The 71,540-nt window shown below is 41.5% G+C and overlaps 5 protein-coding genes and 1 pseudogene across 10 annotated transcripts in view; all 6 read right to left on the reverse strand.

Moving 5' to 3' along the window:
• Positions 1 to 3,524: 3,524 nt before the first annotated feature.
• On the reverse strand, positions 3,525 to 18,797 carry nlk1 (nemo-like kinase, type 1). 2 transcript variants are annotated; one of them, XR_013934312.1, is made up of 12 exons: positions 17,261 to 18,797; positions 16,335 to 16,464; positions 16,179 to 16,234; positions 15,430 to 15,536; positions 14,389 to 14,474; positions 13,888 to 14,097; positions 12,313 to 12,414; positions 11,403 to 11,489; positions 9,708 to 9,906; positions 8,766 to 8,859; positions 6,009 to 7,703; positions 3,525 to 5,974 (listed from the first exon to the last, which is right to left on the reverse strand). XR_013934312.1 is itself a non-coding variant. In XM_080447249.1 (11 exons), exons 1-11 carry the CDS (start codon positions 17,581 to 17,583, stop codon positions 7,655 to 7,657), a joined length of 1,443 nt encoding a protein of 480 aa, XP_080303375.1. In that variant the 5' UTR covers positions 17,584 to 18,797; the 3' UTR covers positions 3,525 to 7,654. The 2 variants fall into 2 exon arrangements, 1 of the variants encoding a protein (XP_080303375.1); XM_080447249.1 differs by having other exon boundaries at positions 3,525 to 7,703.
• Positions 18,798 to 20,212: 1,415 nt separating this feature from the next.
• maza (MYC-associated zinc finger protein a (purine-binding transcription factor)) lies at positions 20,213 to 36,979 on the reverse strand. Of its 2 annotated transcripts, none has more exons than XM_080446595.1 (8): positions 35,720 to 36,979; positions 32,002 to 32,152; positions 27,769 to 28,070; positions 26,937 to 27,068; positions 26,193 to 26,443; positions 24,964 to 25,027; positions 24,687 to 24,858; positions 20,213 to 24,103 (listed from the first exon to the last, which is right to left on the reverse strand). In XM_080446595.1, the coding sequence occupies exons 1-8, from the start codon at positions 35,750 to 35,752 to the stop codon at positions 23,772 to 23,774; spliced, it is 1,437 nt and encodes a 478-aa protein (XP_080302721.1). In that variant the 5' UTR covers positions 35,753 to 36,979; the 3' UTR covers positions 20,213 to 23,771. The 2 variants fall into 2 exon arrangements, with proteins under 2 accessions (XP_080302721.1, XP_080302720.1); XM_080446594.1 differs by having other exon boundaries at positions 26,937 to 27,083; positions 35,720 to 36,978.
• A 2,540-nt stretch (positions 36,980 to 39,519) lies between these two features.
• Positions 39,520 to 48,337, reverse strand: cdipt (CDP-diacylglycerol--inositol 3-phosphatidyltransferase (phosphatidylinositol synthase)). Its single transcript, XM_080448029.1, has 6 exons — positions 48,156 to 48,337; positions 46,832 to 46,966; positions 45,544 to 45,697; positions 44,523 to 44,604; positions 43,639 to 43,720; positions 39,520 to 43,006 (listed from the first exon to the last, which is right to left on the reverse strand). Exons 1-6 carry the CDS (start codon positions 48,196 to 48,198, stop codon positions 42,861 to 42,863), a joined length of 642 nt encoding a protein of 213 aa, XP_080304155.1. The 5' UTR covers positions 48,199 to 48,337; the 3' UTR covers positions 39,520 to 42,860.
• Positions 48,338 to 52,209: 3,872 nt separating this feature from the next.
• Positions 52,210 to 64,356, reverse strand: jmjd8 (jumonji domain containing 8). Its single transcript, XM_080446625.1, has 9 exons — positions 64,068 to 64,356; positions 62,520 to 62,615; positions 61,380 to 61,428; positions 59,855 to 59,951; positions 58,012 to 58,080; positions 56,610 to 56,729; positions 56,116 to 56,183; positions 55,320 to 55,454; positions 52,210 to 53,661 (listed from the first exon to the last, which is right to left on the reverse strand). The coding sequence occupies exons 1-9, from the start codon at positions 64,169 to 64,171 to the stop codon at positions 53,581 to 53,583; spliced, it is 819 nt and encodes a 272-aa protein (XP_080302751.1). The 5' UTR covers positions 64,172 to 64,356; the 3' UTR covers positions 52,210 to 53,580.
• A 3,974-nt stretch (positions 64,357 to 68,330) lies between these two features.
• On the reverse strand, positions 68,331 to 68,764 carry LOC308098567 (large ribosomal subunit protein eL30-like; annotated as a pseudogene). Its single transcript has one exon. The product of its transcript is annotated as a large ribosomal subunit protein eL30-like (transcript).
• Positions 68,765 to 70,663: 1,899 nt separating this feature from the next.
• The window catches only part of taok2a (TAO kinase 2a), a 29,540-nt gene continuing 28,663 nt past the window's right edge, over positions 70,664 to 71,540 (reverse strand). For all 3 annotated transcript variants that reach the window (XM_080447499.1, XM_080447497.1, XM_080447498.1), the window contains exon 21: positions 70,664 to 71,540. This exon is cut by the window's right edge and continues 2,605 nt beyond it. The gene's annotated coding sequence lies outside the window, so the exon portion shown is untranslated.

Here is a 71,540-nt window from a genome sequence, read left to right on the forward strand (position 1 = left end):
ACGACTGGTGGCTAGACACGCAACTGTTCGTGTAGAGACACACAGCCATGTGGGCCTCCAGTGCAGATAATGATAACATTGTTGAGTCATTGGAGAAGGCTGCAACCATCGATTATTTTCTGGTAACAGGAGCGGTCAACAACGTCCTAGTCGGACCCTTTTTCTTTTTCCGTGGAACGCTCGACCCCAGTGGTTCTTGTATTTGTTTTACTGGTAAGGCATAGTTTTACTGAGGTTAAGTTTAGGAATAAGGTTAGTTTTAGGCATAGTACTGAGGTTAAGTTTAGGAATAAGGTTAGGTTTAGGCATAGTTTTACTGAGGTTACATTTAGGAATAAGGTTACGTTTAGGCATAATTTTACTGAGGTTAAGTTTAGGAATAAGGTTAGGTTTAGGAATAAGATTAGGTTTAGGCATAGTTTACTGAGGGTACGTTTAGGAATAAGGTTAGGTTTAGGCATAGTTTACTGAGGTTAGGTTTAGGAATATGGTTAGGTTTAGGCATAGTTTTACTGAGGTTATGTTTAGGAATACCTGGTGGCGACCGTTCCGAGGTCGCCGGTTCGACTAGATTGTGCTACCAACCGTTCTTGTGTTCTTATTTTCATAGCAACTATTCAATCAATTATTTTCGATTGATTGAAGAATTGTGAAGCACTTAAAATATATATATATATATATATATATATATATATATATATATATATATATATATATATATATATATATGAACTGTGGCACCCCTAATAGTGTGACACACACAGACATCCTCACTACAAAAGTTTAGTCATCGCTTCACGGCTCATCTAACAAGGCCAACGTAGATGTGTGCTGCCATCAAGGTGCGTGGCTCATCGCCAGATGACCTCGCCGACCTAACAATGGCAGAGACAAGCTTTCCAATGCAATTAGTCTCATTTCAAGTTCATTCAATTCACCTTCTTAACCTTTGACCGCCAAATTGTGCTACATTTCAAATATTGAGTTACAAGTCTCTAAGATACAAGTTGAATGGTCTTGTGTTGTGATTTGACGAGGATACAGTCTATTGACTCATTGCATTCAAATATGGCTCTCCCTCATTAACCAATTTAGAGTTTTCTTAAAACGTTCAAATTCTTACTCAAAAAATAAATAAAGCTTTATTTTGATATATGTATAGCAACAACTAATGAGACACAGGGGTGGCTCCCGGATTGAAAGGTATAACAACAGGTCTAAATGGGTTAAACCAAACATCTAGAGCTCATCAAAGTTGAATCTCGACCTCCTGACCCAAGGGGCTTCTGAGAGTCAGGCAGTGCTCCTCTGCTACCCGGACAGTGACATATACATGTATGTATAAAGATTTCTTGTAATGTTATGCTTTATTTGGATAGTGTTGAGAGAGGAAACCTAGGGCATGATGGGGAATTGGCTTTGTTCAGAGTGCAGGCAAATCCCGTTTGTTTCTCAAATCTGATCTTAACCACTTAAACCCCATATGGTTGAGCGGAGTCCCTCAGGGCTCTATGCTAGTGAACTTTCAGATTTATGTTATTGGGGGGAAAGCTTTCGCAGAAAATAGCCGATCGACAAGCTTTACAACATGTTGCAGCATAAGCGCCTCGATCTGCTATTTTCTGTGAAAGCTTTCCCCACGATACGGATGCTGGGGTTTAAGTGGTTAAGTACTGACTGTCCACACGGTTGCACACATTTGCAAGTAATCAGATCAGACATCGTCGGCCTGTCAGCATTGGTTGCTGTGGTTAACTACACTTGATAGTAGACTTATCTACTTTCTGAAAATAGCTGATCTACAAGCTCACAACGCGATGCGCAGTGAGCTTGTAGATCAGCCATTTTCAGCAATTGAACACGGTTGTACGATGAAGTATAAATCAGGCTTCAGTGTCCAGACAGAGACACATCTTTGGAGATCAGATTTGAATTGCATTTCAAATGACCAAAATGTGATTGTTTTTAAGATAGTCAAAGTATCTTTACCCTCATACCTGACTAACCTCTCCAAAGTGAGTGACACCGAGAGCCATAATACTAGAGGGAGCGACATCGATCCGGAACTATCCATCTATTGAACAAACATGGGAAAATTCTCATTCTACTACTCTGCCACCAAAATGTGGAATGCCCTGACAACATCCCTTTAAAAAAAAATTGGATCACTGGCTTTTTTCAAAACAGGCCTGGAAATCCATCTATCAGGAGACCACAAGGGGAGGAAAACGCAATTTTCCAACAGAAAGGAGGTGACATTCACAGCTGAAAGGATTTCCCTTTTCTCCTTTGTACATAGTGTTTTGTATTTGTTGATATGTATTGTTGTGTTATTATGCTATGTTGATGAATTGAATACAAAGGGCAACAATGGAAACAAGTCCCCAGGCCTTTATTTGTGTCATCCTTTTAGCCTACATGTCTGACTGTACATGTCCGGCCTATACAGTTCAAGAGTTATAGGCCACAACGTGAATCTGCCTGTTACAGCGCCACCATGAGGCTGATGCATTTCTTCCTTGGCATAGTGGGGATGTGCGTACAAAGTTTCACGGAAATCGGAGGCTGCGTTCATGACTATTTACCAATGGACAGAATGCCCCCGCCGCCCGGTTAAAAATCACTAAAATCGCTATAACGATAGAAAGCAATACATGATTTTTTTTTAACACTCATCTTCCAATTATTACCATTACACCTGGACCTACATGTCTGACTGTACCTCGTGCTGTTTACATTTTTGACTAATAAAGTATTCAATCAATCAATCAAAACCTAGGAATGAATGTGGATCAAATCTGATTTGCATAAATAATTTGTCTTGATCAAAAACAATCTGTATAGACCAAAAAGCTGATTTGGGCTGCCACTGTGAACATTACTCAGTGGCTCTCAACCTTTTCAGGCTGTGACCCCCCCAAAATAATAATATTTGAACTGTGGACCCCCCACCCTGACAAGCACTTGGAATGTATAGTAGGAGTTAAGGCATTACATTTAGTTTGACTCTGTTCCACAGATAAATATTGTGAAAATAGCTCACAACGCCTCACAAATGTCTGTCTGCCTGGCAGGCAGATACACGTTTTGGCCTATACAGTTCAAGAGTTATAGGCCAAAACGTGAATCTGCCTGTTACAGCGCCACCATGAGGCTGATTTGCATTTCTTCCTTGGCATAGTGGGGATGTGCGTACTAAGTTTCACGGAAATCGGAGGCTGCGTTCATGACTATTTACCAATGGACAGAATGCCCGCGCCGCCCAGTTAAAAATCACTAAAATCGCTATTACGATAGAAATAAATACATGACTTTTTTTTTAACACTCATCTTCTAATTATTACCATTACAAACTAATAAAATAACCCTTGTTGTAAAAAACCAAAGTTGTCCTTTAAAATGGCATCGAGGCAGGGACACTGCCCAAAATCATGTGAGGACCGCCCTGGAGGTCCCGAGCCACAGGTTGAGAACCACTGGCCTAACTGACTGTATGTGAGTTTTACTCATAAAACACAGCTGTCTGGTAATACACAATTTTACAAAATGAGAACACAGGGCAAGATTATTTTATCCAGTGTCTATTCTTTTATTCATCATTCACTAATTAAACTCTAAACCTTTTTTGTTTTTTAAGAAATTCAAGTATTTGTTGGGAACAAGTCAAAAAAATCCTCTTGCTAAAACGTTATGACAAAACAGAACATTGGTATTCATATATTCATAATAAAACACAAATATCAAGTTTTCCTTCTCATTATCTGAAAAAAACAAAAAATAAAAACAAAACGTCTACCTTAGATGACCGAGTGGCCTGTCCAGCCTGCTCTACACAGATCACACCACTTCAATATCTATTGGCAAACTGAACAGACAAGTGAAAGAGAGAAATATGCACTTGGCTTGATTTAGACTCAGTCGCACGATGGTGTCCAGCGCCGAAAATAGCCAGTCTACAAGCTCGATGCATTGTGAGCTTGTATATCGTCTATTTTCGCGCAGGACACCGGTGCACAATGAAGTGTAAGTCAGGCTTGAATGTTTGGACTATAAGTGCAAAGGAGGGAGGGAGAAAGAGAGAGAGAAGGGGGGGGGGGGCAAAGACCGACTTCAGGCAATCTATATTAAAACTTTACTAGCCTGAATGGTGTTCTACTAACAAAAAAAACAACGGATGAAGGGATAAAAAAAAAACTAAAATGGGATCACATCAAACATCAAAAAAAGCTCCAGAATAAACTCATTTCCTAAAATGAATTAAATAAAATTACCACAAAAATGCACATTTCTTTTTTGTTAGTTTTTTGTAATTTTTCGTCAACGTCGACAAACTCGACCATTGCACAGCATTCAAACCCAACCGCTCTCTGTGGGATAATAAATATACACATGCAGATATACAAAGTTAAGTATTCTGGCAGTCCCTATAGTGTCATCTAGTGTTGGGATGACGGTGCTAGCAGTCTGCAATGAATCGCTGACCTATATGTATTAATATTTTCATACTGTAGCAGTATTGTGTGAGGTTTCAAGGGTTTAAGAATCAACAGATCCAATTCTGTTCTGTCAGACAGGGTGTGGATACCCGCCGTCCTTCCTTTTAGCATTCAGAGATGCACTGATAAAGAGTAAGTTACTCAGCAATAGACTATTGGGGAAGATTGGACAAAAATCGATATATTCCTTTCTCCTCCATTATAGAGATCCAACATCCTTCCATGTGTGCAAAAGCTGGGTCACTTTCCCTGGATATATCTGGCGTTGAACGTGTCTTATTATTGGTATAATAAAGTATATCCAACTAGAACACCAAGCTATTCTTTATTTTTAGCCTTATTCTCTGCTTGATATACCATGACAGGATCGATATCGGTGCATCCCTGTCTGAGGTTTTCATCATGGCGCCGGCAAGCAAGCCGCCATTGGGCATACAAATGCCAAATCCCGGACAGTCATGGACGAACTGCAAACGGCGCATGCACGAAGGCTGACTGGCAACACCAGTGTGCCGTGGACTTCAATCATGTATTCGTGCGGTTAGAATTCATAGTCTGCAATTGGGACACCTGAGCCTTACCATGAACAGGAACTCAACAAAACAAATATCAAAACAAAAAACAAAAACAGCAGCAATTTTTTACACCGACACGATCCCTACAGCTCTGCATCTCCCCCGTAGCAAGACTCGTACAGTGGGGTGAAAGCTTAGGAGCCAGAGGTAAAGAACAGAGTCGATGAGTCCAAAGGAATGACGTCAAGTTGCAGTAGAGATAAAAGATGGGTTTGTTTGTTTTTTCAGTCCATAGATATGTCCACAAAGTCCCATGTGCACTCCAGACTAACCCTCTTTTTTCCCCTTTATTGGTTTTGAGGTATCAAGATCTCAGAGCAGAGGGCTGCGTTTTCTGCCTTTTTACAAGATAAGACAGAAAGACAGATGCGCGCGCGCACACACATTTCCACAAGCGGTCAATAAATTAGAAAATAAAATAGGAAAACCATGGTCTGCGCGATGCTCCGCCTTGCATCTAATAATAATCCTTGTTCACAACCTTCATGGTCGGAGCCCGACTTTTTATTATTTTTTCCATTGGTTGGGGATTGGTCAGAACAATGTAGTACAAGAGATGGACTAATATGTTTGCGGGAGTGTGGGGGTGTTTGTGTTAGAGGGTGAAAAGGTAAGTGTTAACCTGAGCCTTCTCTACTTAGTGGCTGGAACATGCATCAAAGCTATGTTGGCCCAATATAAGGGATGAACTGACACCAGTGTTACGCTCTCCATACTGCCCGAAGTGATCAATGCATTTTCTTCAGACGTCCCCGCAGTTTCTACACTTGACTTATTTCAACAACTAATATGTGCTTGTTGGGTCAGATTTAGCTGATTAGATGAGATATCCCGTTCCTAAACTAATTCTCTGAAATTGAGTGTGGACAGGGCCCGGGAGACAGGCGAAATAAATTAACAAGGCTCCAATGTAGCTCTGTGACTTCATGTGGCCAACCTGTGACGTCTATGACATATCTATGACTCCAAATTTTCAGTCTGATCAGAGCCTTGCAGAGCCCCATTATAATATTAATTCAATAAATTAATCATTAATCCTTTAAAAATATAAAACATGTGTGAGTGGAGGTACTGTCCTGTGGCCTACTAGCAGTGGGCACAGGAAATTTGCCGCTGATCGGTCCAATGGTTTGCGAGATTAGGTCTGGACACACACACTAGACAGACCAAACAACCCACTAATAGACGGCTCGACTCCTGCAGAGCCACACCATTAAAAATAGATGTCATGATCTAAACAAATACTTGGCTTGGATGGAACTCAACAAGCAGGGGACAAGGATGTACATTTTCCTGCTTAGTGCTTCCTCTCCCCATGTGTGTACTGGTATCAGTGCATCCCTGTCAAACCTTCATCCATTTCCATAATACATTCCCCAACTGTAGATAGTCTTTGATGTTTGAGGAGAAAAAGTCGGAATTGCCTGGGCTATACTTCCACGTGCCACTGTGCCAGTGTCGCGCAACGGAAATAGCCGACCTCTGCGCCATTTTCGGCACACAACACGCCGCACGACCATGTGTAAATCAGGCATTACGGTTATACGACACTGATCTGGTCGCTGCGACCCGAGGTCTGCTGAGGGGACAAAGTGAGGGATCGATGCCCTGCTCTCACCCAGGGACTTGACACCCCCGCGGTAGAAACAGCTACATCTTGGTATATTGCATCGGCGTGCCTGTTGGACACTTCAAACGGGTGTCCGGCAGGGAAGGCTGAGCTAGAGGAAACACAGTGTCACATGCGTGATGTGCGCCGACGCGATCCGTGCTGCATATATACAGCGGTGACTAATTTGCGGGCATCAGCGGAAAGAAGAAAAAACAATTAAGTGTCCAGAAGAGATAACATTGCCCCGTATGGGGAATCCGGTGAGATGGGGAGTGAGAGCAGGTGATCTGATATGCCATCAAGTTGATGTTGGGAAGATTTGGTTTACGAGAGCACTGAAAAGTGTTGACTTCTATGGTTTTCTGGGAGAACCTACTCCAGTATGTGGATAACTTTTGTGTGTTTTTATTTTAAACCATATTGCACATGGCTGGAATGACTACAAAAATCAACTATGAAAACATTATTCTACTTAAAATCATTATGCCTTAACGTCACCAATATCAACATAGGTGAATGGGAAACCAGTCTAGCACTGGTTTCGGGGATGTTCCCCTGCTTTGCGCAATTTCTCTTCCGTATCCATCCTCCAGAACTTCAGCAGCATTTTGTTGTTGTTCAGTACCAGAAACACCTATGGCACCGGCTGTAAACCCATAGTTTTCATACTTGGATTGGGGGGCGGGAGGGGGGGGGGGCTTGTCTTTTGTAGATCTCACTTCTCGTTCCAAAAGAAAAACAACTTCCCTAATTTTCTAAAAAAGGAGGAGGAGCAAAGAAGGGTAAGCAGAATTCCACACGGGGCCGGTTTGTACGACGTCTCTCCTCCACGCCTGAACACCTCCCTCCCCCAACGTTCCAAAGATGCCCCGAAAAAAAACAAATGTACTTCCTCTGGAGCGTTTCTGTGGCCATTAAATCCTTTCTGAAAACCGCCGTTGCTCCTCTGGACACCGAACAGGTGTGTTCCTTCATCTCTCCTCCTTCCTGGACACCTTGGAGGAATGCCACGCCGTGGACCTGCGGAGAGGAGGGTGGAGGGAGAGCTGATGGGTTTGGTCGGGTGGAGACTCTTTTGGAGTTCACACAGCAGCTTAATTTATCATTTTCCGTACGAAGGTGTCACACGTCAAAAAGAGCAGTCTACAACCTCACAGCGCGAGCTTGTAGATCTGCAATCTTTTTCGCATGCAACACAAAGTATAAATCCGGCTGAAAAATGTATACGGTGCATGTACATAAAGCTTGAGCTTGTAGATTGGCTATTTTAAGTATTAAATAGGGCATAACCACTTAAACCCTATATCGTTGCTGTCGGGCAGAAAGCCCTTAAAGGACGACTTCACCAATTTTCAACCTATCTTCATATAACTGGTCCTCACCAATGCTCAATATAATATGGTACAATTTGTGTCTACTCTGTCTATGTCTCAGAGGAGAGCTGTGGACAGTTCATAAACCCGTCTACCAGTGACATCATCAATGTGGAATTCAAGCTAATAGAAACTACAGGCTTTCTATTCCTGGGAAGTTAGCATGCTATAAGCATGCTATAATGGAAGCCATTGTTCTCGCGATAATAATAATCCAAATAAAACATAAAAATCTTGTTTGAAAAAAGAAATCCTGCCTATGATGATGTCACTAGTAGGCAGGTTTCTGAAGTCTCTTATGAGACACAGACTGAGCAGATACATTTCTTACCATTTTATCATGAGCATTGGTGAGGACCAATTATGTGAACATAGGTGACGTCGTCTTTTAATTTAACATATTCTAACTTTTTGTGTTTTTTCGTAACTTAACGCCCTACTACAGCGTCACACAAAAGTATCAAAAGTAGCAGATCCAAAAGCTCGAAGCGCAAAGTCGCCCAGGAGCGTATACTAAGCCCCACTTATTTTTTCCCTCTACACCAAACGTCTTCGTGGAAAGTCGCTGAGCTACAAGCTGACCTGTTATTTTCGCCAAATGCTCGCCCCCAGAACCATGTCTAACCATGTCTAACCTTCAGTAAAACAAACAGAATGTATCAGTACTACTGGCTCATATGTGGCAGTGAGACGAAGTCTGTCCCCTCACCTGATGAAGGTCTTGAAGGCAGCACTTTGAGGGTTGATGCAGAGCGGCACTCGTTTGCCCTGCTGGTGCTCCGTGATGAAGCGATGGATCAGCTCTGATGAAGGGATGGAAAGGCACACCATTACCTCGCTGTCAGGCTAAAGCCATATATGTAACTGAGGCTTTTCACCCACTAAGCAATGTCAAACAATAGTTACCATAATTGTCGGCTGGTCACCTGTGTCCTAGACCAGTGGTTCTCAAACCTTTTCATGTCAAGGACCCCCAAAATGATAATGTATTTGGCCACGGACCCCCATCTCAAAATATTTTGTTTCAGGGACCCCCAGAAGCAAAGATTTGAGTTACAAATGTTCGCTTAAAAATTATATATATTCAAAGATTTGCACACATACTCACGATTTTTCAAAGTTAGCAGATCTACAAGCTCATCTGCTATTTTTGAATAGCCAAAGTATAAAATATGGATAATGGGGCTAAAATGATTGTGACGCTTTATTAAATAATTTTGCTGGGGAACCCCGGTACTACAAGCTCACAAGCGATGAGACACATTGTGAGCTTGTAGGTCGTCTTTTTTCAAATAGCCAGGTATAAAATAGGGCTTACGTGGTTAATGTATGTTTTATACGGTAATAATTTATATCTGCAAAGTAACCAGTAGCTAAAGTTTTCAAATAATTGTAGTGGAGTAAAAGTAAAAAATTTGCCTCTGAGATGTAGTGGATAGAAGTAAAAGTATTGAAAACTGGAAATACTCCAGTAAAGGAAAATACCTCAAAATTGTACCGAAGTACAGTACTTGAGTAAATATACTTAGTTACTTTCCACCACTGTGTAATTGTATAGCAGATGTGAAGTCCACATACCAGCTCTGACAGTGTGATAAAACCGGTTCCTAACACCAGTATAAATCAGACTTATTGCACTTGGCTCTCCTACCTTTGCCCTGCCACACGGACAGCAGGCTGTTCTCGTAGCTGTGGCTGAACGGCCGCTCGGCCGGAGGCTCAAAGTCCCGCGTGTACACCCGTCCGCTGGGCACAGAGTAGCAGCACTGGCACATGCAGGTGTGGTAGCGCAGGCGCCCCTCGTCCAGGTAGGGGTGAGAGAGGGCATCGCTGCCAGAGATCCGCTTGGCCTGTGGGCACAGTCAGAACGAAGGGTCACAACAAGTCTGCCACAAGAGCTAAACGCTTCACTCGACTACAGACTGAGGACAATGGGAAAAAAGCAGGAATCAAAAACAACAAGGTATCTACATATTTACACATAGCATGTCCATCCGAACATTATGTATATGACGTATTAGTTCTTATTAGGTACTGATTCTTAATCATTTAATTTGCTTTTCCATCTTTTCTTGGCCTTTACATTTCTATGCCCGTTTTGTCTTTTTTTGTGTTGCATGTGCTTTTTGTAAGCTTTAAAAATACGTTTTGTTCTTGTTCAGCCATCAATTTGTGGTCTGCTTTCTAAGCCATACATATGACACTAAAGTCACCATTTCCACATAATGAAGCACTTGAGCAAAAAACAAATCTTAACTGCCAACTTGCAAACTAATCGGAAGCAGGAATAGATTATCTGTGTCCTGTGCAGCGAATTGTCTCTGTCGGGTGGAAACCTGATATGTCCAAAACTGTTACTTTTCAGGATTCAAATCATAGCAAAAGTAGCAGATCTACAAGCTCAAAACACGCCGTGCCACGTTTCGAGCTTGTAGATCTGCTACTTTTGATGCTTTTGTGTGATGCTGTAGTTAAGTATGATCAAGTAGGGCTTTCATTTATGAAAAAACGAAAAGTAAAAAAATTGAGATAAGAGGTTTCTGCCCGATTGCAACGAAATAAGGCAGGAAATGACAAAGGACACTCATATTGTGTCTTTTGAATGTTATGTATGCTGCTGCCAGTTTTGTTGTACTTAATGATATGTTGCCTGTTGGGAGGCGGACATGTTACAGTAAGTAAGTACATTTCATATAGAAGCATTTCTAGTATTCATCCAGACATAATGAGAAAATAATCTGTCATTTCCATTTCAGAATGCACTTTACAGATCTGCTATTTATATTCATAATGCACGTAATGCACGTACATACGTGAAATGTGGTTCTGCGTTTTCCCATCCTAACTAATTAGGATGAGTAGTGGATGCTAATAATACAGCGCCCGGGGAGCAGATAGGGGATAAGTGTCTTGCTCAAGGACAGCCTCCACGGTCTATTGTTGAAGGACACTTCAACAATAGACCAGTGACCTTCCGATTCCCATCTCTATCCATCCACTCAGCTACTGTTGCCATCGTATGTTGAAGAATATCGTTACTGTCGGGCAGAAACCTTTTTTTGTAAATTAACGCCCTACTTGATCATTCTACAGCATCACACAAGAGCATCAAAAGTGGCAAATCCTCGAAACGCGTCGCTTCGCACCGCGTTTCGAGCTTGTGGATCTGCTACTTTTGCCATTTTTGAATTTGAATCCTGAAAAGTAACAGATTTGGACATGTGAGGTTTCCACCCGACAGAGACGATTTAGGACTGAAGGGGTTAAACAGTCACACTACTGGAACTCTTCCTGGCATCAATCCGCAACAATGGACCAAACAGTTGTTGGTTCTGTGAGCACTCACCGGATCAAAGACCAGCATGCGACATAGCAGGTGAATAGCCTCGTGCGTGGCGCCGTCAGAGAGCATGTAGAGCACCGACAGCGACGGCTGGGAGGAAGACAGCGAGAAAAAGACCATCAATTGACTGTTTTTCACAATCAGCTGTGGGAGAATCTTAGATAGAAGGTACCGTACTTTTTTCTTCTTCTTTTTTTTACATCGCGCTGTCAAAAACATTTGACAATTCTAATCCTAGCTCCTGGCTGTTGCAGGTTAGGAATCTCAAGCTGTTGTAAAGTACCCTTCTTCTGCCATTGACACACTAGTTTTAAACAACTAGAGTGTGTGCGCACTCTTCACATCAAACAGCAGGTGCCATTCAAACTCTTGATGGCAATTTGACTGATGAGAAAAACAACAACCGAGAAAATGGAGATTTAGTTTCCGCTTTAGAGTGGAGGCGGATGGGAACGAAAATCTCCGGATACGGATAATTCCGTTTCCGGTGGTGCTACAATGAAATGTGTCGTGGCGAACAAGGCCTACAATGAAATGTGAACCTGCTAGTAAAAAAAAAAAAAAGACCACTTCGCGTAGATCTACGCGACTGGCACGCTGCGCAATTATTTAGGTTCGCGTAGATCTACGCGATTGGCACGCAATGTGTTAATCACAGCAAAATCAATGGGGAGCATATTTTGAATTATCAATTTCTAATCGATGGAGCAATTGTTTTTGATTTCTTGCCCACCTTTGTAGTTACATCATGGCACGGTAACTACACAACCCAAACCTCGACCAAAGTGTCCTACTCCTAGCCCTTTAAGTCCCAAATTCAAAATGAATCTACAAGCTTGTAGATCTGCTTTTTTAAAACATGACATTAGACACCAGAGTTAAAGTGGATGAAAACACTGTTTGCAGGACCTACCGGTTTGTGAGGTCCCCTTAGGATGTGGGCCCTGGCCCCCTCACAGGCTGAGGCCATGGCAGAGAGAGGAGGGGTGCCCAGCAGGTCTGTGATTAGGTCCAACTACAACAGAAGGGAGGAACACAACATCCAAATGAAAAGCAGCCAACAGTGTCAAGCTGCTTTTAGCACACTCTGGTGGACAAATTGGCACACATAATGACATAAACAGGGTTCCCACTCAACAATAATGGATCGTTTTCCATTATAGGAATAAGGTTTTCAATTACTTTTGTGTTTTAGACTGAAGACTGAATTTGCCAAAGCAAATATACATCTGATTCTCAATCACATACTACTCTGGAAGGTGACTAGTACTCATGAAGACAGCTACATGAGACTGGTAGGCTGGGTAGTAGGGGTGTGATGATTCACTGAGCGCACAATACAATATTGCAGGGGTCTTCAACAGGGGGTCCGGGACCCCTAGGGGGTCCTCAGAGTTACTACAGGGGGTCCGCCAAATCTTTGTGTGATATATTTTTTTTTACATTAACCACTTGAACCCTAGCATCCCTTTTCTGAGGAGAACTTTAGCCAAAAATAGCTGATCTACAAGCTCACAACGCCTCGCAGCACTTCTTGGCAAAGAGGTATAGGTGCAGAGGGAAAAAAGAGCAGACCAAGTAAACAAAAAAAGTATAATCTGAAACATAATTTTATACAATACAGAGGGGGTCCCTGCTTCATCTCTCTCTCACTTAGGGGGTCCTTGGCCTGAAAACCCCTGCAATATTGGGTTCACAATCTTGATACAATTCAAATACCATTCCATACACGGGGATGCACACTGATAAGCTTGTGTAATGCAAACCGGCAGCCACTCTCTACATTTTTTGATATATTGTGTGAATGTTACTGACACCCCTAGATACGTATGACCATGAAAAGCTATTTCCATTGAGGCAATTTTGAGGCTCCTCTTTGTAGATTGCAAAATCAAATTCTGCCATGACGCACTGTTCTGGCACAACTGTGTAGATCTGCAGTAAGGGTGACATTAGAGGAGAGGCCATGGGGGTCACCAAAATCAGCGAGGTCCATCCTCTATGGAGCAACCATGTGCTCAGCATGTTCATGGCAGTCAGTCCCTTAGGGTTAGTCAGGAGATATCTTGTGTGCAAATAGAAATTTTGCCCTAAGGGTGGCACTAAAGGAAAGGTCATGAGGTCACCAAAATCAATACAAATCAATACCCTCCAGGGAGCATGAAGGTGCACTGAAAATTCCACTGCAATTATATCTTGTTTGTGTTGGATGGACGGACTGACCAACTGTCATTGCCATCCTGTGAGTGCCGCCGCATGCATGGCTAAGAACTGGTATCAGATGACAGACTAGACTGTGCATTGCCAACGCTAGAGGGACAAGATTTTTCATGACGTGTGGGATCCTTACGTACATTATGTGCAGCATGCCTATCTACAAGCTTGAGACACGTTGTGAGCTTGTAGATTGGCTATTTTTGGTAATAAATCTGGCTTTACACCACATGCCGTCTCTGTCCCCTTTGGCCCTGCCTCCGGTCCACCTTACCTGCTGGATGGGGCTCTGGGCCTGGAAGAGTATCCGCCGGCCAAGCAACTCAGCGAAAATGCAGCCCACCGACCACACGTCGATGGCTGACCCGTAATGTCGGCTGCCCATCAGCACCTCGGGGGCTCGATAGTATTGTGTCACCACCTCCTGGGTCATGTGACGCGAAGGGTCAGGCTCCTCCACACGTGCCAGCCCAAAGTCACAAATCTGCCCACACAGCAAGACAGATGGAAACAACACTTAGAGGGTTAAGATGTCTCTGGTAGCCATCTACAGAGCATGGTGGCCACGGAGCCCAATCGATACTTGTTTTTATTTCTGTGACCCCAATCAAATTTGGTACTTAACTATCAACCATTTATCTTAGGGCCCAACTTGGGGCCCCTGAGCACACGTTAAGAACCGCTGCTATAAATCATGAGGCCTTCACCAAATGCCTTCCACTAACTTAAGGATCCAAAATATGAAAAAACGTATACAGGCAAGAACAAGGGTTACCTTCAGCAGGCAGTTGCTGTTGACCAACAGGTTTCCAGGTTTGATGTCCCTGTGCAGGATCCCAGCAGAGTGAAGGTACTTCAAGCCTGATCCAGAAAGTCAGTTATTATATATCTAATCTCACCACATCACATACACATCATGCATACATTATTCGACTAGCACAGTGACCATGAGATTTCCTCCGGATCATACAAAACTGCCATGAAATGTAAGTCGTGTCATTTGCCATGACTTAATTTCAATATTTAGATTTTCCATGGCCCCAGGGAGGGGAACAAGGAGTACTTCTCCAGAAGGCAGCCAGCTGTTTCTTGCCGACAGGTTTGTTTTGCGTCTGCAACATAATCCACTAAACACCTTCTTTCACAACCAGAGATAATGCATCTCAAATGAGAAGACTAGTGCAATCGTTTGGTGTCTTTTGGTTTCCTTTGTTTATCTCCTGTTATTGCTTACTTTTGTTTTAAGACCTTCCCATAATTTGGATGTTGACATTTTTATTCTCAATTCTCTGCAGTTAATTGCACACATAAGTGTTTTTGTACTGCTCTTTGATTTTTTTTTTGCAGTTTTATGAAAAGCACTATAAAGTGATCTATAAAGTTTATTATTATCATCATCATCATCATCTGGGGGGGTCCCAGATGATTTGCTTAATGTGCAAAATTGTTTTCTCACTCAACAGTAAACAAACCAACATACAGTATAAGTGTACTGCATTGTATCTGCACATTTCTAGAGTGACAATTTAAGGACTATTAAGAGCTTTTTGGTCAAACATTGGCCAAATTGTGAAATAAATACCTAAGAAAGAGAAACATTTTTGGGAAATAGCCGATCTACAAGCTCACAAGAACGGCGGTAGTTCTGCTATTTTCACATTATTTATCTGTGGAACCGAGTCAAACAAAATGTAATGCCTCAACTCCTACAATTCCAAGTGCTTATCAGGGTGGGGGGTTCCCAGTTCAAAATGTTGGGGGGTCACTGCCTGAAGTTTGGGAACCCTTGCCCTATGCCAGCAGGATGGCTACTCACCTCGGAGGATCTGATAGAGGAAGACCTTGATGTGATCGGTGGTGAGAGGCTGTGGAGACACGATCACCTTGTGCAGGTCACTCTGCATCAACTCTGTAATAACGTAGCTGTGGGGTTTCAAAAGTCAAGGCAAAATCTCTGACACACCTATGGATTTATCTCCAGCAGACATCAGACTATGATAAGATTCAGTGAATGAGACACTGATGTATAACCAAACTAAATGAAAGCACAATGATTTTTCCCTTCATTGATGAATACCCTAAATAAATGACAGCGTGACAACTATTTTTCCCCACTGAAGACTGACTTGTGAGTCTATGGGTTCTAGTGTCTGTCAGCTCTATCCTAATATTTCATGATTGTAAAAAAAATCAATAGACATCTTAAAAGAAAAAAGGTCTCTCAAGTACCAGGCACGTAGCACACATCAATTTTAACATCAATCATAAATTGGGGCTTTACCAAAAACAGCATAAGTGCAACACTATGATAAATTAAGTAACATTACATTTGACACAAAAGAAGTGTCAGGTCAATCTCATATTCAGTGGCCAGTCTCAGACCGCAGTGATGTACTGAATATAGACTAGCGACAAGTAGCTAAATTAAACTAAGGTGTTAAAAAAGAAGGAGGACATGACAGGGAAAATTAATGAAAAGGAAACTGGGACGAGGTGTGAGTGTGGAATCTACGAAGGTCAGCCTGAAGTCTGACTTATACTTTGATGTGCATATTTATAGGATACATCTCCTCGAAGCAATCAATCTGTGGAGGCTGCAGAATGTCCAAGGCTGACAGCACCTGAAAAGATAGAAAGAAGCCACACGATCACCAATTATGCCAACCCTGTGTTTCATCCAATACCGCTCCCCCCAGTTCCTTCTGTGTTGTGGAATATTACATTGTCGTGTTTGAAGAAGCACAGCATCCTCAGTTCTCTGAAGACCCTTTTGCAGGAGACCAGGTTCTGGAAGACATTGGGCATCTTCTTCAGGGCCACTTTGCGGCCATCTCTGGGGTCTGTAACTGACCTGCAGGACATGAGAACAGGCCAAAAATACAGTATTATCAAACAACTTCTCATGAAAGGAGAGCAATTAGCTGTGTCTGTGCATTACAGAGGTTTTACTCTGATGCCTAGGTGTGCAGCACCAACACAGTAAAATCCTCAATTTATCAATTTAAGCTGCAATCGATAACTTGTCTACTGCTCACTCAAGAGGCAATCCCCGCTTAGCCATGGGAGATATTTTGTTTATGAACTTCAGGCAGCACTACCAATCTAACATTCTAACACTTCTTGATGAATTGAACACATAGGACCACAATGGAAACCAGTCCTCGGGCCTTTTTGCGTTATCCTTTTAGCATTATTGTATAACTGTACCTCTGTACTTTTCGCAAACTGTTAAGTGTTCAATCAATCAACACCAGGGTCAACATTTCTCAAAGAGTAGGGAGACCACCTCCAACCACTGCAGATGTACATGTTATATTATAGTAAGACTGCCATGCACATTGGTTAAAAACATGGTTTAATCTATTAAAATACATTCCGGATTGCAGCCTTAAGAACACAGAATGTACTGTCTATGCAAGCAGGCTAACTCTGTCTGCATCCAATTCTACCAAATTGGGTCATTGGATTCAGGACACACACCAAAATACTAGCCATGTTGGATCCAAGACGGTCATCAACACTATGTTGAAGTTCATCCATGACTGTCATAATATAATCAGGGCTAACCAAAATACATGCTTAATCTCTTGTACACATAAGGGAGTTGCGCAATAATCAATAATACATCGAGGGGGAATTGTACTTACCATACAACACCAAATGCGCCATAGCCGATGGGGCGATCGGGCTCCATTTCAGCCGGGCTCGGCACCTCGCTGGCCGGGTTGCTGTAAGGCTGAGGCACCGCGGCCCCGCCGCCGGCGCTTCCCCCGAGAGCGGTCGGGTGGCGAGGCGTCCCCGCCGGGGCCGTGGGTCCGGTCAGACACGGTGTCGCACTGAGGCCCGTGGAAGGCGTTCCAGAGTTCGTGTTGACACAAAAATACTTGTGGCCCCCCAGCTCAGAAGAGCCCCCGGGGAACAAGTTGCCACACACCGTCTGTCGGCCTGTACCACCACCATGGAACGCCATTCTACTTTTTAAAAAAAAGTAAAATATAAAAAAAATAATACAAACTCCTCGTCCGTCCGACAGCCACGCCGAGCTACTCGTTTAATCGTGAATGAGATGCATTTCTCTGATGTGCATGATGATCAAATCTGATTCTATACATGCACGCTTGGGAAGTGTGACATCCACCTGGTGTAAACAACCCAGCTTGATGGCACGATGGAGAGGTGGTGATCGCACGGGGAAGCGGCTGCACACCATAGATCTGAGAGAAGTGGATCTGAGCTACAACCAAGCACATCATCCAGTAGTTCCTCAGCTAGCTTTGTGTCTATTAGGAACCGGGGCTGATCTGCTCTAAGAACCGGGGAGGGGGGGGGGTCTAGCAGCTCAGGTCAGTTACATCCAGTGTTGTGTTGAGGAACAAAATGAACCATCCCCCCGTGCTGACATGTGTACATTTAGTAGTCAACAACACGAACTCGGAACAAAGTTGGGCGACACACGAGAGTTGGGTGTAAAAAAAATAAATAAAGGGTCGTTCACTTGAAGTTAGCTCCCATGCTAACCAGCTGTTCCCTCAGGCTAACAGCCGACAACGACGACGCCGCCTCAGCTGACCCATATAGCGGCTAACGTTAGCTTAGCACTGTGCTGCTGTGTGACCTAGATATTCACCCGGAAAACAGACGGAGGTTCGGGGAAAGAAAAACAAAACGCCCTCGACAACATGGTACACGGAGCCGAGAGCAAAGAGGCGGCGAGTTGCGGGGAAAACGACGAAAAACCTTAAGAAGTGGAAGGTTTGTGTTGTTGTTGTGTAGTCCGTCCGCCGGGGGAGCTCCAGCAGCTAAGACAGCTAGCTTTAGCTTCAGGCTAGCTTTAGCGTTGGCTTCGGTCTAGCTTTAGCGTTAGCTTCAGGCTAGCTTTAGCTTCAGCTAGTTCAATTAAAAAGGGTAGCGGACCAGCTAGAGCCGGCTAGCTAGCTTTGATGGTGGTTGGTTGCTTGCTCGCTAGCTGGCCATTGTTGTGTCGTACCATCCAGTGCACTTAATAATATGTCCTGCAAAATACACGTCCTTCTCCGCCCTGAAGTCTCATTTATTAAGGATCCACAGGGGTCTTCTTCGGTTTTCTTGTAGGTTGTATTTTTTTGCTCGCTGTGCAGTCAGTCAGCTGTAACTCTATTAACAACAGTAACACACAGTGGTGGCGGTGGTTGCAGCTTCACTCCTCCTGAATCCTCACTAGCAGCTACTAGTAGCACAGTAGTACCTGCTGCTCAGGGTTGCCAGGTTGTGTGAGAGAAATAAGGTCTATGAAAACAAGCCCAAAAGAAGCAACTGGGCCACATGAGTACTTAAACTCATTATTTTGGCTAATTTCAAAAAATATATATTTAAGAAAAATGTGGATAAAAAAAAAGGAAACATTTGGAAACAAGCCCAAAATAAGCAACTACACTTTAGAAAAAAAAGAAAAAAAACGCAACAATAACCAATATAAGCAACTTTACAGGAAAAACAAGCCCTAAGTCGCTTATAATAAGTGGACATGGCAACACTAACCTGCTGCTACTGCTTCAGTAGGAGGAGCTGAAAGCCGAGTGGGGGATGGTTGGATGGTTGGATGGATGGATGGATGGATGGATGGATGTGGGTCCTCTGAGTGGCTGGTGTAAACAATGCCATTATTTATAACACAGGCCAGTGGTTCTCAAACGTTTTAATTTCAAGGACCAACATAACTCCGAGAGCCATTTGTATACTCTCAGAGTTTTCAGACCTGTAGGTGTCCATTAGGAACCCAGGAAAACTGGGGGTCCCGGCCTGGACCCCACTTTGAGATGCATCATGACATTTTGAGCCTGGTGTATTGGGTGACAAAGTAACATAAAATAATAATAATAATAATAATAATAATAATAATAATAATAATAATAATAATAATAATAATAGTAATGATAATAATACGTAAATAAATAGAAATCTTAAAAAAAGAAGAAGTGTTTGCCCCCAGTTTTTCAAGATTAATCAAAAACATTTGAAAATGTGAGAAATGTGAGAGGAAAAGCAATGCATTACGACCGTGAGTCTCAACCTTTTTGATATGCCTTAGGCCAGTTAGTTCAAACATTTTCATATCAAGGACCTTCAAATTTAAATGTGGGTTAGTAAATACACTCTCATAGTGAAATAATAGTGAAATTAAACTGTTCCTTATTTTGCTGGTCCCCGGATACCACTTTGAGAACCTCTAAGCCACAGACCCCCATTGTTTCATTATTATTATTATTATTTTTAATCTCTAGGTTCTAATGTAAAAACATTTTATTGTTAGACTAGAGATTTGGTCCGATATGATCTGTCATTTGGTACAGAATTCCTTATGTACTGTGAACTCTAAGTGAACAGTGGAAACAGTGAAACTCTGAAAGTAGCTCTCAAAGTAGCCATTCTTGTACGTTCTCTTACTTGTACATGTAATGGTGCAGATTAACTATCAGTCACTGGGGGGGGGGGGGGGGCCTGGAACCCCCTCATTGACCCCTGGGGACCCCCAGAACCAATGTTGAGAACCACTGCATTAGGAAATTGCATGCATATACTGTCTGCAATGACCCAGAGAATGGTACAAAAATCAGTCCTAGTTAAATCCACACATGCATTCACTGCCTTTTAATACAGTAGTAACGAGGCGCTATGCACTATGCATCATCACATACAGTCAATATGCACAGCCACAGAAATTGTGTCACCAACATAGCTACACATTACATGGCAATTTTAACTTCTCAAGAATTACAAATCAGCATCCAGATTAAGAACAAAGATCATATGAAGCAAAGAGGTTATGCACATTCAATGTCCATGGGGAATATACACAAACAACAATTCTTTAATCTTTATCAGTTCTATAAAAATGTATGTACATATTAATGGCCCATCTTCAATAGTCGATTTTCCCATGTCATTCAATGGTTCCCTGCTCTGGACATAGTCTAATCTGACAAAGGCAAACTAGGAAACCATTTCTAAACATCTCGGGAGAGATACTGAGATAGCCATGTTATCATGATAGTATATTATTTTTTGTGTAGATTTCCCACCAGAAACAAACATTGATATAACATGAAATAAAAAGTATCTACAAAACAGCAATTGCTTTAAGAAATTGATATAAGCGGTGTAATTCATATAAAATAAAACAAAACAGAAACTATAAACCAAACTACTCTTAATTGTATTTTTTTGTTTTTTATAACTATCATGGCAAATTGAAACAGCAAATCCACATGAATAAAAATACACATAACTTTAGCTCATTAGGTCATGAGCCACTGTTCCCCTACAGTCTCGTCCACCCCCCCCCCCCTGGCATTGACTCATATTTTGCGATACAGTATCTGAAATCTCTCCATGGGAAATACACTATATACTGTATGTGTTCCTAAATGGGCGCTGCAAGTCAGCACGTTTAACATGGCTGATGGAGGCAGCCATTGAGCGATCTGAAGGTCAAACGCCATCCAAAGTCAGGTTGAGAAGAAAAGACGGTTCTGTGCTGAACTTTTGTCGTCTGGTTCCACTTGTTTTGGCAGTTGATGAAGAATAATTTTGTGGAATTGAAAACAAAGGAGTAAGTGATTAATTAAAACATCATGCAGTCAGTACAAAACATATACACGGTAAAATCCTCTCAGTGTTAAAGGTAGTGTAAGTGATATTTTTTTTGGTTTAAAATAAAAAGGGTTTTGTTAAAAAAAAAAGTTCTATATTCTGATAGTAATCATTGCTATAGTGTTTGTTCAGTAATAGGAGTCTTCCCGTCTCTCCAGCTCTTTAGTAAACACAAAATACGATTTCATCCAGATTGAATCCGCGGAGAAAGCTTCACGTCTGTCATGGGATGTCGTGGAGCCCTGCGTTGACTGGATGGCTCCGTTTGTGGAGACGGCACCGTGGCAGGTTTTGGGCAAAGTCGTCAGAAGGACTTTCTTACTGTGAAACACGATCGCAGACATAACATCCACCAGTGGTGTAAAGTAACTATGTACATGTACTGTACATTTTTATTATTATTACAAAACCACTTCATGCCTATATGCAGTACATTTCGGCCATTTGAAAATAGCCGATCTACAAGCATGATGTTTATGCATTTTATACATTTGAAAACTTTGTGAAATGGGACATTCTGCATAATGAGTACTTTCTACTTTTGGTACATTTTGATATACTTTTGTACCTTTACTCAAGTAAATTTAGAGTTCTGGACTTTTACTTGTAACAGAGTATTTCTACATTGCAGTATTGATACTTTTACTTAACTCTTTCAGTGCCAAGAGTATTTTCATAAAGTACTCCCCCAGTGCCAGCAATTTGCGTTTTTTTTTATTTTTAAATTTTGTAATTTTTCATTCAAATAAATGATCTGATTGGGTTTTTAAACCCATAATACAGTTCTACCAGTAGAGAGCAACAAATCGACACATTGATGATCTCGCTGGCTCACTCGCCCCCTCCCAAACAGGCTCACGTCATATCCGGTCATAACCGGATGTTGACATTTTTGACAATCGTTGATCGGGCTAAATTACGATGTGATACACGACTATGATGACTGATCGTCACCCAGACCAAAGAGAGTAGACGTGGACCTCTCCGTTTGTTTTTTATACCGTGCGAAAAACCGTGACTTTCCCTATTCTGGCCGAAAATGATCGCGGGAAAAAAAATTGAACCGGAAACGGAATCTGCGTCATGAAACCGGAACCCAATGAGTCTGAAGGAGTCAGGAAGCGAAAGTGATCATGAAAAATAAACAGCATAGCGCGACCACAGTCAAAAGTAAAAACTCTGGATTTCTCGTGCTGGCACTGAGGGTACTCGGGAAAAACTCGGGATATCTCGGGGCGTGGCACTGAGAGAGTTAAGTAAAAAATGTGAGTACTTTTTCCACCACTGCTCACTGACCTTTGAAAAGGCTTGAACTGAGTCTGAATTAGGGATGGGACGATAATCGTTATTATCGTTTATCGTGATAAAAAAAACGCTCACAATAATCATATAGCAGAGATTTTAAATTATCGTGAAATTGTCCTCCGTCATACACTATGATAAATGAGCTTTTGTTGAGCTGCAAATTCAGTACCACTTAGACCCTCTATACTTGATAAAACTGACCTGTAAAGAGCGCATTTTGGTACGCTCTTATTTCACTCTACACAAAAAAATAGCAGATCTACAAGCTCACAACGCGTTCCCCCCAGAACAGGGATGCTGGGGGCTCAAGGGGTTAACAAAAGGTCATTTTAAGTTTTAAGCATATTTTGATTATCGCCATAATATTGTTAATCGCTATAATTTTTGCCACAATAATCGTGACATGTCATTTTCATATCGTCCCATCCCATCCCTAATCTGAATACAAAGAATAAGAGTGAAAGGTCCCTAAGACTAGATTATCAGTCAAGAGATGGAGAAAGGACTGCTGTTAACACATGTCAGAGGCTTTTACTTAGCACGTGGATTCAGAACATCCATGAGTTATCATTTCAAATCTTGTATTGAAAGCATCATGCTGAGTGATCAATATATGGTTGTATTTGATTGCTGAATTTTGACTCTAAAATCTTAGCCAAAGTTTTAATTTGTATCTGAATTTGTGGTGGCAGTGGGTTTGCGATAACAGGTCCCATGTTAAATGTCTCGCTACAGCCATGTGCATTTGAAGACACCCCTACATTCTTAGTGTACAAAAAGCTACTAAATCTACTAAAATGTAAACAATGACAGCCTGATATGTGCTCTTGATACAGTGCTGTTAAAGTATTCCATATATGTTAACTTTTGAATAGATTAAGACATTTGGATTAATGTCCTTTTGTTTACACTAGAACAATAATGTTTTAGGTTTCTGTGACTCAAATTGAATGTGCCAACCTGATACGATGTATTTTCTGTTTACTAAAGACCCGGAGAGACGGAGAGACCCCTGTTTACTGAACGAACACTAAAGCAATGATTACTATCAGAATATAGAGCTATTTAACGCTTATTTACTGGAACAAAATATAACTTACAGCACCTTTAAAAACGGACACTCAGGATTTTACAGTGCACACATCTGACCGTGCACACCTGTCTCGGCTGCTGGCTCGGCCGCCCTAACCCCTGCACCCACCCATTGCCGCCTCCAACAGGGTGCTAGCTGTGGGGCTGTGGGGCGATACTGGAACAGTCGGTCACCAGCAGTCCAACTGTGCCAGTGCTCGACACGGTGACCGCTACGCTGGTGGTTCCCACGGGACTGGCGCCGGCGGGGTCAGGGCCGGGGTCCCCTGTCTGAGGGCTGGCGTGGGTGCCCATGTGGCCCTGCAGCTGCGTGGCCGTCTTGCACTGCACCCCGCACAGCTGGCAGAGCAGCACCCCTCCGGCCCCCGTGCCCCCGAAGCCGCCGCGCGCTCCGCCGCTGTCCTTCCACTCCTGCCCGTGGTGCTTCTGGGCGTGAACCCGCAAGTAGGTGAGGGTGGTGAAGCCTGGGCAGGAGAGTGGGAAGGAAGGGAGGATTGGAACAGGGATGAAAGTGAAGACAGGCAATGACAACAATAAGGAATCTTGTGCCATGCAAATGCAAATGTAGCAAAATACTATTTCTTTTGCACAAGCCTCACTTTCCTTTCTGCAGTGGTGTAAAGTAACTAAGTACATTTACTAAGTACTGTACTTAAGTACACTTTTGGGGAATTTTTACTTCACTGGAGTATTTCCCATTTTCAATACTTTTACTTCTACTCCACTACATCTCAGAGGCAAATACACTTTTACTCCACTACAATTATTTGAAAACTTTGAAAATGGCCGATCTACAAGCTCACAACGCGTCACATCGCGACACGTTGTGAGCTTGTAGATCTGCTATTTTCAAACATTTTAGTACTGTTACTTTTGGTACTTTAAGTATATTTTGATGTGAATACTTTTGTACTATTACTCAAGTAACATTTTGAACACAGGCCTTTTACTTGTAACAGAGTACTTCTACATTGCGGTATTGATACTTTTACTTAAGTAAAACATGTCAGTATACTTTTTCCACCACTGCCTTTCTGTCTGACTTACTGCGATTGCAGAGGTGGCAGGAGTGATGCTGGGATTGGTTATGGACCCTCATGTGATCGGTGATGTAAGCGGCAGACAGCAGTTTCCCGCAAATGTGACACGGCACCTTCTCCTCGTGGCGAATCAGGTGGGCGCGAAGGCGGTCCCTCGTGGCAAACGCAGACGTGCAGGTCTATGAAAGACATTGGTACACGCACGCTAACACATAAATGTAAACAAACGGTATGTGTGTGTCGATGCAAAGCAAACAGATGGTTAAGTAGAAGGGGGTCATTACCGTGCATTTGAAGGGTCTCTCTGTCGAATGCACCTGTCTAACGTGACTGTTGAGATGGTCAGGTCTGAAACAAACACCAAACATACATTTAAAAAAAAAGAGTCTGTAAGAAGTACAAAACACTATGTGAAAGGAGACTCTGGAGATTAGAGTGACCCAAAAAGCTTGATTTTGTAGCCATTCCTTTCTAGCTTTATGAATGAGTCATTCATTTTTTACAAACATGATCCCATGTTAGTGTGGGTTTGGGCTTTAACCCATTCAAACCGGGAATGCATCTCTGTCATTTTTAGATGTCTTTGGGCTATTCAAAAATAGCAGATCTACAAGCTCATAGCGTGAGTGCAGCGCTATGAGCTTGTAGATCTGCTATTTGTTTTGGGAAATCGTGATGTTTTTTATTTTACAAATCTTTGAATATTATATATATATTTTTAAAGCGAACATTTGTAACTCAAATCTTTGCTTCTGGGGATTCTACAAAAGTCTTCTAAGGGCGCGCTCCCACCGCACTTTTATTTTACCTCTGGGGCAGAATCTGCCAATGCTTTGTCAATGTAAATGCGTGGATTCACGCAAGAGCGGATCTTTCCGCCTGTCGCGCAGACCTTGCGTTTATCTGCTCTACACGACTTGTCCATTTGAAGCAGAAAACTGCTGGAGGCAGGAGCTGATTTCCCCCCTCTGTCCAATCGGGTGAGTGGAAGGCGGACCGTCTCAAGACTCAGGAAGCACCATGGTGCTCAAGGCAGCAGGCGGTGCGGGCTACGGGGAGGGTCCTGAAAGTGAGTGACAGGCGCGTCACTCCCGTTTTTTAGAATCCGCTGGCTGCAAAAAACTGTGGCCGCGCACAACCTGCGTTTAACGGTAGCCGACCATGTTTTGGTGGGAGCGTGCCCTAAATCCAGTTTAAAAAAATATTATGTTGCTGTAATATCGGTGGTTCTCAGAAATGATATGTATTTGGTTGTGGACCCCAATCTCAAATTATTTTTGCTCCAGGGAACCCCCCAGAAGTTGTAACAGAATTAAAAATGTTTGCTTTAAAAAATACATATATTCAAAGATTTGCACACATTTTCACAATTAAAGAAAAATAGCCCAAATAAATCTTAAAAGGACACAGATGCGTTCCCGGTCTTAAAGGGTTAAACTCCCAACTATGGCAGCATTTGACTTTTCTTTTCTTTTTTTTACTGTGGGCAAAGTGCTGGTAAGAACCCACGCACCGGGAGAAGGCTTTGGCGCAGTGAGGACAGATGTAAGGCTTTTCCACGCCGCCTTGGTGCGAGCGCACGTGGTAGCTCATGCGGTCTTTCCTCTTGAAGCGCTGCTGGCAGATGGGGCAGAAGTAGGGCTTTTCATCCGAGTGGGACAGGCGATGGCGGTTCAGGTGGTACACGTCCCTGAAGGCCTTGCCGCACGCCTCACAGGCATGGTTCTTGCGAACCTGGTTGGAGTTGGGATTGGGATTCGGGTTCTGTGGGAAGAAAGATACGAACTCAGGAAGTGAACTAACTTTGTTAAAGGAGTAGTTCACCGATTTGTTTTTTGTAATTCTAGTTTAAAGTAATTCTTTCGGTGAACTACTCCTATAAGCTCTACCAAAGAATTCAGAGATTTGATCCCAATACCACACTAAAATAGGCAAAGGTCCCTACAACTGAATCTCCTTGAGAATATGGGTTTAGATTAAAAGTTGAATAAAATGGATTCCATTTTATATACGTTTATAAGCTGATGGTAGGCCCTTGGAACTTTCACTAAAATACTTGCTGAGTGAAAACAAACGCAATGAAGATTTTTCTGACTAATTGCTCATGCATAATGTTTTTGAAAGATTTCACCTACTAATCATATGCCTGAAATGGGGTCGATTATTAATCAATCATTTTATTATATATTCTCCACAATCAATTAAATCGATTAATTTGATTGATAGTAGCAAACAGAACCTCCATTAAAGAGCCCACCTGTTCCATGGACCCCACGATGACAACAGCGGCTTGGATGGGCTGAGGCTGCACGGCCATGGTTACCGTGGCCGGGGCGATGGACACGGTGACGGGCTGGTGGCCCCCCTGATTGGTGTGGTGCGGTACGTCCTGGGGGTAGTAGGCCTGTCACTATTATTACATAATCGCCTAATCGCAATTATTTGAGATAATCGCAATTATTTTTGCATAATCGTCATAATCGTCTACATTTTTCACCAAAAGAAAAAACTGAAATACCAGATCTACAAGCTTACAACGCAGCATGTAGATCAGCCATTTCAGCTTTTTTTTACATAAAATGTAAATACATATTAAATATCTTAATAACGTTTGTACATTTAAAGGAGTAGTTCACCCAAAAAATTACTTATTTTCTATCAATTGCATACCCCATGAAGCATTGAATTCATGGAGATTCTTTTTTGTTTTGTCGCATTCCTCAGCCAATAATTTGATGATAATAATAAACATGCCTATGTATCCGGTAGGAGACACAAAGGAGACTCTTTGTGTCTCCTACCAAATAGACGGTAATCACATGCGACAAAAACGAAATGATCTTCATGAATTCAATGCTTCATGGGGTGTGTGTAATTGATAGGAAATAAGTATTTTTTGGGGTGAACTACTCCTTTAAGTTATTTGTCATATCTGCCCCGTGATTTTTGATTACGAAACCTAAGAGGCTTTTTTTTTTTTTTCACATGTTCTAATGTTCAACTTCAAACACACAATTAAAACGTTAATCGCAATTATTTCAGTGACAATTAATCGTCAACTTAAATGTGTAATCGTGACCTAGCCCTACCTGGGGGAGGGGCTCTGTGACGGCGGGGGGCGGGGGAGGGGGAGGGGGCGGCGGAAGAGGAGGGGGCAGCGAGAGGTGGAGAAGGGAGAGAGGCACCGTCTGCCTCTCCGGCCGCCCTCCTCCTCCTCCTCCTCCTCCCCCCACCTTCCCCCCTCCCTCCTCCTTCTCGCGGGCGGCGTGGCTCTTCATCTTGATGCCCGTGTGCACGGACTGGTGGCGCCGCAGGTTGTAGCTGTTCTTGAACTGTTTGTTGCACGTGGCACAGATGTGGGCCGGCCGGCCCGGTTTCGCGACCGGCTTCACTGCAAAGAGAGAATGAATGGGGATTTTAAAATGTTTGCTAGTTTGCTAATAAAGGAACTAGGTACATTTACTCGAAGTACTGTACTCAAGTACACTTTTGAGGAGTATTTCCCATTTTCAATACTTTTACTTCTACTCCACTACATCTCAGAGGCAAATATTATACTTTTGCGCCACTACAATTATTTGAAAACTTTAGTTACTAGTTACTAGTTACTAGTTACTGTTTGAAAATAGCCGATCTACAAGCTCACAACGCGTCACACCGCGACGTGTTGTGAGCTTGTAGATCTGCTATTTTCAAACATTTTTGTACTTTTACTTTTGGTACTTTAAGTATATTTTGATGTCAATACTTTTGTACTTTTACTCAAGGAACATTTTGAACACAGGCCTTTTACTTTTAACATAAGTAAAAAATGTCAGTACTTTTCCCACCACTGGCTGTTTGCAAACAATGAGATCAAAGTTAGAAATTAAGAAACGTTTCGGCTATCCAGCAAAAACGTAAAATACATCGACCCTTCACTTGCCAATAGTGTAAATGTCTTTACACACTGGGGGGCATGACAAATAAACGACAAGAAAATCACCAGAGAGTACTACTGTATACATTTGTTACCTCAATCGACCATGTCCCGAATAAGAATTGTGTTTGCTTCATTACCGCGTAATATTTGCGTTCTGTGTGGATGCATTCATGACACAGTTGAAAAATAAATATATTTTGGGGCGAATTAATCGCATGAAAAAAAAAACGACTTTCAACCCTCTTTTTTGGGCATTACAGGCGAAAAGCTGAGGGAAAATAGAAAATCTACACACTCGCAACAATGTGTCACAAAATATGTTCTGAGCTCCACAAAGCTCTCACTGAATTTTCACATAATGCAAAGAGTGGGTGCACGACAACAGGAAATTTGCATGAGAGAGAGAGAGAGAGAGAGAGAGAGAGAGAGAGAGAGAGAGAGAGAGAGAGAGAGAGAGAGAGAGAGAGAGAGAGAGAGAGAGAGAGAGAGAGAGAGAGGAATAATGGATGGATTGTGGGAAGACGTTACATTGTAGCAAACCATGTGTTTACCCACTGGTGGCCAGGAACCAAGGCTATGTCACTGTGGTTAAGTATGATGATGAAGTAGGGCTTAACTGGTTAAGAAAATTATGGACCGACGAGTCTATAGAACACCCCTGTGGCTCAGTCTCAACTGTACTGTATGTATGCATGTTGGGTGTGTTTTCATGTGGCTTTACATCCCCCACCCCCCGTTGTGTTTCTCTATGGGGCACCCTGCCCTCTTTTCTCTCTCGGCCGTGAAAAACACATGCAGATTACAGGCTAAAGCATGGGGAAGCATGCAAGGCCATTGATGCACCCTGGAAAAACACCACAGTCTTCAGGGTGCACTGAAGTAATCTCACTTCATATGTGGGTGTGTGTGTGTGTGTGTGTGTGGAGGGGGGGGGGGGGTTCTAGCTTTGATATGCAAAGAAAGAGAAACAAAGGTGTTCTAAAATAGGCTGTATAAGCTGTGGGCCAAACTGCCCTTCTGACCTCAGCCACTGATGCTGGGGGGTCCCCAGCAAAAGTAGTTAACATAGCATCACAATCATTTTAACCACTTTAGCCTTTTATACTTTGGCTATAAAAAAATTGCTATTTTTCAAAAATCTTGAACGTTAGTGGACATTTTTAACACAAATCTTTGCTTCTGGGGGTCCCTGGCACAACATATTTTCAGATGGGGGTCTGCGGCCAAATACTTATCAATTTGGGGGTTCTTGAAAAAGTTTGAGAACCACTGTACTATATGACCACAACCAATCACATTGAAATATAATAATAATAATCTTTCCAGTTTAACTAATACTTGATCTACAAGCTCACAACTTGTCGCATTGTGATGCATTGTGACTGTTTCGATATTAAACCCCAAAAAAAGTTTTAATAAAAGTTTTGACCTACAAAGACTTGGCCAAAATAGGGAGGCCAGGTTGAAAGTGGTAAATAGTCGCTTTGAACTGTATGCACATTCCTATGTCAATATCACCAAGATAAAAATCCTACGCAAGACAGATTCCCACATTCCCTACTCATGAACATCCATCAATACTTGGGAGTGCAGTGAACCAATACTAGAGGGCATCATGATGATGAAGTTTGTCCTAAATCCCTACAGTAGCTAGGGGGGAAAAACCATAGATATATATAAAGGCTAGATGACTCACCCGCGCTGCTGGCCAATGGAGTACGACGTTGCCACATGGCGGCCATCTTGAAACAGTCATTCATAACATAATGTCTATGGAGCATATACTTTAAAATAACCATAGCGTGCTCAATTTTCATCTGATTTTCAAACGGTTTGGTGTTTTGTAAACACCAAAGATGTAATAAAATTATAAAATTATAAAATAAAATAAAAAATAAAAAAACATGATTATAATTATAAGTATGCAGTATCATAACTACATCTTTGGTGTTTACAACACACCAAACCGTTTGAAAATCGGATGAAAATTGAGCACGCTATGGTTATTTCAAAGTATATGCACCATAGACATAATGTTATGAATGACTGTTTCAAGATGGCCGCGGTTGAGCTACGCTTGCGCCGTCCCCTTGAGCCATCTAGCCTTTATATATATCTATGGGAAAAACTAAACACTGTTGTCTGCTGCATGGCACCAAAGGCCTTTTGGTTGGATAAGAATTATCTCTGTGAGAATGCAAGCCAATGAGAAGCTGTGTTGTTAACATTGGCATGAGAAGGGTATTTGGTATCAGCAGATACTCAAGTTGACTGACTAATAGATTTTCAGGCTTGGTCAGGTTCATGCCTGTAATGTTCATTTGTGTAGTATTTTTGGTGACACCAGTGGTAGTTAACTGGTTATTACAACTACGAATCAGTTCAAAATTAAACGGGAAGCACTGCCCCAGAACAAACGGTTTGAGCTGCAGAGCTGCGTCCTAGTTGGCAGGCGGACATACTGCTCCACCAGATCAGAAACATCTTAAAGCGATAGTTCACCCCCAAAATTTTTTTTTCCAGGTTGCCAAACCTGGTCTACATCTACACTCGCTAGAGGTCACTTTTTCCTCATTGGCTGGTCCTTTTGCGAGACTTTTGCCAGACTTTTTCCTCATTGGCTGGTCATTTAGCCAATGAGGGCTCACTGTCCTCTCAGAATATGGGATCTAAAGACCTCTCAGAATATGGGCTCTAAAGGCGACTCACAATACTGTGTTCGGCCACCGTATGTGTCTCTATGGTAAATGGCGCTCTTGCAGTGTGGTCGTCGCCACCAAACAACAGCGACCCAGAAAACAGCGACCCAGAAAAAACAAGACAACGCACACAAGCCCTTACTGAGGCACACAAACTGATTTAGCTCTGTTCATAAACTATTTACTATTGACTGCCATTTTGGCTGTTTTTGTTAGTCCGCGAGCGAAAGGGTACAGGACCACGGGTCCATTTGGTTCCATGCGGGGACGCTGGAGAGAGCAACCTAAGCCAATAATTTGATGACCAGCGGACCGGTAGGCAGCGGTTCCGGTAGAAGATACAAAGGAGACTCTTTGTGTCTCCTACCGGAACCGCTGCCGGTCATGGACGGAGGCGCGCCGTCTGAAGCAGACTTGAGCCACGAGAGGCACCGGCGAGCGAGCTAAAGTGAGCGAGTCGCCGTGCCGAACGTTGCGAAGTCTGCTTCAGCCGGCTCAGCGCCATCCAAGTTATGTTCCGATAGGGACAGAATCGTAAATCCTCGTCCCGGTACCTCCGACATGTCTACACCGCCTCGCGCGCGGTCCAAGTGAACACAGTGGAGCGCTCCCTACCCCCGTCTCAGCCAATCACAAGCCACGCGGCTTGTGATTGGCTGAGCCTCCTCGCCTCCTACGGAAACAATTATCGCTTCCCTCACCAGGTAAAGGCTCTTCATTGAGGGCAGCTGTGTCAACGGTGGATGGGGGTGGAGCTAAGTGCTCTTCAGAGGGGCTCTGGGCGGAGCCTGTCAGCTCTGGCAGCAGTTCTGACTGAAGTGGAGCTTCAGGCTGGCTCTGTGTCGATGGTGTCTGAGACAAAATAGAAAAACAATGCTTTATTAATGCAACATTTACAAAGGTCACTTGAGCATAGGGATGGGCAATATTATCGATATCACGATATATCGCGATATTTTATTTCGCGATACTGTATCGATACTCCAGTATCAATATCGCGATTAAAAAAAAAAAAAAAAAATAAGTTTTTTTTTTTTTTTTGCTTTTTCAGATACAGGCTTTATGAAAAACATTCAAAGAACCTATCACAGATCTGCAGCTACTCAATATGTAGTGTATATACCGGTATAAACAATATGTAGTTGTGATAAATGTATATATCGCAATATATCGCAATATATCGCAATATATCACAATATATCGCAATATATCGCTATATATCGCAATATATCGCAATATATCCCAATATCGTGATACGACCCAAGTATCGTGATGCGTATCGCAATATAATCGTATCGTGACCCAAGTATCGTGATACGTATCGTATCGTGAGATTGTTGCCAATACCCATCCCTACTTGAGCATGACATTTTTAAAGGAGACTGAGAAGTCCATTCCATTCATTCCCAAGTCAGCAATGGATGATTCATTTTGGATATTTTAATATGCAGATTGTGTGCGTGATTGACTTACTGTACCAGTGTTAATCTCTTAAACCCCTTAGTTGTGTCACGAATAGCGATGCGGCACGTTGTGAGCGTGTAGATCTGCTATTTTTGCCTATAGAGCACCGACGTCTGACGTAATATACGCATCCTACCTGGGTCAAGTTTTTTTTCCTTTCAGAATTCCCATAGACTTGTTTAATATCGCGTCAAATAAGAACTGTGTTCCAAAAATAAACAAATGATCCCGGCGGTTTCCCTCATTTGGATATGAAGCATCAACTGACGGCAACAAAACGCTATTGTTACCGCTGCCGAATTAGTTACATTTTCACCAGAAACAGACTGTATCAAATATGAGTGACTGACTATCGTAAACGATACAGAGCCACCTCCCTGACAATATTGCCGGGACGATATATATGAGACGATTTTAAGATGACCCAATGTTATTCTCCATAGAGAAATTACTTCCATGAACCAGGGTATGAACAAGTGACGCCAGGGTGGAAGTTTGTAGTTTCTTTTTTGCATTCGATTTCAATCTCATTGTTACAAATCAAACCAAACTTCACCCTAAAAAGAAGACAATACATTATACACTTGACTTGTCCATTTCAATGACCATGTTTAATTCTGAAGCAGACACAGTTTCTAATCACAGAAAGATCACAGTCCAGGGTCCCTGTAAAAGCCTCTAGCTCTGCCTCATCAGATCCTGGCTTGGACTCTGGTTTTGGTTGCCATCCTAATACTATCTTGGCTCTGTTAATTTTACCTTGGGAAAAAATTGTTCTGTCCATAAATCAAGACTAAATGAATGGGAGGAAACCTAGTTAATGCAGTTTTCAGCATCACACAGCTTATGACCGTTCAGGGGGAGCAGGTTTTAAGTGTTTTGCTCATGGACACTTTGACACATACTGTAGCTGGGGCTGGGAATTGAAACTTGAGACCTTCTGGTTCCTAGGCAGCCTCTCTACACACTCAGCTATAGCCGCCCAGCAAGGAATTAGCCAGGATCATGGGATGTGAAGCCTAATTTCAGATTGGATATTCTGTTTCAGGTTGATTGTGATCAATTGAATCATCACCTTGATATCTATGGACACACATGACTATGGAGATCATGTGTACCGATTTGCACGAAATTTGGATCAAATCTGAAGAAATAATATAAAACAAAATGTTTTACATAAGTCAGCCTCCTGGTGACGCTATAAATGGCAGATGTGAAAAATGCAGGGCAAAGGTTTTTCCTTGGCCTCTAGGGAGTGCGCATACAAAGTTTTACACAGATCGGTGCAGTTATAGGTAAAAACACGAATCGTCCTGTTATAGCGCCACCATGAGGCTGATTTGAAAATGTTCAAGTGGCATTTCTTCCTCGGCCTAATGGGAATGTGCATGCAAAATTTCACAGAAATCGCATGCTGTGTTCATGATTTGAGGCATTTCGTTCAAAACAAAGCACTCCTGCAAACTTTGGAAGCCAATCTTAGCCAATCAGGATGGAATATGAAAAATCTGAAAGAATGGTTTGGTTTAATGACTATAGAGATACTGTGAACCGAATTGCGTGTTTGGACAAAATCTGTAGGAGTACTGTCCAAAAATGTGTTTTGCACAAATCTGCCTCCTGGTGGCGCTATGACAGACCCTGGCCCCAGGCCCTGGCCTGGCCTGGCATCAAGGGAGTGTGTGTGCACCGTTTCGCTGCGATCAAGCCAACGGTGCCGGAGATTAGCTGTACACAGACGGAACCACGGACGGACGGACGGACAGACGGACAGGGTGCAAAACATAGTCTCGGCCTTTCGGAGAGTGGAGACAATTAACATTAAGGATTTTACAGTGTAGGTGGTCCCTGAATGTGGGATCCAGGGACCACCTGGGTGATTGATAGTTAATCTGCACCATTATTACATGTACAAAGTACACACAGCTAGAGAACGTACAAGAGCAGTTATTTTGATCAGAGTTTCACTGTTATCCTACAGTCTAGACATAGACAGTAAAAGAATTCAGGACCAAATGCCAGACCATATCGGACAGAAAAATTCTTAGAATCAGATACATTGTATTAACCACTTAACCCCAGCATCGGTATTGTGAAAATAGCTATTTTCAGCTAAATCTTTCCCCACCTAACCCTAACCCTATGGGGTTTAGGTAGTTAAATTGGGTCCTGTGGCCTATAATGCATTATCAAAGTGGGGGTCCTTGAAATTAAAAAAGGTTGATGAGAAAGAATCATTGGTGAGCAGACAACTGGATAAGACCCAACACTGATGGCCTGACCCCACTGAACTCTGCCGCACTACCCCCACACACACACACACACACACACACACGCACACGCACACGCACACGCACACGCACACACACACACACACACACACACACACACACACACACACAAACACAAACACCACCCACCCCATCACATCATGACAACCCAGCCCAGCCAGTCAGGTGCACGTTAATCACCACTTACATGAAATAGAAAGTTACTCCAGGAAAATGAAAATTTAAAAATGTAAAAAAAAAAAAAAATAGCAGATATACAAGCTCACAGTGATATGCTATTTTTGAAAAAGGTTGATGAGAAAGAATCATTGGTGTGCAGACAACTGGATAAGACCCAACACTGGTGCCCTGACCCCACTGAATTCTCCCCCCATTTGAAAATAGCAGATCTACTAGCTCACAATGCATTGCGACCATTGCTATTTTCAAAAGTTTTTTTAATACATTTTGAACTTGTGAAATGGGACATTCTGCACAATGACTACTTCTACTTTAGCTACTGTAAGTATATTTTGAGGCCAATGCTTCAGTATACTTTTACTCAAGTACATTTTGAATACAGGACTTCTATTTGCAACAAAGCATTTCTACATTGCAGTATTGCTACTTTTTACATAGATAAAAACATGTGAGTACTTCCATCCATCAACTGCCACTGACTTACCTGAAACAGAAAGTTACTCCAGGAGGTATCCATGGTTGGACAGGTTGGTTGGAGGGAGCCACTCAGCCTGGGAGCAGTGAGGGGTTGGAAAGGGAGGGAGGGGGCTATGATGGAGGTGGTGGTGGTGGTGGTGGTGGTGGTGTGTGTGTGTGTGTGTGTGTGTGTGTGTGTGTGTGTGTGTGTAGGGGGGGGGTTCACAACCCAAAGGGTGCCAATCTGAGGCCCGTGTGTCACTATTCAGTGTCAATAGTTGTTGTTCTACAGCCTCTGCTGTTAGGTTTTAGTGGAAGCTGGTGATTATGTCCAGTAGCAATATTCGGTATGTACTGATCATCTAACACTGTTATAAAGACGTTGTTATTATTGTGATCGGGCTTCTTCTATTTGAGTTTTGATTTCATATAATAATAATAATCATCATCATAATGATCTGTTGGCATGAATCTACAGGCACTGACGATATGCTTTGTAAACGCGACAAAATGGTTGGTAGTGCCATGCTTTTTTTTTTTAATGGTGCATTTGAATATAGTTGCTTATTTTTGCAATTACATCTGTTGTAACCCCAAAAAAAAATCGGTGAAGTGCATGCAAAAAACAACAACAACAACAATAAGGCTATTACACAGAAACAGATGAGTAACAACATGTAGTCAAAACGTAATAATAATCATATTCGGCAGCTGTTGCTCATTGCGTGGTGGGGAATAAGGAGTCATTTATTTCGATGATAGCTCCGATCAAAAGGCCCCCCAAAAAACGATGGATCCCCCCAAAAGCCTCGGTGTCGCGTGAACCTCGTCCCCGGAACTAGAGAGTTCCTCGTCGGCCGCGATCCGTGGCTCCGCCTCGGCGTTTCAATCGAGAGGGTGACATCTTTCTATTTTTTTCTCTTTTACAATTCTCTCCCTCTCTCTCTCTAAACTCTCTCTCTCTCTCCCTCCCACCCTCACTGTCTTTCTTCCTTTTCTTTTCTTTTTTTTTATCTCTTCTCCTCCTCCTCTCCCCCTCTGTGTGTGTGTGTGTGTGTGTGTGTATCCGACCCCCGCCGCTGTCTCCCCCTAGTTTAAAGGGAAAGTATTTGTGTGTCTGTGTGTGTGTGTGTGTGTGTGTGTGTGTGTGTGTGTATGGACCCCCGTCGTCCTCCTCCTCCTCCTCCTCCTTGTCGTCCGTCCCCTTCTCCTCCTCCTCGCCCCCGCCTGTCGGCCCCGTTCAGTAGGCCGACAAATAAGCTTCAATTCCCCGACGATCCCCGGTCCAGATCGTTACCGCTCCGAAGCTACACGATGTACCGCGGCGGCGGAACCGGAACCACCGAGGACATGATGGAACCCGCCGATCATCATAATAATCATACGATGATCCACTAATCTAAGATGGAGGTGTGTGTGTGTGTGTGTGTGTGTGTGTGTGTGTGTGTGTGTGTGTGTGTGTGTGTGTGTGTGTGTGTGTGTGTGTGTGTGTCGTTTTAAAAACAGAGCAACAATGTGCCCCATTCAATCTTAAAGGTAAAGATGCGCGCAAGGAGTGCAACAGCTGGATGGATATATGAGGTTACAATGACCCCACCCCCTCCCCAAGTTTTACATTCACCCAGACCCAGTGGTGGGAAAATGTTTTCCTTAAAGGGATATTTCACTTTCAAAAAAACTTTTGGGGATTTTATCGTCTACTCAGGCTTTTGTGAACACCCCAGACAGTTAAGTTGCTTGATTTAATATTTAGATATTAGATATTCATTTTATCAGACACGCCCCCTTCCTATACAAACCCATTGTAACTTCAAACTCAATTTTTAACATGTTAGATTCATCAAAAACACCCGTCCTTGGTTCTGGTGACTCATACCGCCCCCCTAATACGCGAGGGGGCCGTGTTTTTTCAATTACTTTTTTCATTTAAAAAAAAAAATTTTTTTGGAAAATGAAAAAAAATTAATACAATAAAAAAAAGAAATAATAATACATTAAAATAATTCTCGGAAAAACATGGCCCCCTCACGCATTAGGAGGGCAGGGTGAGTCACCAGAACCAAGGACAGGTGTTTTTGATGAATCTAACATGGTTAAAATGGAGTTTGAAGTTACAATGGGTTTGTATAGGAAGGGGGCGTGTCTGATAAAATGAATATCAAATATCTAAATACTGAATCAAGCAACTTAAAAACTGTCTGGGGGGCTCACAAATGCTTGAGTAGATGATAAAATCACCAAAAGTTTTTTTGAAAGTGAAATATCCCTTTAAGTACAAGTATCAATACTCTGTTACAAGTGTAAGTCCAGAATTCAAAATGTACTTGAGCAAAAGTACAAAAGCATTGGTATCAAAATGTACTTAAAGTACCAAAAGTAGAAAGAACTCATTGTGCAGAATGTCCCATTTCACAAGTTTTCAAATGTATAACATTTATACAAATCTTTTGAAAATTAGAAAATAACAAGCTCACAATGCCTGGCATTGCGAGCTGTAGATCGGCTATTTTCAAATGCTCGAAATCTATATAGGGCTGACGTGGTTAATGTGATAATAATCAAAATCTTAATGTACAAAGTAACTAGTAAATAAAGTTTACTAATAATTGTAGTGGAGTAAAAGTACAACATTTGCCTCTGAGATGTAGTGGAGTAGAAGTAAAAGTACTGAAAACTGGAAATGCTCTAGTAAAGTAAAAGTACCTCAAAATTGCATTTAAGTACAGTACTTAAGTAAATGTACTTAGTTACTTTACAGCACTGGTTTTACATTCACAAATGTACTAACATTTTATAAAGCAGTGGTTCTCACATATTTTCATGTGAAGCAGGGACCCCTAAATTGGTATTTTTGGCTGCAGACCCACTTCTGGAAAATATGTACCACCAGCCAGAGGGACCCCCATAAGAGAAGTCTTGTGTTGTTAAAATATTTAAAAATGATTCCAAATGCTTCCCAATGAAAGATTTTTCTTCCAGAAATAGCATATCTACAAATGACGCGATGCGTTGAGCTTGTAGATCAGTCTAATTTCAAATAGTTGTAAACTATAAAATGGGGTTTAAGTGGTTAAACTGTTCCTCATTTTACTGGGGACCTTCTTTTAACCGTAACCCCCCGAGGACCCCTGGTGGTCATTGAGGGGAGAACCACGGTTCTAAAAAAATAATATATTGGAGGGTTGACCTGCACCCCAGCATATCTTAGGCTTGACCTGTTGACCTGTGAAGATCGGGTCTATAATGCTTTTGATCACATTTATAATGCATCATAATGCCCTTACAATGCTTCATAACACTCGTTATAAATGTTTATAATTATGCACAACAACTTATAACAAAGACACTTTATAACTAGCTAGAAGACAAGAAGAACACTATCTAAGTTAAGGTAATTATGATGTGCTGTTCCACTGAGCTTATAATGCATTATGATCAGCACTTATGTTAGAAACGTTATAAGTTCTAGTACAGGATTATAAACATTTATAACAAATGTTATAATTCCTTATAAGCGCATTATAAATGTGATTACTGTATAACGCATCATAGACCGGGGACCCGACCTTTAAGTAAAGTGTTACCAAGTTATCTTCTTTAGGTTGACCCCAGCTAGCATCTATCTATTGATCGACCGACAGACCGATCCATATAGATAATTATCTTTCATTACATGATGGTGTCTATCTGTGTCATTGTATGTTGTTATAAGAACAGAACCAAAACAAAAGACCAGCAATGTTCCCAGTGATACTATCCGAGTCGACCCAAACATTCACATCCACTGACTGGCGGACTGTAGAAAAGAAGCATTATTCACAATATGGTTTCAACACCTTTATTATGTACCTCCATTCAGGTGAATGCAACGCAGCGGGACTGCATGGGAAGTGATGGCCTGGATATTTCAATACAATCATTTTAAGATATGGCATGATACATCTTTTAGATTATTTATGTTTTTGTGTGTGTGTGGCTTAACTGCTTCTTGGTGTTAGGGTGTTAGAATGTTTTTACAGTACATTTCAGCAAATGAGTTCACCAAAAAAACAAATGGAAGAGGGGCTAATATTTGTAATTCAGCTTCTCACACAATTATGTACCGCAGTGGTTCTCAAAGTGGGGTCCGGGAACCCCCAGAGGTCCTTTAGGGGGTTCCAGGGGGTCCTCTGCTAAATCACAAATAGTTAGGAACCAAATGGACCCTTACAGCTCTGTAACTCAGAGAGTGTACAAATGGAACCAAATGGACCCTTACGGGTTCATTTGGTTCCATTTGTACACTCTCAGAGTTATGGGGGTCTGTGGCCTATACTAATGAAAGTGAAAAAAGTTTGAGAACCACCGCTGTACCGAACTTAAAGGGATAGTTCACTTTTTTTCTATCGATTAGTCACCCCATGGAGACTTGAATTCATGGATTTTTTTTTGTCGCATTCCTGAGCCAATAATTTGATGACCAGCGGACCGGTAGGCAGCGGTTCCGGTAGGAGACACAAAGGAGACTCTCTTTGACCAATCGATAGGAAAAAAGTCATTTTGGGGGTGAACTATCTCTTTAATCTAAAATCAATCAGCAGCATGGTGCACATAGCACCTACACTCATACAGTATATATACTCAACGTCAGACAGTGATGAAAAGAAAAAAAAACACGTGTCAAATGAATGATACAATACCACACACTAATACTCAGCTGTCTTTCATATGAGGTAAGAATTGTGCCCTATATAACTTTGAACATACTTGGTTGGAATATAAATAGCAAAAAACATCTCTTCTACCACTCCTACCACAGTTGGAAACAAAACATCTACATCATAAAATATCATTTAACGACTTATATAGTCAACAGTGCAACAAGATCAACCTATAACACCCAACTATACGAATATATCATTATTAATCTTCATAAAGTAAAATTTAAGCGCTTCATAGATAGTGGCTCGGATCTCGGAGCTAGGAACATATACTCAAATCCTTTGTAATAAAGTCAACTTACAGTGAAAGGTAAGCATAATGTGACATAAAAACAAAAACAAAACAAGGTATAGCAAATAAAAAACAACAAAAAAACATTAGATTGTCTACATTGAAAAGGGAATAGGTTAGGTTAGATAGACGTTAACATGTGCCCTTTGTATTTGTTGGCCTGTATCGTTTTGTAGTTGATTTGACGACTGACACATTTCTTACTGCTCGCTCAATTTCAAATACAACCGATGTCTGGAAAGAGATGTTTTACCATCTCCAAAGTCATCACAATAGCTGGTGTCAATCCCTTTTTAAATGTTTTAACAGTATGTCCATGTGACAGTATTAAGTAATCCTATAGATCAGCATTAGTTTTCTGTTGGTTGTTGTGTTGTGTGTATATGTGGGGTTAGGGTAATCAATAAATAAAGTGTGGGGGGGGAAATGGATCCGAGTCTCTAAAAAAAACACATGTTGAATGTTGGAACATAAATCACACTGCACGAACTTCAACGGTGGTCAATATTTAGTCAAATACGCGTCTAAAAATTCTTGCCAGACATCACAATGGACAGACTGCCTAAATTAATAGAAGTGCACACCCGATACAGTACAGTAGAATACCTAGGGTCCAGCGCTTTGTATTTCTCTGTGAGTGGCCAATTATGATTATGACTTTGATTAGGTTCTCCAACACATTAAAAGGCAGTAGCCACTTAAGCCCTATATACTTCTTCGAATGACAAATAGCAAAAATAGTTGATCTACAAGCTCGTAGATCTATTCTGGGCATGCCATTATAGGCGACAATCTTCAAAGAATTCCAAAAATACTGAAAATATCAGATTACTATGATCTGCAATTTTTTTTGCAGTGTGACACAATCGGCAGTAGCTGAGTGGCTGGAAATCTGGAACCCCCCCCAGCCCGCCCGGTCTGTGTTGAAGTGTCCCTGAGCAAGACACTTAACTGTTTCCCAAGGCGCTGTATTAATAACACCTACTGCTCCTGATAGTTAGAATGGGTAAATGCAGAGGACACATTTCACGCATTTGTGCAAATGTACAGCGACAACTACCCCAACAACAACTAAAATGGGACTAAAATATTATTAAAATAGGGCAGGGGTCTTCAACGTTTTCAGGCCAAGGACCCCCTAGCTGAGAGAGATATGAAGCAGGGACCCCCAACTCTATATTGTATAAAATTGTCTTTCAGATTAAACTTTTTTTGTTTACTTTGTCTGCTCTTTTCCCCCCTCTACACCTACACCTCTTTGCCAAAAATAGCCAATCTACAAGCTCTCAACGCCTCACAGCGCGAGGTGTTGAGAGCATGTAGATCTGCTATTTTCGGCTAATGTTCCCCTCAGAAAAGGAATTCTAGGGTTCAAGTGGTTAATGAAAAAAAACCGAAATCCTATCACACAAAGATTTGGCGGACCCCCTGTAGTAGCTCTAAGGACCCCCTAGGGGTCCCACTCCCGGACCCCCTGTTGAAGACCCCTGAAATAGGACTTAAGTGGTTAAAGGACATTTTTCTCAGTACGCATGCCTGACTCCACTCCTGCAAACAGCCTTGTGTCAGTCATGCTCCTCTGACCCAAGCTCACCGTCAGTCCCTGTCCCTGTCTGTACCTGCACTGTGCACCAGAGCGGAGGTGAGAGAGGATCAGATAGGCATCGACGACCTATCTCAGAGGAATGTATGTGCCCTGTATTTTCCCCTATCCAATCCTTTCAGACTGATGCAAGATGATTATTCCCTTTCTTTGGGCATCGGTGGCCTTGTGTAAAGCGCTGGGTAGATTTGACTCAGCGGGAATGATATCAATTATGGCTTAAATGGACAATGCTACGTATGCTCCAGAGAGCAGTCCCAACCCCTAGGTCATATACAAAAAGAGAAATAAAGAGTCCGACGTGCACACAGAATCACCTCTACACCAATGTGTTGTCACAAGTGCAATTAAAATGTTGCAGAGGGGACTTTGTGCGTGTTGGGACTTTTGTTTTGATAGAGCCCAGCCTGCAAGACAATACAAGCAATGCACCCCAGTTTCAAACTGATTGAATCAATGTGCTGTATACTGTATGTGAGTAATAGTCCACCTCATATAAAAACAAACAAGACAAACAAACAAAAACGAGCGGTGTGTCAACTTAGTACGGGCGGTTTCTCTGCTCTTTGGGTCCTCACTCTGCCTTGGTTCTGGCCTTTTCACGCTCCGCTTCGTCAAACGCTACCATGTTCTGAGAGGCGGTGATCAGGTGGAGGAGGCTGATGCCGGACTTGAGGAAACAGATGATGGCACAGACTCCCTGGAGCCAGTACAGCCAGGCTGCACACATGCACGCACATACGCACGCGCACCCACACACACACCCACACACACACACACACACACACACACACACACACACACAGACAGACAGAGGTCAGCTTCAGTACACACAGCACTGGTGAGTTTCAACTCACTCATCAAATATTAAAAACACAGCTTATTTATTCATCTCACATATGTCCACAAAACAGTTTAACGGAAATAGTTTTACACAAACCCATGTGGTTTGAGATTTAAACAGTCTGAATGTGTCCTCTGCATCTGGAGGACACTTACTGCGGATAGTTTTAAATGTTGGCCTACAAAGCCTCAGTTAGAAATGTCACTGCATGCATAATATAGTATTTCATTTCTTTTTTACATTTCGTTGAAATACTAGTAGAGTGAGTAAAGCTGTGTAGGAATTGAAAATCAAAACAATATATTGCAACCACCCATTTTATGAACCAATGACCACAGAGGGTAGCCAGTTGCAAAAATATTGTTATATTAATGATGATCCATAGTGACAGAATTAAAGAAGTGCTACCCAAATAATTCTGATTCGCTTATCAATCAGAACTGATTTACAACCTAAAGACTCATACTATAACGTATACATTAGGCTGAACACAAGTACCAAGACTTACCTGCTGGTTCTTCAATATGATGGAGGACGTAGAGCAGGCAGAAGAACAACTCATTCCCCATGCACATGACAAACAGCACAGGCTACAGACAGAGAGAAAAAAACAGTACAGACGGTACATAATGTGAGAAACACTCTCAACTTCAGTATTCACAGTAATTGTGGCATCTGAGAACCAGGTTTTAATTGCAATTTGAATTGGCCTCAAATTTGTCCGAAGCCTAAAAGCGTCCATTCTCAACTTGCACTTTCTACTGGACATTAACACACTTTAAAAAGGGATAGTTCACCCAAAACAATTAGTGAACTATGAGTGAAAAAATGGGATGACTATTTCTATTGATTAGTCACCCCATGGAGACTTGAATTCATGGATATTTTTTAGTTTTTGTCGCATTCCTAAGCCAATAGGGTGATGACCAGGCAGCGGTTCCGGTAGGAGACACAAAGGAGACTCTTTGTGTCTCCTACAGGAACCGCTGCAAGCCATCAAATTATTGGCTTAGGAATGGACAAAAACTAAAAGAATATCCATGAATTCAAGTCTCCATGGGGTGACTAATCGATAGAAATAGTCATCCCATTTTTTCACTCATTAGTTCATAGTTAGTTAGACGTTGACGCCTCATTCATACAGGTTAAATGCCATTATTTCCGAATAAGAATTGTCACTTTATTGGCACATTGTATTTGCGTTCTGTGTGGACTGTACAGTGGGCTACACATGAAACAAAAAACTGGTCAAAAAAATACTTTCGGGTGAATTAATTGTGTAATGACCTTCACTGTAAATAGCTTCTAAGGAAAGTTAATGAAGTACATTATAGTTACACAAAAGACCTGGGTATTTTGAGTGTTTCGTGTCGGTGCTGCCCCCCCTCTTACCTTGGATGTGTAGTAAAGACGGAGGATGGGGTTGCCAGAGAGGTCAATGGTCTTGTGGCTGGCAGATCCCTTCATCATCGAGCTGAAGGAGAGATGGTTGAGAAAGAGAACAAGACGTAACCACTTAACAACCCATTAAGGCCTGAGGTTCCGATTCTACAAATGTCTTCTAAATCCTAACGTTTTTTTGAAAAAACGTATGTTTCTATGTCAGTGGTGCTCAAAATTTTTCATGTCAAGGACAGCAACACTATATGTATTTGGCCACGGACCCCCATCTAAAAATATTTTGTTCCAGGGACCCCCCAGAAGCAAAGATTTGAGTTACAAATGTTCGCTTAAAAAAATATATATTCAAAGATTTGCACACATTTTCACGATTTTTCAAAAATAGCAGATCTACAAGCTCGTAGCGTGGCACTCGGTGCCGCGCTACAAGCTTGTATATCTGCTATTTTCGAATAGCCAAAGTGTAAAATAATCCTTTTTAGCTCAAATGAAAAAGTGACACAGATGAGTTCCAGGTCTTAATGGGTTAAACCCTCTGTACTTAGTGAAACTACTTGGCCTGCTCTCGTTGCCTTCTACACCAAATCTCATCACAAGAAATAGCAGATCTACAAGCTCACAACTTGTTCCACGGAACACTAACTCCATTTCTCCCAAAGAACATGGATCGTTTTGGTTATAAGGCCCACTTGTTTCTATGATGAAAGAACAAGTTAAAATGTGAATATCTTTCCGTGGTTTTGTCGGCAGTTTCGGTTTGTTTTCAGTGGGAAGCGAGCGCACAGACAGTAAATCCACTACATTTGATTGGGTAAAGCGCGGCCTGCTTCCTGATCTGAAGGCCCGCCCACTTGTAGCCATGGGTTATCAACACGGCTCCCGACAGATTCAAGCACCGCTCTGAATCTGTTCTTGAGAGATTCATTTTCGCCAAATGGTTGGCTATTTTTTGTTTTTGCCAAATGTTCGCCTATTATGACATGCCCAGAATAGGGACGCTTGGGTGCTGTACCTGTGTAGATGCAGCCAGTGGCTGGCGATGTCCAGAGACATGCTGATCTGGAACAGGAAGGTATAGGAAGGGTACAGCAGGGCCAGGTTCACCAGCAGGCACATGGTGGCACAGCGGTCCGTCAACATGTCCAACATGGCGCCAAACTTTGTAGCTGGTTTAACAGAGCAGAGGAGAAGGGCTGTCACGATCATGACATTTTACACGATGATTGACTGTCGCTCAAACCATTGCAATACATACTTACTTAACCCATTTAGACCGGGAAAGCGTCTGTGTGTGTTATTTTTTTTGATTTATTTGGCTATTCAAAAACAGCAGATATACAAGCTCATAGCGCGGCATCGAGTGCCACGCTATGAGCTTGTAGATCAGCTATTAAAAAAAAAAAATCATGAACAATCTTTGAATGTATATTTTTTAAAGCGAACATTTGTAACTCAAATCTTTGCTTCTGGCGATTCTACAAATCTCTTCTAAATCCTATAATATCAGTGGTTCTCAAACCTTTTTCATGTCAAGGATCCCCTGAAATTATATGTATTTGGCCGTGGACCCCCAACTCAATATATGTTGTTCCAGGGACCCCCCCAGAAGCAAAGATTTGAGTTAAAAATGTTTGCTTTAAAAATATATATATATATTCAAAGATTTGCACGAATAAAAAAAAATTAGCAGATCTACAAGCTCATAGTGTGGCACTCGGTGCTGCGCTAATAGCCAAATAAATAAAAAAATTACACACAGATGCGTTCCCGGTCTTAATGGGTTAATTTACGACAATGATGTAATAATTGTGACTACAGAGGAGGAGCCACGTTAGAATTGGAGCAGTGCAGTGATGTACACACACAGGTATATATGTTCTGGTGGGAATTCTCTGGCAGAATGTACCCTCTTAATTAATTAATGCTTTAATGAACCCAACTCACATGAGCTGGATTTAATGTATGTCAAAATGTGGGGCAGATGTAAGAGTTACATACTCATCATCTCTCTCTCTCTCTCTCTCTCTCTGTCACTCTTTCACACACAGTCATCATGTTATCATCTTATCGAACGCAAGCACCCACAATGTATCCTGTTTAATCTCTCTCTCCCTCTCACACAAACACAATGTATCCTGTTTACTTTCTCTCTCTCTCTCTCACACACACACACACACACACACACACACACACACACACACACACACACACACACACACACACACACACACACACACACACACACACACACACACACACACACACACACACACACACACACACACACACACAGATCTTACACTGGTTGAGTGCCCGGGCAGCGTGGCCGTCCAAGGCGTCCAGCAGGGCACTGAGCAGGTAGCAGAACACGGCAGGCATCGGGCAGCATGGCATCAGGTAGAATGACAGCAGGGCCAGCACGATGCGGGCATACCCTGAACAACAACAACCACAACAACAATAACCAGTGGTGGAAAGGAACTAAGTACATTTACTCAAGTACTGTACTTGCGGGCATACCCTGAACAACAACAACAACAATAACCAATGGTGGAAAGGAACTAAGTACATTTACTCAAGTACTGTACTTAAGTAAAATTTTGAGGTATTGGTACTTTACTTGAGTATTTCCAACTTCCAATACTTTTACTTCTACTCCACAACATCTCAGAGGCAAATGTTGTATTTTTCACTCCACTACAATTATTTGAAAACTTAAGTTACTGGTTAGATTATTATTACAAAACATACATTAACCACTTCAGCCCCATTTCGGCTATTTTCAAAAGATTTTTATACATTAGAAAACTTGAAATTGGACATTCTGCATAATGAGTACTTTCACTTTTGGTACTTTAAGTACATTTTGAATTTCAGACTTTTATTTGTTACAGAGTATTTCTACGTTGCAGTATTGATACTTTTACTTAAGTAAAACATTTGAGTACTTTTTCCACCACTGCAATCACAACATGTTAGCACTCACTGTACTCCGTAGTACGACGGTGTGTCGTACAAAAATAATATACTATAAAATCATTTTTTTTGGCGAGCGACACCCTTCATACATACAGACAGCCCTGAAACATGACAGTCACATCATAACAGTCATGGATGAACGTCAACCTGGTGTTTGCACTTTCTCCCTTTTTGGCCCGTACATCTACATAAACATTCAGATCTCAACCCATGGCGACGGATGTTAAAATTATGTACGGTCCCTCAGAAGTACCCGTATCTTCCGTATTGTTCAATAAAAAGCATTTTAATCCGGTCGGTGGCCATTTTCTTCGTAGCCTTCAACCACGCGAGCCCTATCGGTTGGGAGGTGTATTGCACTCTGACACATTATAACTCTGAGAAAAATTGCCACCAATCGGATTCACATGCTTTTTATTGAACAATACGGAAGATACAGGTACTTCTGAGGGCCCGGACAGAATTAGAACATCCGTGGCCATGGGGTAAGCACTTTATATTTGAAATCTGAACGTTTATGTAGATGTACGGGCCAGAAAGGGAGAAAGTGCAAACACCAGGTTGAAGTTCATCCTTGACACGGTCGTGACAGACGACCGTCGTGTGATCCATGGCTAACATACAGACAAAATATACAACACTCACCGATCAAATTCGGCACGAAAAGGAATATGTTTTCCTCGGCCATCTTCTGGGTGCTTTCGAAGCTCCGTAAAGGTTTATGTAGATATATTATAGCTCTATGGTTTATGTAGATTTAATATTTAGCTGCCGGACACTTTTTTTTTTTTTTACTCTTCATCGAATGTTGACTTCCTCTCCTACGGTGTGACGCGCACATTAGTGTTGCCATATTTTGTGAGAGAAGTAAGCAACCAGATCTATGAAAACAAGCCCAAAAGAAGCGATTGTGATACATGCGCCTTTTAAACCTATTTGAAAATAGCAGATCTACAAGCTCACAGCTTGTATATCTGCTATTTTCAAGAACACAAATCTTGTATGGGGGTCCCTGCTACAAAATATTTTCAGATGGGGGGGGGGTCGGTCTACACACATACATATTAAAAATGTTTGAGAACTACTGGTTTAAACAACATTAGGAAACTAGCCCAAATAAGCAACTACACTTTAGAAACAAGCCCAAAAAAACGCACCCCGCGCAACTAACCAATATTTACAAGCAAAGACATGCCCAAAGTCGCTTATAATAAGAGGACATGGCAACACTAATGCGTAGTATTGCGTACAGTTCCGGTGTGACGCACAGACCACCAATGCAGGCCACGCCTTCCCTTTAAAGGCCGGTTTATACTTCGTCGCACGGCGGTGTCGCGCGCCAAAAATAGCAGATTATTATCACGCTTCTAGGTCGGCTATTTAAAGATAAAGACATCTTTGTTGTCCATTAGATTGAACATAAAATGGAAATGTGCCTTTGCCACTCTGGAATACAGTATCATACGGCATGCCGTACCATTGTAGAATTACATACAGACAGTAACAAGTAACGCCACAAGCCACAACTAATACATAATAGATGTAATATGTGGAGTAGAAATTAAAGTATTGGAAATTGGAAATACTCAAGTAAAGAAAAAAATACCTCAAAATTGTACTTGGGCAACAAATAGGCAGTTGTAAAAACAAGCTTATGCCAGAACAACCGGGGGGTTGTTCCTCAATCAAAGCAACATTAAATAACCACTTTCATGTAATTTTCAAAAATAGCAGATATACAAACTCACAATGATGCTTTCATAGCAATCTTTGCTATGAAAGCATCATCACCCCAGTGAGCTTGTAGCAACTACTGCTATTCTTTTTAAACATAATCTTAAAGTATACAATAGGGAGTTAGTTAAGCCTGTATGCAGATATTAGCTTTTATGCCTGAAGCTGGTAGGCTATTTAAATGAAAATGACCCAAACTTAATATGATATAAATATGTATATATTTATATAACATCTGCTTCCAGTTATTGACTTATTTAGGCTAAAAGTAAAGATGCGCATGTGCTCCTTTCAAAAGGCAGCAAGCGCTGCACACAAGCAGAACTTGTAAATAGTTAGTGATATGCTTACTTGTAATGTGTAAACACATAACTAGCCTACTATACTAGATAAGGAGGATGAGGACTAGAACAGGGACCCCCAGTTTAATATTGCATTAGGCCATGAACCCCCATTTGATTTTTTCTCCTGTGCACCCCAATCTACACTGTCAAATCCTCTGTGTGGACCCATAAGGGTCCTAAATAAATTGTCTTCTGCTGGAACTCTGCAGGCTCCAGCTGAGCAGTTTAGATCTGCAGCCAGTGGTGGCTTATCCAACCGGGCTTGAGGTGCTGAAGCACAGGGCACCAACCTTGGGGTTTGTACGTACAGACAGACAGACAGGGGAAATAACTCCACTTTGTCTTTCCAGACGCGTCATGGCGTGGGATGGAAATGTTTTTTTGGTGGTGCTTGGCGCTCTCTGGTGGCTGCCTTCCTCTTCCTTTGCCAAATTTGAAGCCCAGAAGCAGTCAATGACTTTTTGCTCACAAAAAAGACATGCCATTTCTGTCACTATAGAAGGCAAACACAAGATCATAGTTCAGCGAGTAATGGTTTACAAGTTGCTACTATGACACTTTGTATGTATAGTAGCAACCTTTAAACCATTACTAATGTCATTAACCATAACCATTACTACACTGTCAAATCCTCTGGACCCATAAGGGTCCATTTGTACACTCTCAGCTACACACACCCATAAGGGTGTGTGTGAGAGACAGCAGCCATAGTTATTCATAATGTGTTCATTTCCACCAATGTAGACGTTACACCTTTTGACCACATGAGGGCGACATTACCAAATGGTGGAGAGCAGCAGTAGTGCTGAGCTACAACTTCGTTCTTCGCTGCTTTCAGGGTTTCTGATTCTGACTAGAATATTATAATGTAGATCAGAGGACAGAGGTTCTAAACTATGAGTCAGGACCCCAACTGGGGTCTCAGGATTCAGGAAGGCGACAGTGGGGTCTCACATTGACACTGAAAACAATAAAAATGTCACTTACATTTTCATTGTTTTGTTAATTACAGACAAGTTGTCCAAGACCACAACAAATATACAAACAAAAAACAAAGAAAACGTGAAAGGAGAACAGTTTTTTGGGAGTCACAATGGACCCTTCGCTAAGCCCCACCCACTCCACTCTGTAGTCACACCCAGGCCTGGCAAGTTCTGCTTCATTGACTTGCATGTTAAATGACGGCTTTTCCCATTAAAAACTAGAAAAAGTGCTCCTCGGAGCACAGGTCTCCGCCAGGTCAGGTAGGTTATTGTGGCCTCCTGGTGGCGCTATATAGGCCAATGTGAAAAGGGTGCCATTTCTTCTTAGGCCTTGCACGGCAATCGGACACTGCATTCATGATTTGAGGCATTTTGTTAAAAAAAAATGTGTTTCGCTAAATTGGACCTGCTGGTGGCGCTACAGTATAACAGGCCCATGTTAAAAGGGTGGCATTTGCTCCTCAACATAGTGTGAATGAGCGTGCAAAGTTTGACCGCAATCGGATGCTGCATTCATGATTTGCGGCATTTTGTTCAAAACAAGCCACTACTGCAAACTTTAGATGTCAATCTTAGCCAATCAGGATGGAATATCAAATATCAAATACATCCGTCTTGATCACATGACTATAGAGATCATGTGTACCGATTTGCGTGAAATTTGGATCAAATCGGAAGGAGTAATATATAAAAAAATGTTTTACATAAGTCGGCCTCCTGGTGGCGCTATAAAAGGCAGATGTGAAAAATGCAGGGCAAGGGTTTTTCCTTGACCTCTACGGAGTGCGCTTACAAAGTTTTACACAGATCGGTGCAGTTATAGGTAAAAACACGAATCGGCCTGTTATAGCACCACCATGAGGCTGATTTAAAACATTTCAAGTGGCATTTCGTCCTCGGCTTGGTGGGAATATGCGTGCAAAATGTCAAGGAAATTGCATGCTGTGTTCATGATTTGAGGCATTTTGTTGAAAACGGACCACTCCTGCAAATTTTGGAAGCCATTTTTAGCCAATCAGGATGGAATATGAAAAATCTGAAAGACCCGTTTCGTTTAATGACCATAGAGATACTGTGTACCGATTTACGGGGTTTTTGGACAAGATCTGTAGGAGTACTGTCAAAAAATATGTTTTGCACAAATCGGCCTCCTGGTGGCACTATAAATGGCCCATGTGAAAAATCTGGGGCAGAGGTTCTGCTGTGGCATCCAGGGAGTGTTTGTGCACAGTTTCACTGCGAGCTAGCAAACGGTGCCGGAGATTAGCTGTCCACAGACAGAATGACGGACGGACGGACGGACGGACGGACGGACGGACGGACGGACGGACGGACGGACGGACGGACGGACGGACGGACGGACGGACACACGGACGGACGGACAGGGGGCAAAACATACTCTCTCGCCATGCCTTTCGGCCTGGCGGAGACAATAATCGATCATTTCAGGAGCAATAGCAAGAGTACAATGTACCACAATGGAAACAAGACCCTGGGGCTTTTAGAGCTATCCTTTAGCTTTAGCATAACCTTTGACTGTACTACCTGTACTGTTAACAATCTTGTTAATAAAGTATTCAATCAAAAACCTTTCCGTTTACTCTGTTCATTGATTAAGACACAATTCTTCATTTATATCATTTTATTAAATTAAATGCAGAATGTGAACATTGAACAGTAAAATCAATTCCATGATAAAAAAAGAAAGAAAAATGATTAATTCTTAATTCAGATGTGCAAAAGGCACCCTTTCATAGAAAACAACACATGGCTGATGGTGCGTTCATGCCAAGTGGGAACAGATACGTTGCTGACCTCTTAAAGCCTCCAATCTAAGTAAAAATGGACCCGAGTTGCAACCATACTTGGACCGCTTCTTTCACTTTACACCAAATTCTTTTGCCAAAAATCTACAAGAGCGTGGCAAGTTTTTGGCGAATGTTCCCCCCAGAATAGGGACGCTGCTGGGGTTCAAGTGGTTGAAACTTCCCACCCCCGGAAAAATCTACATCGTTAAAAGTAGATTTTTAAGTTGCAAACTTTGCAGTTCCCACTCATCACTTACATGTTGTATTATTTGTAGTTAATACTTCCCTCATGCATTATAAATCAAGTTCTTCATATCAGTGATATCCTAGCCATGAAATCCCAGATTGGTGCTGAAAAGTCACAATTCCTAAAAAGTTTCAGATGTTTAGGAATGTTCTTTTAAATCAAGAATTAGCATCGAAATATCTACCATTGCTCATTTGGTCACATTCAAGCCATTCCAGTTCATTAAGTGCAAATGTCAAATCTTTTTGTTCCACCATTCTATTGGAATGTTACGTGGCGTCATTTTGTCCATCATTAAAGTAAGAGTTAAAATGAACACATATTTGTTCTCTTACGCATTGGTTCTCAAAGTGGGGTCCTTGGGGGGGTACCAGGGGGTCCCCAGCAAAATGTGTTAATAAAGCGCCACAATAATTTTAACCCCTTTATCCATATTTTATACTTTGGCTAAAAATAAGCAGATATACTGCTATATATATATATATATATTGTATATACTTGTAGATCTGCTATTTTAGAAAAATCGTGAACATTTGGATATATATTTTTTTAAGCGAACATTTTTAACTCAAATATTTGCTTCTGGTAGTCCCTGGAACAAAATATTTTGAGATGGGGATCCGCGGGCCAAATACATATCATTTTGGGGGTCCTTGACATGAAAATGTTTGAGAACCACCGATTATAGCAGCATACGTTTTTTTCAAAAAACTGTTAGGATTAAGACATTTGTAGAATCCCCCAGAAGCAAAGATTTGAGTTGTTCCCTTGAAAAAGTATATATTCAAAGATTTGCACAAAGTTTCATGATTTAAAAAAAAGAAAATAGCAGATCTACAAGCGAGTGCCGCGCTATGAGCTTGTAGATCTGCTATTTTTGAATAGCCAAAGTTTCCCATTCTTAACGGGGTCTTAATGGAGTCTGCCTCTGGCCAGCCAGCTGAGCAAACCAGCTCAACCCAGGAAGGTGGATATGAAGACACTGGTGTCCAGGTTGAGAGTTGCGTGCCACCAGTGGTCTGGGAAATACAGCACCTGTCCACAGACACACACAAAGACCTTAGAAAAGCGTGGCAAAAACGTGACCCGAAACAATAAAAAGAAGCAAAAAATAGCCGATCTGCATAATTAAGAGTTTTAGCCTGCATAATCAAGGATTTTTGTCCGCGTTTCTCTGGAGGGTCAACTGAATAAAAGACTTGGATTTTTAGATAGGACGACTTCCCCTATTTTCAACCTATGTTCGTATAATTGGTCCTCCCTAATGCTCATGATAAAATGGTAAAAAAAAATCTACTCTGTCTGTGTCTCAGAGGAGGGCTGTGGACACTTCAGAAACCCGGCCTACCAGTCACATCATCGTTAGGCAGGTTTTTTTCCAAACAAGATTTCAAAAATTCTTATTTAGATTTTTATTAACGCAAGAACATTGGCTTCCATTATGGCATGCCAACTTTCCAGGAAGAGAAAGCCTGCAGTTTCTCATTATCTTGGATTCCCCATCGATGATGTCACTGGTAGGCGGGTTTCTGAACTGTCCACAGCCCTCCTCTGAGACACAGAGTGAGTAGACAGAAATGGTACTATATTATAATGAGCCTTAGTGGGGACCAATTATACTGAATGAAGATATGTTGAAAATGGGTGAAGTTGTCCTTTAAGTGGTCAAGGCAAAAATTCAAATAAAGAAAGCATTGGCCTATGTGCTTAATTACGCAGAGGTCGTGCCGCAAAAATAGCCGATCTACAAGCTCACGCGTTGTGAGCTTGTAGATCGGCTATTTTCGCTGCAAGACACCATTGTAACACAGAGCATAAATCAGGCTTAAAGGGATATTTCACTTTTAAATACTTCTGGTGTCATTGTAACGTCTATTTAGTCCTTTGTGTGCACCCCAGACAGTTTTTAAGTAGCTTGATTCAATATTTATATATTATATCAGACACACACCCATCCTATATAAGCCCATTCAACTTCAAACTACAGTTTTATCCATGTTAGATTGAAAACACCCATCCCTGGCTCTGGTGACTGATATTGTCCTTCTAATGCATGATGGGGCTGATTTCAGTAAAATACAGAAATGTCTCATCAAACGAATATCAAATATCTAATAAATATTGAACGAAGCAACTTAAAAACTGTCTGGGGATGCACACAAAAGCCAGAGTAAATGTTATAATGAAGACCCCAGAAGTGTTTAACCCATTCAATCCGGGAACGCATCTCTGTCATTTTAGATTTCTTTGACCTTCTAGATCTGCTATTTTTGAAAAAGTTTGAACATTTTGTGCAAATCATTGTACATATATATATATTTTTAAAGCGAACATTTTTAACTCAAATCTTTGCTTCTGGGGGGTCCCTGGAACAACATATAGAGATGGGGTTCCGCGGCCAAATACATATCATTTGGGTGGTCCTTGACATGAAAAAGTTTGAGAACCACTGATATAGAAACATAGGTTCTTTTCAAAAAACGGTTAGGATTTAGAAGACTTGTAGAATAATATATTCAAAGATTTGCGCACGCTTTTTCAAAAATAGTAGATCTACAAGCTCATAGCACGGCACTCTGTGCCACGCTATGAGCCTGTAGATCTGCTATTTTTGAATATCCAAAGAAATCTAAATTGACAGAAATGCGTTCCCGGATTGAATTGGCTAAAAGTACATTTCATGTCTGTTCTACCTCTCCGGGTCGGATGGTGCATTCCAGTGGTGCCTCCTCCTGGGGCAGGTGAGGGTAGGTGTCAGCCACCCAGGACAGAGTGGTGTGGTTGGGGTGGAAGTGGGGCTCCTTCTCTGGGGGGTACAGGAACCACCGCTGTACAAAGACACACAGCCATATCCCTATGGTGGTCACTGTTTGTTTGTTTGATTGATTGATTGAATACTTTAAAAGTCCTGAGGACTTGTTTCCATTGAGGTCCTATGTATTCAATTCATCAACAGCATAAAAGATAACGCCAAAATACAACATCATAAACAAATATGTATATGTATGTGCCGTTACATTTCAGGGGAAAAAATTACCTGTAATGTTACTATTTTTGTCAATATGGCTGCCATGAAAAAGTTCTTATTTTGCTTTCCTGGGCAAAGGGCTACGGCTGGACAATTAACCGAAAGTATATTGAAACCGATATTTAGAACCAATAACCGAGAAGCAAGGTTTTTGTATATACTGTATATATTTTTTCTTATATACTGTATCAACAAATTGACAAGATTAACACTCCAATGACGATGGACAGGACTCACTTAATGCTATGTATATATATTTTTTTTTTCCCTTTTTAATAATCGTTCATTAATGGCAATTGAATCAAAAGTCTGAAATAATCGTGATATTGATTTGAAGTCATATTGCCCAGCCCTACTCAGGGCTACACACACACACACACACACACACACACACACACCAGCAGGTAGAGAATGCTGGCTCATCATGTAAAGAGAAGGTGAGCTATGCGTTTTGCATTTACCTTTCTGCCATAGATAACTTCAGAGTAGCCGGGGCCATGCCAGTGAAAGGGAACACCTGTCCCTGGACCTGGACACAAACAGCACAGCTCATGCAACTGACTTGTCACTAGTTGACACAGTCCAACACAGCAGTGGTGGACAAAGTACTATCGTGCTCAGGGCGCTCCATGCAAGTAACATTTTGAATACAGGTCTTTTACTTGTAACTGAGAATTTTATTATTATGGTTTCCTTACTTCCTTCACAGGTCTTACCAATTTGACTAATTAAGGCTCTGTTCCATTTAGTGTAACACAGTGGTTCTCAAACCTTTTAAATTCAAGGACCCCCATAAGTCTGAGTGTACAAATGGAACAGAACAGAGCCTTCATTAGTATAATTGGTAAGACCTGTGAGGGAAGTAAGGAAGATGCCCAATTTTTTTCCAATATGGCTGCTGTGCATATAGCCTATACCAACATTAAAGCACACACCCTCTCATGTAACAACAGACCTGCTATGCCAAAACTGTAAGCTCCTGTGGTGTGGGGGAGGACATAAGGAGGAGACTTGTACTGCTCAAACAAGGCTTTCCACTCAGTGAAGTTGTTGTCCCCAAAGAAATACAGCGTGTCTGTTGAAGAAAGATACAGGGGTGATTATTTTACTGAGTAAAACAACGTGATTATGTATCCATATGAACAGTGGTTCTCAAACTTTTTCATGTCAAGGACCCCCAAACAGATATCATATGTATTTGGGCGCGGACCAACATCTTAAAATAGATGTTTGCCAGGGACCCCCAGAAGAGAAGATTTGTGTTAATAAATTCTAAATGATTCAAACATTTTCAGAAATAGCTAAAGTGTAAAATTTGGATAAAGTGGTAAAATAATTGTGATGCTATATTATTAACTATTATTTAGCTGGGGACCCCCTGGAATCCCTCCAAGAACCGCTGGGGCACCACTTTGAGAACCACTGCATTAGAAGGCTTTAACCACACAAACACTTGGGTCCCTTTTCTGGGGAGAACATTTGGCAAAAGTACCCAGGGCCCTTTTTTTTTTATTTTCCTATAAATCAGCACAAGTGAGAGAGTCAATTCCTTGTGTCAATTGTGTTTATATAAGATGAGATGATAGTCTATTCAAAGAAGACAATTTGTGCTGCGCGCGATGCCATACACTCCAAATTACACACTTCAGTTTTATTCATCCATTCCGCAGGGAATAATGAACGGATTACAATAATATAACATTCTCTATAATCAGTAACATGTAGGTGATACTTATGTCTAAAATATGGTGATTGGTTTCATTATTGTAACGCCCAAACCACACCTACAGTATGCATAATGCAACGGGTAGCACAGGTGTTTTAGGGATAAGGCTGGTGTCCGAAGATAGCAACCTTTGCACGGGAACGCCCCTTGCGCCATGCTAAATCCCCAAATAGTGGGTATAGGAACTTTGGCCGAAAATAGGGCCCCCAATCTATAAGCTCAAGCGATACCGTCGTGCGATGGAGTCTACATTAATTAAAGCAAAAATAAAACCTAATCTGCGATTTGTGAAACGGCATGAAAGGAGCCCACCACACACTAGCGCTGTGTATCATAAACAATTAACACAATATGTAAAATTATGATATTTTTGTAGGCATGCAGCCAATCAGTTGAAGAAATTGCAGATTGCGGCTTTAACCTTTGCTTTTATGAAATAGCAGAGATCAATTAGGGTTTTCTGGAAGACATGAACATGTATTCTATTTCTAATTTGACCACTTCAAATCTACTTGTAAGCTTGTAGATTTGCCTATTTTCGGTGCAAGACATGCTTCCATAGCCAAATGAATGAAATCAGTCGTGGCGGCTGAGAACTTTAATCCATGAGCCTAAATCAGGTGTTACTCACCACTGCCCAGAGTGTTCAAAGACTGAGGTCTCAGCAACAAATCCACAAATTCTTGGAAAGGCACATCAACTGCAACAAATAGATCAGAAACAAAGAATCAAGAAACTGATTGAACTGGGTTGTATTTTAGATAACAACCTTTCCTCAAAGTCAACCAAAGAATATGTTTTTTTTTGGGGCAGGATCTCCTCGTCGGTCAGTAGGAATGCACTGAGGACACTAGATGGAGCACTCATCCAATGTCATTTTGACTATATGCCTGCACCTCATGGTACTCTATCACAGTGGTTCTCAACCTGTGGGTCGGGACCCCCAGGGGGGTCCCCACATGATTTTGGGGGGTTCCCCAGATGACAGTGAAGTGACAATTTAAGGACTTTTAAGACCTTTTTAATTCCTAAACAAATAGACCATTACTGCATCAAAAGTAATCAACGAACTATACGATAAAAACTTGTCAAACATAGGCGAAATTGTCAAATAATATAAGAAAGAGGCAAACATTGTGAAAACAGCCGATCTACAAGCTCACACAACGCCTCGCCTCTGCTATTTTCACAATAATATTGTGAAAAGTCCAGAACACTCTGCACTCTACTTATGTAACTATTTACCTTGTTGTTTGGTTATCTATATTTCATGCTTACTCTGCATATTCCGATCTTGCACATGTATGTCACTCTGGATAAGAGCTGACATACTTTTAGTTTGACTCGGTTCCACAGATACATAATTATTATGTATCTGTGGAACCGAGTCAAACTAAAAGTAATGCCTCAACTCCTACAATTCCAAGTGCTTGTCAGGGTGGGGAGTCCCCAGTTCAAATATGATTATTTTGGGGTCACGCCACGGCCTGAAAAGGTTTAGAACCACTGCTCTAGCACCACAAACTTACAGACCTCTCTAAACAAACTAGTCAGACTACCACTAGACCTCACACCTAGGACCCACCTAACCCCTGCTCATTATGCTAGGGTGGGGTGGCTCAGGGCAGAGGACAGAGTACAGCAACTTGCAATGGGCCTGGTTTTCAAGATACTCAATGGACCAGTGGCCATGTACCTGTCTAACTACTTCAAAAGAGTGAGAAACGCCCACGGGCACAACACCAGAGGGAGCTCGACTGATCTAATTCCCCCCAGATCGGCACAAACATGGGGATGAATTCATTCTACTATTATGCCACCACAATGTTGAATGCCCTACCACCAGCCATCAAAAAGTGCGACTCCCTACCCTCCTTCAAAACCGCCATAAAAATGTTCAACTGGACCCAGTCTTCTAGCTTGCCAAAATAAATGACCCTCCACTGTTTTTCTGTGAATATACTTTTACTGCTCCTATGATTTCTTGTATAGTATTGTATGTCTTTATATGTCTTGGTGAATTGAATACACAGGACCACAATGGAAACAAGCCCTTATGGCTTTTTGTGTCATCCTTTTGGCATTATTGTGATCGTGGCTTAATTGACCTAGAAAATGACACACTGGACTGGCTTGCTGCAACGGAGCTGAAGGTCTAAGGACATACGACAGAAGAAGAAGAAGCATTATTGTATAACTGTACTTTCTTTTTGCAAACTGTTAATAAAGTATTCAATCAATCAATCAAAACAAGAGGGGTTAATCTGTCACTCATACATGTACAAATAGAGAAATGTCAAATGCTAATAATTCGAATGCTAAAAATCACTATTCGTGAATGCCCTAGTGTATATGTATATATATATATATATATATATATATATATATATATATATATATATATATATATATATATATATATAAGGGTTAATCAATCAAAGTGCCGGTGTGATAAATAGAAAAAGGGAAAATACCTTTCTTGTAAGAGTAAGTGTTGGCTGTACTCAGCCTGACTCTTCGCTCGCCGTATTCTTCTAGCAGATGTGACCTGGAGCATAATGACCTGAACTTCTGAAAACACAAACCAGTGTAAGATTAAAGCATCTAAAAGTAAAGAAAAGGCTGCACACTCATAGCCACGATGCAGGATTTATTAAAGGAATACCTCAATGGTGTGTACTGCATCACATGCAGTACACACCATAGCCTTGAGTATCATCTGTGTACAGAATGCACAGTTCACTACAGTTCACTGAGTTCAATGAAATGACAATGAAGTGACATGACAAATGTATTTGAGCAGGGCTGTAACCTAACCACCATACACAACTGTCGTGGATATAAAACGTGGGGGTGTGCACAAAGAATTTGGTGCAGATCAGTCCAGCGGTTTGCGATATTAGCTCCGGATACTCGAGTACACAGACGGATAGACCCTCTTATAGATGGCCAGCATCCTACAGAGTGACGCAATAAAAACATTGTTGAACCTAATGAAGCTTTTAAACACAATATACTTATTTGACCGGGGTCGCCCAGTGCCCAGTGCTATGACACATGAGCATGTAGGTTGGCTATATTCGTTGAATGTTCTCTCCAGAATAGGGACGCTAGGGTTCATGTGGTTAATTGGGTGACCCTGTGCGCAATTGAATTTACAGTTACAATTTAGGCATTTAGCAGACGCTCTTATCCAGAGCGACATACATGTGCAAGATCGGAATATGCAGAGTAAGCATGAAATATAGATAACCGAACAACAAGGTAAATAGTTACATAAGTAGAGTGCAGAGTGTTCTGGACTTGATATCCAAAAGCGCTCCTACGCTCATAAAACGCTTGGACGCGGCCCTAAATCAGGCTTAAAAAGGAACTCGACCCATGGATCTTGTTCTTAAACGCATCGCTATCGTAACAATAACAACATTAAAGCACACACCCTCTCATGGAACAACACAGACCTGCTATGCCAAAACTGTAAGCTCCTGTGGTGTGCGAGAGGACATAAGGTGCAGAGTTGTACTGCTCATGAACTATTAGACTAATAGTTAGGAAAACAAGCCCCAAATAAGCGACTAGGCTACATGATCCCTTTAAACCTATTACATCACCTATTTGAAAATTGCCGATCTACAAGCTCACAATGCATTGCGATGCGACGTGTTGTGAGCTTGTATATTGCTATTTTCAAAAACTCTTTTGGAGAAAATAAATTGCAATAAAATGTGGAATATTTTCACATATATGTGAATATGGTAATATTGTATCTAAGGACCTGAGCTGTACGTATGTGTATGCGTTTCCTTTTTGTAAAAAAAAATCTATAAAAAAGAAGGGGAAAAAAGTGGAATATTTTTGAAACATTCTAAATTAAACTAGGATACCAGGTTGACCTAGACTCTGTCAGTAAGTGTAAATGACTCCCTACGCAGGCATATGCATGGTAACCAAACAGTGTGCTGTGAGATGCTGAAGCGCTTTCCTTTGAATACAACATACCGTGTTATCGGTGAGGCCTCTGAGAATGACTGGTCTTCTGTATGCGTATCTAGGGCCAAGAAAGAAAGCAAAACTGATGAATGTGTTGGCTAATCAGCAGGAGCTTTATAGCTCCTGATTTTGAGCTAGGGGGGGTTATTAATATAAAAATAATGTTGAAGCAAAACTCATAAAAAAAATACAGAACCGTGAGGAATAGACTAAAGCCTGAATTATATTTGTGGTACGGCAGTGTGGAAATCTTTCAGAATGCTTTAATGTTTGGAAGTAATTGGTGGGTTAAACTTTTGAATAAAGCAATGAAATTGTTTTATTCAATTGGTATAGGCGACTATTTGACTTCTTGTGACATGTTCTTCTGTCACAAAACAGCCGTAGCACATTAATACTCTATTAAGCCGTTAAAACCGGGAAAGCGTCTGTGTCATTTTTTATTTTTGCGTTGGCTATTCAAAAATAGCAGATACACACGCTCACAGCACGTCACTTCGTGCCGCGCTGCGAGCTTGCACATCTGCTATTTTTGAACATTTTAGAAAAATCTTGAAAGTGTGAGAACAACTGATTTAGAAGGCATTTGTAGAATCGGCCTCAGGTCTTAAAGGTTTCATGACGTTTTGTTTTATGACCTCAATTACACCCAAAAAAACTGAACGTTGAACATTCAGTGGATTTTCTGTGGTCTGGATAATTGGGCTAAAAAAGTGCTGGGATTGGCCCCTGGACTTTCATGTCGCAGTCCATTAATCCCGCCCCCTCCCCTCTCATTCTCCTTTGGGGGGGGGGGGGGGGTGGGGGGGTGGAGCAGAGGCGATGATTGACAGGCAAAATCCCTCAACAGCGACACCCGCAGGCAAATAGTTATTTTTTTCATTGAAGCTGAAAATCCCTCAGAACACACGTTTGAAGGACCATGATGAAGACTTTTAATGTTTTGTAAATCTGAATGTCATGAAACCTTTAATGGGTAAAAGACAACTGGATGCTTCGTTCAGACACTGTGGTGTGAGGTGCAGGGGAATATAGTGACACCTCAAATCATCCTCAAATGTGTATCTTAAAATGTGACTTAAAAAAAAAATCTGTACATACGTGCCGTTATAAATAAAGCTGACGGAGCACATACATTTGTATACGTACTGTTCAATGAACTGGCGATGTGACAGAGACGTGCGGTCCAAGACATCTATGTTGCAAGGACCTTCATCGTGCAACCTATGATCTGAATGTGATGACCTGCACAAAGGGTTAGATATTCACATTAGAACAAAGCATTAGCTGTCCTGACCAGTGGTAGCCTGGTAAAGCCCCTCCCTCCGGAAAATCTCATTTCCAAAATGGAAATTAGATTTTCCGGAGGGAGGGGCTTTACCAGGCTAGACCAGTGGTGGAACAAGTACTCAAATGTTTTACTTAAGTAAAAGTATCAATACTGCAATGTAGAAGTACTCTGTTACAAGTAAAAGTCCCGAATTAAAAATGTACTTGAGTAAAAGTACAAAAGTATTGGTATCAAAATGTACTTAAAGTAAAAGTACTAAAATGTTTGAAAATAGCCTAGGTATAAAATAGGGCTAAAGTGGTTAATGTATGTTTTATAATGTAATAATTTATATTTGCAAAGTAACTAGTAACTAAAGTTTTCAAATAATTGTAGTGGAGTGAAAGTACAATATTTGCCTCTGAGATGCAGTGGAGTAGAAGTAAAAGTATAGACAATTGAAATAGTCCACTAAAGTAATTTTTTTCATCAATTTCATTTTGCCCATGCATTCATTAATCTGTAGCATTTCATGCAGGTCATGCACAGTCAATGATTCCAAATCATATTTTCAGAAGAAGAAAAAATCTGCATAATGAGTAGGCTACTCTTGTTGGCAATTAAACTATATTTTTTGTATTTCTAAACTGTGGTTTTGATACTTTTAATTGAGTTGAAATAATGATAATAATCCACTGTCAAAAACAAGCCTCATTGCTTTCAGAATGAACTCAAATTGTGCACTTAGTGCGACATCTAGTGGTTGAATGTCCACCTTCGCTGGCCAAAATGATAGTCTTGGCCAAAATAGAACAGATCTACAAGTCTTCTCTTGACTGTTAATCTAATTTCTGTTCTTCTTGGCAAGAGAGACACCGTTTAATTGCGACTCAACAGTGGTGTAAAAAGTACTCACATTTCTTACTTAAGTAAAAGTATCAAATTGATACTTTTACTTAAGTAAGAAATGTGAGATCAATACTGCAATGTAGAAATACTCCGTTACAAGTAAAAGTCCGGAATTCAAAATCGACTTAAGTAAAAGTATTGGTATCAAAATGTACTTAAAGTACCAAAAGTACAGTATGCAAAATGTCCCATATTCACAAGTTTTCAAATGTATAAAAATCTCTGATCTAAAAAGAAATAATTGCAAATCTACAAGCTCACAAGCATGCATTGTGAGCTTAAATCGGCTATTTTCAAATGCCCGAAATGTATATAGGGATGAACTGGTTAAAGTATGTTTTGTAATAATAATCAAAATATACAAAGAAACTAAAGTTGTCAAATTATTTTAGTGGAGTAAAAGGTACATTTGCCTCTGAGATACAGTGAGCTGTGGAGTAGAAGTAAAAGTACTGGAAATTGGAAACACTCCAGTAAAGTAAAAACACCTCAAAGCTGTACTACAGCACTGGACTCACCACCAGCCGCCTCCATCAGCAGCAGTGCTTTCCTCAATGCTCAGTGCAGTTCTCAGGACTAACATAAAGTACATACATAGTAGTAGTGTACCTTGATATTCCATTCAAAACGTTGTTTTATAGCCGATAAACTTCAAATTATCATGTCATTCAGTACGAACGTTTTTATGAACTGTTAATAAAGTATTCATTCAATCAATCAATCAATCAATCAATCAATCAATCAATCAATCAATCAATCAATAAAACGTAGCCTACTAACTCTACTCTACATTCATTCATCTGTCTGCCTGTCTGCTCACCCCCAAACAGTGTTGCCAGGTTTAGAGAGAGAAACAAGCAAGTGGGTCCTATGAAAACGAGCCCAAAAGAAGCGAGCCCTTCGCCTTTTAAACATTGATACTTATTTTGATTATTATTATTATTACAAAACCACTTCAGACCTATATATATATGATATACTTTGGCTATTTGAAAATAACTGATCTACAAGCTCACAACCACACAGCGCGTTGCAATGCGACGTGTTGCAACTTGTGACTTGTGAGCTTGTAGATCTGCTATTTTCCCCATAAATCTTGGACGATTTTTTTTTTTATTAGGAATATTTTTGAAACATTTTAACCGGTCTGTATTGTGGTCCCTGGCATAAAATGTTTTCAGATTTAGGTCCATCTGAGACAAATGCATATTAATTTGTTGGGTCCTTCACTTGAAAATGTTTGAGAAACACTGGTTTAAACTACATTAGGAAACAAGCCAAAATAAGAAACTACACTTTAGAAACAAGCCCAAAAAACTGCAACCCGCAACTAACCAATATTTACAAGCAACTTTACAAAAAAACAAGGCCAAAGCCGCCTTATATAAGCGGACATGGCAACGCTGCCCCAAAACGACGTCACTTCTTCCTGTAATACACCCAATCAGAAAATACCACATGACATACTGAGGCGTGCGTGAACCTGGCGTGAACAAACCACGCCCTCTCTCTCTCTCTCTCTCTCGCTTCTCTCTCTCTCTCTCTCTCTCTCTCTCTCTCTCTCTCTCTCTCTCTCCACATGGATCTCTTACAGTATGTTAATTGTCAATGCAGTATTGATATGCAGTATTCAGACATCAAGATGGTTTATGTAGAAAAAGTTGAAGTACTGAAACTGAAGGAATACATATACACAGGCAAGGAGGAGGCACAGCACACCCTCACCACATGTCTGAGAAAAATAATACATTCAACAAAGCATATTGTAAGATTTATTTTTCTTTTTCTTTTATTGGGGTACAGGTTCATCAATCAAAATGCCCTGAATAAAGGTTGTTTTGTTCAAATCCTCAAAGCTTGTTGTGGTTTATTCATATAAAGCAATGCGCTTGAAGGTTGCCTTTTTCCTCATAGTTTCCTTCTTTTAAACAGTGGGAACATTTGTTTCATGGCAGCTGCATGTTGTTGGATCCTCTTCAGCTCAGCATCATGCTTCTCCATCTCCTGACTGAGTGTCTTCTCCAGCTGAGCCACAGTTGCCCTCACAGTCCCCACATATGAAGACTGATGGACATTGACCTTTGTCCAGTCCTTGGTGATTGGAGGGGTGTTGATGGATGTGAAGTTCTGGAGGAGATGGAGTTGGTCTTCAGTGTGTGAGAGCTGCTTCAGCTCGGAGATTCTCTTCTTTAACTCACTGATTTCCTTTTCCAGCTCTTTAATGAAGTCTTCAGCCTGTTTCTCTGTCGTTGTATGCTTTTCAATGCAGCTCATCACTGTAGTGAGGACCTGCACACATGTGTCTGCTATGTCTTTGTCTGTGTCTTTCTCAATGAGCTCTACTGAGTGTTTTACCTCCTGAAAGGCAGGAATGACAGGAGAAATTATCAGAGGAGCAGAGTTTCTACCAAAATTAATCGCTGCATGACTGAAATACGGATAGAGTTTTTCAGTAAAGGTGCAGCCAGTGAAAGAGTAGATATGAATTCTGGCCTCCGCGTCATAAAAGGAGACCAGACCCTCCTCATAATCCACAAACACTCCCACTTTCTGGATCTTCTCTCTTACAGGGAGGAGGACATCAGGGTTAGCAGCAGCCTTGTACTCATTTCCATTCCTCAACCATATAGTCCAGTAACCATTGTTGGGACTCAAAGTGATTTTTCCCTTCCGGTTGATGGACTCTCTGGCCACTCCTAAATCCCAGTCAGTCTTCTCTTTAACCTGAACCTCATAGTAAAACCGTCCTGAGGAGAAGCTTTGCTTTCCTAAGACAATGGAACCAGAGGAGAATCTCTCTTTGTTGTCTGGGAGATTGTTATTTACAAGATATCCATTCACTTGTTTTCCATCCTCAGAAAGGATGAGACATGTGAGAGGATGTGCTGTATCAGGGTCAAGAGTTACAACCACTGCATATTGCTGGATCCTCCTTAGCTCAGCATCATGCAGCTTCTTCATCTCTTGACTGAGTGTCTTCTCCAGTTGAGCCACAGTTGTCCTCGCAGTCAGAGCAGTGAAGACCTGCACACTGTTTGCTTTCTCTCTGTCTGTGTCTTTCTTGCTGAGCTCTGCTGAGTGTTTCACCTCCTGAAGCTTCACCTGTCTCTCCTGGATCATCTGCTGAACTTCAGCCTCTGTCTTTCTCAGCTCAGCCTTCTTTCCTTCACACTCTTCTTCCAGAGATACAGTGAGATGTAACTTGTGTTCTGACTCAGTGCATATCTGACACACACACACATATGGTCAGTCTTACAGAACAGCTCCAGAGGTCTCACATGTTTCTGACACATGTGTTCCAGGTTCTTTACAGGGTCAATTAGTTGGTGTGGTTTTAAAGCCGTGAATCTCTGATGACGCTCCAGGTGAGTCTCACAGTAGGAGATCTGACACACCAGGCAGGATTTCAGGGCTTTGAGCTTGATCAGAGTACAGAAGCCACAGGAGACTTCATCTGGTTCAACAGGTTGCTGCTGTGACCTCCTGAACTGATCAACCAGCTTAGATATCAAAGTATTGACAAAGACCTCTGGTCTGCTATAGAAGCGTTTCTTACATAGTGGACACTGAGACGCATCATTAGTATCCCAGTAACGTGTGATACAGGCTTTGCAGTAGTTGTGTCCACATTGAGTGGTGACGGGATCAGTGAACACATCTAGACAGATAGAACAGCATAAATGCTCCTCAGACAATAAACTGGCAGCAGAAGTCATTTCTACACATTGAGAATTCAAGTCAGCTTTATTTGTATAGAGTCGAACTTTATCAGACGTCGTCACTCTGACATGATCACACAGGCAGGTTTCCATGGGGACGTGATATCAGTGTCAGCATCGTGGTTGCAGCCAGTCGCCATTTTCTCTGGTTGGTTAATGTAAACATTCATGCTGTCTTTATCCTTTTCAAATGTCCTTACCTCTGATGCACCCAAGACTGAATCTGCCAATTCAAGCACATTGCACACCTCTTCTGTGAACACCACCATAGGTACAATGTTTACACTGCTCACCTCTTTGGTGTCGTGGTCAGAGAGACATTGCAGTCACAAGGACACAGCTCATAAGTGTGTGGAGAGACCATCAAATCTGAAAGCTAGAGAAGAGACATTTTCACTACAAACACATGCAAGACTTTCATTGGGATTACACCATACTGAGCTTTCTCTATCATTTCTAAAGGATGGGGAGGTCATACCACTGATGAGCAAATAGAGCAGTGGCCTTCTTGATCAACTACTGTACTGACAGGGGACATGGCGCTGACAGACTATGGATTTGACATCAGGGACCGCGTCGGACTATTGTGAGCATTTAAATGAAAATCCCTGCATTCACACGGATGCTGCCAGCTGGATGCAACAGATGTAGAGACACGAAAGATAGCTCACCTCAGGGTCACGTGGAGAGGGTGATTGGATGTGTACACAAGTACACCATAAGCGAGACCATACCAGTGTGTGCATGGTGCTCCGGTGTGAGGGTCAGGACGTTTCTTGACATTGTGTGACACCCTGGACTTTTTAAAGTTATAAACATGTTTATTTAACATTGCTTACTCTACCCAATGATGGCTAAGAACAGCTAGGTCTTGCCTGGGCTTTAAATGAGCTGTGCTGTCACTTTTTATTATTTCTTGTATCAAAGGTACTAGAGATTCAGGCCGCAGCCCTCACATCTTGAGTTCAGGCCGCTATGCGGCTCTCACACCTACGTCGCACTACCGATCCGACTGATATGCCCATATATGGAGATCTCTATATGACAGTCTTTTTAAAAAAATTACCATTTCACCAACTTTATTTATAACAACAGGGATACAGCTCTACTGGGGAGGCTGCTGCTGATCTGGCATGCTCCTGATGACGTCAGAATCACCGGGGTCAATAATCGCCAATGTGCAAACCCTGTAGTATTTGCCCAGGCTGTGCCAATCGCAATGTTGTTGCCACTGTAGTGGTGCACGCCAGTCTTAGCCAGCATAGCGTAGTACTCAATCTCAGATTTCCTGAGGGCAGGACAGTTGTTGGCCAGGATGACCAGCTTGGCTTTGCCCTGGCCTGGCGGATCATCTTCTGGGACTGTTTGTATCCCAGCACGTATTTGCCACTCTTCATCACCGACTGGAGTCTGGAGTTGATAGACTCCATGGACTTTTTAGCCTTCTTTGCAGCCACCATTTTTGCTGTTTTTTGATCCGGCCAACAGTGAAGTATCCCCAACAATGGCCTCTGAGAAAAAGCTCTATATGTCAGTCTTGTCCCTTTTATGCTCATATACTGTATAGAGATCCCTGATGTCATCAGTATATGCCCCCTTTTGTGCCCCTATATGGAGCTGACTAATTTGTTGCGCCTGATGCCACGATGACACATTGATGTTAGACAACATACTCCATTATTTGGGTGTAGGTGCATTGGGAACACCTACAGTATGGCTGAGTCATGGTGACATGAGTTTGATGTCAGAGGTCTGCCCGCCCAGCTGCTCCTTCCTTAAGCCAATATAGGATTCTCCTTTAACTTTAGTATCCATTTTATTCTCCCTCTTTTTAAAGTGCCCTGCTGTACTCTTATGTTTTTATTCGATAAAGCACTTTGAGTTGCCTTGGTGTATGAAAGGTGCTGTATAAATAAAGTTGCCTTGCCTTCAACTTCAAATAGGCATTACTTTATGTTTCCTAGGTTACTTTTCCCCCCACATTGCTTGGACAGTTTAAGTGTAATTACATTATAAGTTGGCACTTGTCCAAAGAAAAAAGTTTTACAATGTCAACATTTGACCTCTTAGTCTTTGAAAATCAATTATTATGTATGCCATTTAGCACTACTAACTATATACTATATAGTATGATATACATCAACATCAGCCCATTGTTAGGTGCAGAAATAACAAATGCAATAACACAAGGATTTGTTTTTCCCTCATTTATTTTTCAAAATTATTTTTTAAATGTTTCTGTACATCTAATCTTGCAATGCTCCTCCTCTCACATTTTGCATTGAACCTGAACACTGAACTTGGCCTCTCTGTAAAAACGGTTGTGAATTCATCCACACCACTTCCAGACACACATCCACTCCTAGACACCTTTTGACCAGTATCAATAGCATTACCATTATCCTCACAGATATTCTAGCAGTCAAGTTGGAGCATGTCAGATATCCAGTGGCATCTCCATTCAGCACAACGAACAGACTTTTGAATTCTGCCGTTTGTCAGAAAAGTTGAAAGAGATGGGTTTCTTTCTGTAATGAAGACAAAAAAAACTTGAAAAAGAAAACACAACATTGGGTTCTTGATCTAAAGAACAAATGCATAGGAAAGATTGAAAATATTAAATTAATGGTCATATGAAATGTCAACTGTCAAATTCCTTTTAGGTAGTCAACAATAACTCAACTCCAGCTGGGACCATGTGAGGTCTAACAGGGAAAACCATGGATGTAAATACACCTTGCCCAATGCCCTTTTCTCTGCCAGTGTTTACAAACCAGTTCACATACTAGACACTGAAGTCACCGCAACAGAAGTCACTAATCTTGACTCTTCCATGGATCTCATATTCTGTAAAGAGTAAGACTAATGACATCAATTACTTACGGTGAGCAACCCTGTCATGCAACTAAGTATAAATTAGGCTCAAGACTACAGTATGCTCCATAGTAGTGTAAATGGTGGGTAAACCGGTGAAGCAACTAAAAATGCCGTCAGTACAGCCTGTGTATAGAAGGGCGGGTGGGCTTCTGGCTAACGCTGTAAATCTGCTTGCTGAAGAGCGACATACCTTTAAAAGGAAGCCGTTCTGTCCCCTATACTCATTCACCTCTTACCAACATTTGCACAGATGTGGATTAGTTTAAGAAAAGAAAGAAAAACTGAACGATTATCAAAGCCAGGTCCATACTGTACACGAAACTTCTTTCACCCATTCATTCCTTTACCAGCAGTGCAAATGAGGTAGACATGACAACTGAGATAGTACTAGATCAATCTTTTTCTCTCCGACAGCGATGGTGTTATCATTTTGGATGACATCAATAAATTCTTCCTTCCCATTATGACTAAGGACTGAAAATGCTTGGAAAAGGGGAATATCTTACAAATGACCATGCTTTTCTCACCGTTCAGACCTAAAATGGTTAGGTGTTTATTCATACAGCCCTGAGGCTAGGGAGGGGGGGGTGGAAGGTACAGTGTTTTTGGGGGGCAGGGAGACGTTTCTGTGCTCACTGAGAAACAACAATGTAAAACATGGCACCAAACAGCCTAAATGAATAAAACAACATGAAGACAACGTGTAAAACATGGCACCCAACAGGCTAAATGAATCCAACTGTGAAAAATGCATCTATTCAGCTAAACCATGGACAAGTACAGTCCACATTTTAATACTGGCTCCAAAAAAAAGAAAAAGAAAGTAACAATGTCCTGCCCAATAGACTCCGACTCTGAGACCTAGACAGGAATGCTGGGAAAGGTAGTCCTTTTTCCTCCTTTAAAAAATGTAACATTTTTAAAACTATCACAGTAACATTGCTCTTAATTCCCACCTAGTGGTCAAAATTGGCAACAAAAATAAAAAATAAAAAACCCTTAAAATTAGCATACAACATAAATATTACAACTGCAGTAGTAGTAATAATAATGAATAGCTTCTAACTTTTTTGTCTGCATCTATTACAAATCTGTATAACTCACGTGACAAAATAATCATTGTTATTACTAACACCGTTTTTTCAAAGTTAGTGCCTATTATGTACACTCATTAAGTACAATGTAAGTCAAAAGTGTTGGACAGTGAACAATCTTCAGCTTTACCTGTTACATTTTACACAGGTATGTTACATTTATATGCATCTATATAAATAGGTAGTGTGCATGTTATCGATACAAATGCGGTCTGTACAGAGGGTCCATGCACTCAATTGTACTAATTTGTATGCACATGTACAACTTTTATCTACACACAGCCATGGATGGGGAATAATG

This window comes from Gymnoscopelus braueri (assembly GCF_963280865.1).
Source record: "Gymnoscopelus braueri genome assembly, chromosome: 13".
In the NCBI taxonomy this organism is placed as follows: Eukaryota; Metazoa; Chordata; class Actinopteri; order Myctophiformes; family Myctophidae; genus Gymnoscopelus; species Gymnoscopelus braueri.

Bases quoted from the DNA above. Each gene is read 5' to 3' on its own strand.
- cdipt (XM_080448029.1), bottom strand. From the start codon at position 48,198: ATGGCCGAGGAAAACATATTCCTTTTCGTGCCGAATTTGATCG. The intron at 43,721-44,522 runs GTAAGAGGGGGG...CTCTGTCTGTAG, and splicing joins GTCTTTACTACACATCCAAG to CCTGTGCTGTTTGTCATGTG. The intron at 43,007-43,638 runs GTAAGTCTTGGT...GCATGTGTGCAG, and splicing joins TCATATTGAAGAACCAGCAG to CCTGGCTGTACTGGCTCCAG.
- maza (XM_080446594.1), bottom strand. From the start codon at position 35,752: ATGGATACCTCCTGGAGTAACTTTCTGTTTCAG. The intron at 32,153-35,719 runs GTAAGTCAGTGG...ATTTTGTCTCAG, and splicing joins GGAGTAACTTTCTGTTTCAG to ACACCATCGACACAGAGCCA. The intron at 25,028-26,192 runs GTGCGTGGGTTC...TGTTTGTTTCAG, and splicing joins TGCGCCAAAGCCTTCTCCCG to ACCTGACCATCTCAACAGTC.
- jmjd8 (XM_080446625.1), bottom strand. From the start codon at position 64,171: ATGGAATATCAAGGTACACTACTACTATGTATGTACTTTATGTTAGTC. The intron at 61,429-62,519 runs GTACGTATACAA...TCTTGGCCCTAG, and splicing joins CATCGCCAGTTCATTGAACA to ATACGCATACAGAAGACCAG. The intron at 53,662-55,319 runs GTAGAACAGACA...GTCTGTGGACAG, and splicing joins GCACCATCCGACCCGGAGAG to GTGCTGTATTTCCCAGACCA.
- nlk1 (XM_080447249.1), bottom strand. From the start codon at position 17,583: ATGGCGTTCCATGGTGGTGGTACAGGCCGACAGACGGTGTGTGGCAAC. The intron at 14,475-15,429 runs GTGAGTAGCCAT...TTTCTGGATCAG, and splicing joins CCTCTATCAGATCCTCCGAG to GCTTGAAGTACCTTCACTCT. The intron at 9,907-11,402 runs GTGAGTGCTCAC...CTGTGCCCACAG, and splicing joins GCATGCTGGTCTTTGATCCG to GCCAAGCGGATCTCTGGCAG.